The 72,089-nt window shown below is 38.7% G+C and overlaps 1 protein-coding gene across 1 annotated transcript; it reads right to left on the bottom strand.

The window, feature by feature from the left end:
• Window positions 1–24,139: 24,139 nt before the first annotated feature.
• NUF2 (NUF2 component of NDC80 kinetochore complex) lies at window positions 24,140–56,439 on the bottom strand. The gene is made up of 14 exons (XM_049881104.1): window positions 56,188–56,439; window positions 52,474–52,616; window positions 50,053–50,127; window positions 48,823–48,899; window positions 48,084–48,145; window positions 42,787–42,884; window positions 38,811–38,884; window positions 37,526–37,622; window positions 36,566–36,628; window positions 32,195–32,332; window positions 30,276–30,416; window positions 29,163–29,338; window positions 28,082–28,217; window positions 24,140–24,482 (listed from the first exon to the last, which is right to left on the bottom strand). The coding sequence occupies exons 2-14, from the start codon at window positions 52,594–52,596 to the stop codon at window positions 24,348–24,350; spliced, it is 1,395 nt and encodes a 464-aa protein (XP_049737061.1). The 5' UTR covers window positions 52,597–52,616; window positions 56,188–56,439; the 3' UTR covers window positions 24,140–24,347.
• Between the last annotated feature and the right edge of the window lie 15,650 nt (window positions 56,440–72,089).

The following is a 72,089-nucleotide window of genomic DNA, read 5'->3' as shown; positions in this document are numbered from 1 at the left end:
ACAGAGACCCTACAGGACAGAGTAGAACTGCCCCATAGGGTTTCCAAGGAGCACCTGGCGGATTCGAACTGTCGACCCTTTGATTAGCAGCCATAGCACTTAATCACTATGCCACCAGAGTTTCCTCCAAAGAAAATATTAGGACTTTATGAAAACACAAAATATGAGCTACAAATGAAAATCTTCACTTTCAGGAATATGATTCATTTACGAAGAACTCCCTCTACAATATCTAAACCCATTGCTGTCAAGTTGATTCCGACTCATGATGACCCCACATGTTTCAGAGTAGAACTGGGTCCATAGGGTTTTCAGTGGCTATAATCTCACAGAAGGAGATCACCAAGCCTTTCTTCAGTGGTGCTGCAGGGTAGATTCGAACTGTCAACCTTTTGGTTAGTAGTCGAGCACAAACCATTTGTGCCACCCAGCTGAGCCTATACATCATCTAGAGCTCCTGTAAAATAGGATTTGGACACTCGTCTTCAATTCTTTAATCATTAAGGAATAAGAAAAAAAAAAATTCTTTTACTTGTAGCCAAGAAAAAATATTCTGTTTTAGTGACATCCAGATTTTTCTTCTTTTGTCCAGTCCTAGTTTTGGAGATTCCACTCTCTCTTTTTATTCCATGATGGTCTTTTTAGGATGATGCTTCTAGACACCAAGGTCCTTATTGCTAAGTGAAGAATTTTCTCAGTATTTGTCTGCAATTGCTCCAAGTCTGTTCTCAGCTTTAAGTCCTGAGTGTTTTCCAAGGGCACCTCCTTCCAATACGCTCTGCCAAATGTGTGCTAATTACTTGCCACCCTAGGAATAACTGCTCTATTTGTCTTCTTGGGGCTGCAGCTCAGCTCTCTGATCTCAGTTGCCTGTGTAATCAGCATTCTGCCCCACTGGATTGTCTACATACTGGGACGACAGGAGGTGTTTATCCATTCTCTTGGGAGAAAGTGCTGTTTTCAATTTTGGAGTCTGATCTGAAAATCAATTCCCCACGGAGCAGAAACATTGAGTTCATTCATTCATTCTTCCACCAGTCACTACTAAACACAAATTATTACCAAGCAGTATACTAGGCCCTGGGTATATAACTGTGAACAAAAGAAAAGTGGCCCCTGTAGTCTAGTGTGGAGGAGCCCTGGTGGCACAATGATTAGCTCTGCTGCTAATCAAAAAGTTGGAGGTTCAAACCCACTTATCGGTTGCATGGGAGAAAGACCTGGTGATCTGCTCACATAAAAATTAAAAAACAAAACAAAACAAACCCAATGCTGTCAAGTTGATTCTGACTACAGGAGAGTAAAACTGCCCCATAGAGTTTCCAAGGAGGGCCTGGTGGATTCGAACTGCCGACCCATTGGTTAGCAATTACAGCCTAGAAAACCTTATGGGGCAGTTTTATGCTGTCACATGGAGTCCCTAAAAGTGAGAAATTGACTCAAAGACACCTAATAACTATAGTCTAGTGTGAAGGGTAGTGACTTATTTAATAATTTCAATAAAGAATGTTGAACACTTTTGGCAGGAGAAGTATAAGATGATATGGGAAGATGGTACAAGGGGCCTTAATATAGTTTAGGAAAGACTTCCCAGAGGAAGTGATATTTAAGCTAAGTAAGAGCTAGTAAGATTAAAAGAAAAGGAGCAGGGAGAGGGTGTGAAATAGCATATACAAAGGCCCCTAAGAAGACAGAGAGAGTATGAGGTATTCATGGAAATGACCAGAACATTTAAAAAGACATCAGCAGGTCCGCAGATATTTATAGGGTGACTACTACATGGTAGGCACTGTTTTAGAATCTAGGGATACAACCACAAACATGGCAGACATTGTTATTGTTCTTAAAGAACTTAAGAAGACAGACGTCAAACAGAAATATAGATAATTTCAGGTACTGACAAATTCATTGAAGAAAACAAATTAGGTAATGAGAAAGAGACTGAGTGGGTTGGGGGCGGGGCTATATTCAGCAAGGTGGCCAGGGGCATCTATCTCTTTGAGGAGGTGACATTTGTGTTGAGGTCTGCATGTTGAGAGGAAGCAGCCATGTTAAGGTTTGAAGAGGGCAAAAACGTCATGAGACAAAGAAGATCATCAAGGACCTTGAAAGCCCCGCTAGGGAGGGGCTTATCCAAAGGGCAGTGGGAAATAGTACAGGCTTTTAAGTGGAGGAGTAACTTTATTTTTTTCAAATGATGGTTATTTTGGCTAGGCTGTAGGGTCTTGATTGGAGAAGAGTAAGACAGAATTTGGCAAGTTGGTCCAAGGGATGGGGCTAAAAAGGACTAAGTCCAGAAACATTTAGGAAATGGAGTTGATTGACTTTGGGGGGATGGGGAAGAGTGAAGAATGGGGGAAGATTTTTTTTCCTTTTCTGTCTTGAGAAGCTGGATAACTAGTGGTACCATTTGCAAAGAAAGAGAGATGAAAATGATGGGTTCTATTTTGGATGGGTTGGATTTAAGGTGCCTGTGGTAGCACAGTGGTTAAGAATTTAGCTGCTATCCAAAAGGTGGGCAGTTCAAATCTAGCAGCTGCTCCTTGGAAACCCTGTGGGGCAGTTCTATTTTTTCCTATAGTGTCACTATAAGTCAGGATTGACTTGACAGCAACAGGTTTTGTTTTTGTTTGGGTGGTATATCAGGCAGAGGTATTCAGAAGAGGGTTGGATAGATGTATCTACAGCTCAGAAGGAAGGTCTGGAATTGAGATCTATCAGAAAAAGCTGATAATTAAAGTCTAAGGAACGTGGGACATGAAAAGAGTGTCTCCCACAGAGCTCTGAGGAATGCGAGACTTCAGCCACTCAGGAGTGTGACCCTTTCCATGTCCAGGATTATGCACACTAGACATCCTATAAACACACAGCCTGCCGGCTGCTGAAAAGCCTGCCACAGTGCACTATGACTTTCATTCTGCAAAATTACTAATTATCTAGCATGTGAAAGGTCCTGTGTAGGCGTGGTAGAAGGCATTAGCCATATCTCCTAGTACGAATTGTGTTTAGGAGGCCAAGGATGCGAATAGGAGGCCAAGGAGGCCAAGATGTGAGTTTCTGTTTTTTTTAAAAAAATTGTTCTGTGTTGGTTAGCAACAACAATAAACAGTAATTGAGTGTCTATGTGCTAGGCACTGTGCTGGATATTGAAGGTCAAACAGTGAATGAGCTTCTATCCCTGAGCCCAAGAAGCTCACAGATGGTAATGGAACCATCTATATAGGAAAATAATGACAAAACACTGCCGTGTGTGCTGAGCTAGGTAAAGGATACTGTGGGGACACAGAAGAGAAGGCTATCAGTTTTGGCAGGGGGTGCAGGGTGATGAGGATGGTTTGGAACGCTACAGAGAGGAAATGGTGAGCTTGATCCAAGGTTGCAGTAACTTCCTTACTCTAGGATACAGACAGGTAGTATCAAGTCATTGTACTAACCCTAAATCAGCTCTAACATGGGTAAAGACCCCAAAACTCTTTCGGGTTCATTAAATTCTCATGGGCTGGGAATTTTGAACCTATTTCAAAGACTACAGTAATGAAACCCTTATGATACTGATGAAAAATAATTTGATTAAATATCAGCTTACTACCACCTGGTCCATATCAGGTAACAGAAGGTTCTAAGCTCTAACATTGAAAAGCCAGAGGCTGTTATCGGGAACTGCTGATAATTTGCCCCTTGAAGCTAGGTTAAATGTGTAACGTTAAACTTCTCTGTCCCTAAGTCCCTCATCTATAATCTAGGTTAATGGCATGTGACACTGTCCATGGTATGAGGAGGCATGTCGTGAGGCTTCAGAAGCACATCAAACCCTCAGGAGATGGCCCGGTATATCCTGAGTATTATACCTGACAATGCTATGAATATATACTCATGGACTTATCTTCATAACAGACCTCACATTTGAAGTACATGAGACTAGACAAAAGTCCTTGGATATCCCATGACTTACCCAATTAATCAGCAACGTTACTAACCATGAATAAACTTATTGACTCGAAAACATGATCAAAGCCACGTTATTCGTAGAACAAGTCAGAGTTCTCATCTGGCTGATGTGGAGAAATAAAATCAACTGCTGTTGAGTCAGCCCAACTTGTGGTGACCCCTTGTGTGTGTCCACGCAGAACTGGGCTCCAAGGGGTTTTCAATGGTTGGTTTTTTAGAAGCAGATCATCAGGGCTTTCTTCAGAAGCACCTCTTGGTGGACATGGACCTCCAAGTTTTCAGTTAGCTGGCAAGTGCCTTAGCCATCTGCACCAGACTCCCGATGCGGATAAAGAAAAACAATAAGAATATCAATCTATAGAAGCAAGACCCAAATTGTCTGAGGTTGGAATTAATTAGCAGATATTATCCAGAACCCAACTAATCCAAGTCATTAGTTGAAATTACTCCAGGATTAAAAGCTGTTTTGAATCCTAACAATGTAATGTTATTTAGAGTCCTTAACCTAGTTCTGGCTGAAGATACCATTTTATCATTAAATATGCCCTCCACATTAATTCTTCCCAAGTAATTAGGACATTTACGGATTAATCTCAACATGAGTTGTGAGTTATTTTGGTGGCATTAATAACCTGCTCAAGTCAGTGGTCTTAGTCACAAACGATTAAGTATAAAGGAGACAATGCCAGCTTCCAGCACATTGAAAGGGTTAATGAGGAACCAGGCAATCAGTTAAGGAGTCAGGCAGTGAGGCAGGAGAAGGAATGTGAGAGTGAAAGTCATGGCATTAGATGAAAAGTCTACAAGGTACCAAAAGGAGTCTAAGGGCTAAACCCTGCCCTAGACCCACTTGGAGGATGTCAAAAGCAGCTATGACTCCAGCAGAAGCTGGAATCTTCTGCTGACTTTTTAAGCAGAAGAAGCTCAGATCCATCTAGATTAAAGAGTGCCTGAATAGCCTCCTTCACTGTCTACCCCTTTTGGTAGGAGACCTGCACCGAACAAAGGAAATCATACAGGGAAGACTAATTTGTCTTAGGTCCTGGACTAATTTTCTCCTCTGGCTTCTTCCTCATGAGCTGTAGAAATCCTGATAAACTGGGGTCTGTACTTCTTGTTGCAAAAGGTCAGTAAATGCAAATCTCCAACAGCCAAACCAGATATTATATCTAGTCCAAAAACGAATCCGAACCTTTTGCAATCATGACCAAGGAAGGGGAAAATATCACCGGCCAGTCCGAGGCTCGGGCAGTTCTGAGAATTGTGATGGCTCCCTGAGCCCAGGAGTGGAATGACTCTGCTGCGACTAACAACAGGCCCTCTGAAGGCTGGTGGCATCCCTCCCACCGCTGTACAAATCTCTGCTGCCAAGTAATGCCAGTGAACTTCAAAAATCTGGAGCAAGCAAGTGTAGCTTAGTACATTTTTAAAAATTCAAATTCATTACCATAAAAATGAGCCTTTTCTCTGTCACAGCTTGCAATTCTCTCTGACACTCAACTGACTGATCTGCAGACCTGTGCTTTATAGTAGGAGACTTTTTGCAGTCCTCTTTGATCTGATTTTTCCCCTATTTAATAGACAATTATAGGCTCTTTAAATCCCAAAGGTTCAGAGACAGCAAATAATTACCAGTAGCAATTTTAGAATAAAACCAACCTAAATGAGCTCTTTTTTTTTTAAATGAGCTCAGTTAAATTATGCAATACTAAGTAGCAGCGTTTTTTATTTTAAACAAGGGCAGCCAACTAAAACCCCAAACAATTGTTAGAGTGCCTCAAATTTCTCCTGACAGCTGCCTGTTAAACTTCTGACCTGTTTGTAAAAATCCGCACACCATCGGCCAAAGGGATACACACATGATTGCAAACTTCTGTTCTAAGGACGTTAAATAAATTCTTTCTTTAAGATCATATGGCAGATCTATAATTAATTAAACCCACCATGATATTACGGCAAAATAATTTAGCTTTTCTAAAAAGGTAAATGTAATTTGCCGATCTCGTATTTGGAAGAACGCTTTGCCCAAAATCAATTCCTTTAGTTTCTAGAGAATAGAAACTAGAAGCAATCTCATTTTAATTATATCTCTTTATTGCTAACAAAGGAATGATTTATGCAATTAAATTAACTGGCTAGAAAATTATTCTCAGCTGGGCTGTCCTAATTCTTTGCCTTCTGAATTGCAGGCTCTTAGACTTTCCTATGTAGATTAATTTTTCTGATATGCAAACAATGCCTCTTGTGTTCGTCTTTTTCATTTTTTTTCTTTAATTCAAAAGTCCTCTTTTCTTCTTGCCAATGACATGAGTAATATTTGTTGAACTGCTGGGCTTTGACTAGTTTTTTTTTTTTTTATGTTAAAAAGATGAAAAAGATCTTTTCTTTCCAGTCTCATTATTCCAGAACAGAGCAAGGTTTGCAGGTTTCTTATCTGTCATCCTGGAACAGCAGCAAGAACATGGAAAAATGGCAAAAATGTCAAAGGCTGCAAAATTTGAAAGCGGTTTCAACATCCCTCCCAGAAAAACATTCCCAGAAGTTGCAAGTTAGCAAACACTTTTAGGGCCATCTTTCTTCATTGCTTCCCTCTGTCCCTTTGCCTTCTCCATACTCGCCCTCCACTCGCTCCCATCCTAGTCCCTCTTTGTCTGCCCCAATTATTTCCTACAAAGTGCAAACAGGTAACTAATGTGCTATAACAACACTCATCATAAGTCAACATTTGTGGAGCGGCCTTACTGAGCAGAACACTGGAGAAGGCACTGGGGCAGAGGAAAGACGGGTGCTTAAATAGCCGATGATCCAGAAGGCAATTTTTGGTAGAAATTCTGATGAAATAAGACCCATTTCTCTATTGGTAGATTAAGGATAGGATGATGGCATTATTTGGGGCCCAACGGCATTATTTGGAGCCTAAATTTACTTAGATTGTCTTTAAATAGTCTATCTTGTTATTTATCCTTCTAATACAGAATGAGGTGAGGAGCTACAAAATAAGTAGTCTGGCAAATGTTAGGTAACAGAAAAGAGATTAGGTGTACTTTTTTTCTTTTAAAGCCTTATATTCGTGATGGTAGCATGCTTTCCAGGGCATTCACCTTTGTCCACGAGACCAGCAGTCAGCAGCCTTTCTCAGCCAAAGTCCAGAGAGTAAATATTTTTGGATCTGTGGGTGGTCGCTGTCTCAAACTACTCAACTATGCTGTCATAGTGTGAAAGCATCCATAGACAATACATAAGCAAAAGAGCATGGATGTGTTCCAATAAAACTTTATTTATAAAAGCAGGTAGCGGGCTGTGTTTCGCTTGTGGGCTGCAGCTTGCTGACCACTGTACTAACCCCGACCAGCTACTTTTCATCCTGTCTGAGGGAATGGAGCCCTGTGCATTTCAAAAATAATCAAAAAGCATTTACTGAGCCCCAAGCACAAAGCACAGTGCTGGGCTTTCAATCTTGAGTGAAAGCTAGTTTTGCCTTTATGGGCCTCACAATCTAGTGAAATAAACTAAAAATTACAATTCGGTGGGACAAGAACAAAGTTTAAAATTGTGATACAGGTAGAAGAAAGTGAAAAGATGAACCACAAATGGAAGAAGATATTTGCAAAGCATACAACTAACAAAAGGTAGGATCCAGAATTTTTTTTTTAATCCTTAAAAGAAATAAAGAAAAAAATAAATAACCAAATAGAAAAATGGTAAAGATATATATATATCCCTACTCCTCATCCTCTATCTCATTATCCGGCATTTCGCATTTACGACAATCGTAAAAAATCTACTATCTGGCTACTTTGTGCATTAAGGACATACGTCTGGCAGTAATGAATGCTGAGGTGCAAGGCAAGAGTAATGCTGGCTGTGATGGTTACGTGTCACCTCGGCTGGCCATGATTCTCAATGGTTTCGCAGCTATGTGATGATATAATTTTGCATTTATGTAATGATTTAGTTATCCTCCATTTTGTGATCTGATGTGTTCATCCTCCATTTTCACATAGTGTTGATTTTCACATATCGACTGGGTCTTTGGAACCTAACCATGTCGATAAATGAGGAGTGGGGGTATATATCTCTGTATCCATGTATATATACATATATGTGTGTGTGTGTGTGTGTTGTTTTTGTTAGGTGCCGTTGAGTCTGTTCTGACTAATACAGACCCGACGTACAATAGAACAAAACACTGCCTGTAGCGCGCCATTGTCACAATCGTTATGCTTGAGGCCATTGTTGCAGCCAGGGTGTCAATCCATCTTGTTGAGGGTTTTCCTCTTTTCCTCTGACCCTCTACTTTACCAAGCATAATGTCCTTCTCCAGGGACTGGTCCCTCCTGTTAACATATCCTAAGTACGTGAGACAAAGTCTTGCTATCCTTGCTTCTAAGGAGAATTCTGGCTATACTTCTTCCAAGAAAGACTTATTTATTCTTCTGGCAGTCCATGATATATTCAATATTCTTCACCAACAATACAATTCAAAGGTGTCAATTTTTTTCGGTCTTCATTATTCATTGTCCAGCTTTCACGTGCATATGAGTGACTGAAAACACCATGGCTTGGATCAGGTGCACCTTAATCTTCAAAGTGACTTCTTTGCTTTTTAACACTTTAAAGAGGTCTTTTGCAGCAGATTTGCCCAATGCAATAGATTATTTCTTGACTTCTGCTTCCATGGGCATTGATTGTGGCTCCAAGTTATATGCAATCCTTGACAAAATCAGTATTTTCTCTGTTTATCAAAATGTTACTTAGTGGTCCAGTTATGAAGTCTTTTGTTGTCTTCATGTTGAGGTGCAATCCATACTGAAGGCTGCAGTCTTTGATCTTGATCAGTAAGTATTTCAAGTCCTCTTCGCTTTCAGCAAGCAATGTTGTGTCATCTGCATATACCAGGTTGTTAATGAGTCTTCCTCCAATTCTGATGCCTCTTTCTTCTTCACATAATCCATGTTCTCAAATTATTTGTCAGCATACGGATTGAATAAAGATGGCAAAAGGATATAACCCTGAAGCACCCTTTTCCTGATTTTAAACAATGCTGTATCCTCTTGTTCTGTTTGAATGATTGCCTCTTGTTCTATGTACAGGTTCCTCATAAGCACATTTAAGTGTTCTGGTTTTCCCATTCTTTGCAATGTTATCCATAATTTGTTATGATCCACACAGTCTAATGCCTTTGCGTAGTCAATAAAACACAGGTAAACATCCTCCTTGTATTTTCTGCTTTTAGCCAAGATCCACCAGACATTAGCAGTGATATTCCTCGTTCCATTGTCCTCATCTGAACCCGGCTTGAATTTCTGGCAGTTCCCTGTCGATGTGCTTTTGCAACTGCTTTTGAATGATCTTCAGCACAGTGGTACTTGCCTGTGATATTAATGATATTTGATAATTTCCAAATTCTGTTGGATCATCTTTCTTTGGAATGGGTACAAATATGGATCTCTTCCAGTTGGTTGGCCAGGTAGCTGCCTTCCAAATTTCTTGGCATAGATGAGTGAGCACTTCCAGCACTGCATCTACTTGTTGAAATATATATTATGAACAGACAATTCACCAAAGAAGAAACATGAACAGCCAATAAATGTATGAAAAAATGCTTATCTCCATTAGTAAAGAAAAAAAAAAAAAAACTAGGACGTAAAAATGAAAATCACAATGAAATATCATTCCACATCCATCATATTGGCAAACATTAAGAAGTCTGATTATACTATGTGAAGACGAAGATATGAAATAACTAGAACATACAAATGTCACACTTAGTGGTAATAAAAAATGACAAAACCACTTTGAAGACCCCACAATTCTACTCCTTGGTATATATCCCAGAGGTATTTTATCATATGTGCATAAAGAAATATGCAAACAAATTTTCATAGTGCATAGCACTTTAGTACATTTATAATAGCAGAATATATATATATATATATATATATATAGGAAGTAACTTAAACTTCCTTCAAAAGGACTATGTGGCATAGCCAAGCAACGGAATACTACACAGAAATGAAACTAACACAAAAAATAGCTACACATATGGGCATGTCTCATGAATATAATGCTTATTCCATTCATGGCATATTTGGCAAGTGCCTCCTGCCTGTCAGTCACTGTTCTAAATGAGGTGGATATAGCAGGGATCAAAACTAAGTCCTCACTCTTACGTTGTTCCCAGTGAGAGAAAAAAGCAAGTTGCAGAAGAACTTATTAAGTGTGTCATCCAAAGTCTGAAGCGTTCAAACAGTGCTACATATTGTCAGGGACGCTTCATACAGGGAGAAAAAAGATGAAAGGACTTCATGGAAAGGATCAACTCTAATTTCAGGATAGTGGTTAACTCTGAGAGCAGAGGGTATACCCACAGAGGGCAATGCAGAGGGCGTCAAGCATACTGTCAATGTCTAATTTTTTAAGTTAGGTGATAGTACGTGGATGTTCGTTATTATTCACAATGTAGAAGCCTTGTTTATGTCTGAAATGTTGTTGTTGGTTGTTGTGGAGTCAATTCTGACTCATGGTGACTACATGGGGTTTCCAAGGCTCTGACCTTTCAGAAGCAGATCACCAGTACTATCTTCCAAGGATGAGCTGGAACAGCCAACCCTTTGGTTAGTCGTCGACTGCTTAACTGTTTGCTCCACCCAGGGCCTGTCAAACCGGTTCTACTAACCCTTAATAAGCCCTAGATAATTTTTTTTTAAATCATGTTTAGCCCCAGTTGTTGGTGGCTTTCTTGACAATATGATGGAACATAAAAAAGTCCTAGTCAACATTTGAAATATAATAAGCCTGTTGCCTTCTAGTCCAAATCATAGCGACCCTACAGGACAGAACAGAACTGCCCCTCTAAGGTTTCCAAGGAGCAGCTGGTGGATTTGAACTGCCGACCTTTTGGTTAGCAGCCGTAACTCTTAACCACTGTGCCACCAGGGCTCCAGTAGAAATGTCTTCAAATTTAAGCATTATGTAAAGATTTTGATCTTTAAATGTTATAACCAAATTAAAAAATAAAAAACTAAAATATCTGGCATTCTGAATATTTACTTCTAGAATAGAAAGATTCAACTGGGTAATGACAAATTATGTACATTATACAGTTTTCATTGCATTGAAAATGCTGATTATTCTGATTTGGTAGAGTGTCAACTAAAGCCCAGCCTTAATTTATGTTGTATTAGGGTTTCTGGCCAGGACCCGTGTCAAGTGTTTTTAATTCCTTAACAGAAATTCACTTTTAACCAGGAAAAGAAAAAAGGAGTGGGGGGGTCATTAGAAAAACAGAAAGCAGTGAATGATTTTAGCTGGAAGAGTCAGGGAAAACTACACAGTGGGTACTTACAAGACTGAAACCTAATTCCTGGCCCTCTTTCACGACAGCAATGACCTTGCAAGCTGCTGATCTATTTAAAAGACTTAGGGGGTCATGTCCCCTGGGGTTGATGGAAGCAGGACTACCTTAGAGGTCCTATTTTACCCTGAAATCACTGTTGGGAGGAAAGTCTATTTTGGCCACGGTCTGTAGCTGTCAAGTCACTGTGACTACTGTAGGATAGGCTGGTCTTGAGCCCTCAAAGAAAAACCGTGGTGTATTGTTTCCTTAGAGCTGCTGTAACAAAGGAGATACACTAGTGTGTTGAGATATATTCAGCAGTCTGAACAGAACAATCACAGGAAAAATCCCCTAACTTTATCTTAAAATGACATTTCCTACACGCTGGTAGGAAGGACAGAGAAACACCTGAACCCTTGGTACAGGCATTGGGAATTGTGGTAGCCAGCCGCCAAGATGGCTCCCAAAGATTCCTGCCACCTGGTATTCACACCTTTGTGGCAACCCCTCTCACATGCTACCAAAATTGTTCTATGTGACTAAAACAATATGGCAGAAGTGATGGTGTGTCTCTTCCAAGATTTGGTTATAAAAGACACTGTGGCTTCTGTCTTGGTCTTTCTCTCTCTCTTCAGGGTCACTCATTTTGGGAAAAGCCAAGTGCCATGTCTAACAACCTTATAGAGAAGCCCATGTGGCTAGGAATTGAGGCCCCCTGATAACAGCCAGCAAGTACTGACGCCTCTTGTCAACAGTTGTTTGAGTGAGCCATCCTCAAACCCAATCCTTTCCTACAGATGACTGTACCCTGGTGAATAGCTTGACCACAACCTAATGAAAATCCCTAAGCCAGGACCACCCAGCTAAGCTGCTCTTGGGTTTCTTGACCCTCAGAAATTGTGTGAGATAACAATGCTTTTTGTTTTAAACTGTTAAGATTTGGGGTAATTTTTTACGTAGCAATGGACAATGAATACAGGGATTTTGGCAGAAATGAAGACTAATAAAATTTGATAAAGCCTTTAAGAGGCGGCATATCCATGGATACTTCTCGAGAACAGAACTTACCTGTTCAACCATATCTTTTTAACCTTATCTTCCTCCAGTGTACTTCAATTAGACCTGGTGTATAGTGGGCTCTTAGTAAACATCTGTTGAGTAGTTGAGTGAAGCAGTTGTTGTTATGTTGTCAGGAGCCATCAAGTCTGCTCCAACTCATAGTGAACTCATTTATAATAGAGCGAAATGCTGCCTGATGCTGCGCCATCCTCACAATCATTGCTGTGTTTGAACCCATTGTTGCAGCCACTGTGTCAATCCATCTATTGACAGTTTTTCACTGATCTTCTACTTTACCAAGCATGATGTACTTCTCTAGGGGCTGGTCCCTCCTGATAACATGTCCAAAGAAAGTGAAATGAAGTCTCGCCATCCTTGCTTCTAAGGAGCATTCTGGCTGTACTTCTTCCCAGACAGATTTGTTCATTCTTCTGGCGATCCATGGTATATCAATATTCTTTGCCAACATCATAATTCAAAGGCATCAATTCTTCTTCGGTCTTCTTATTCATTGCCCAACTTTTGCATACATATGAGGCAATTGAAAACATCCTGGCTTAGGTTAGGAGCACTTTAGTCCTCAAAGTGACATCTTTGTTTTTTTAACACTTTAAAGGAGGTCTTGTGCAGCAGATTGCCCAATGCAATGCGTTGTTTGATTTCTTGACTGCTGCTTTCATGGATGATGATTGTGGATCCAAGTAAAATGAAGTCCTTGACAACTTTTTTCTCCATTTATCATGTTGTTGCTTATTGGTCCAGTTGTGAAGATTTTTGTTTTCTTTATGTTAAGATATAATCCATATTAAAGGCTGTAGTCTTCGATCTTGATCAGTATGTGCTTCAAGTGCTCTTCACTTTCAGCAAGGAAGATTGTGTCATCTGCACAACGCAGGTTGTTAATGAGTCTTCCTTCAAACCTGATGCCACGCTCTTCATATAGTCCACCTTCTTGGATTATTTGCTTAGCACACAGATTGAATAGGTGTGATGAAAGGACACAACTCTGAGTGAGGAAGTTGTTGCTATGTGCCATAGAGTTGATTCTGACTCATAGCGACCCTATACGACAGAGTAGGGCTGTGCCATAGGGTTCCCAAGAAGCAGCTGTTGGATTTGATTTACCAACCTTTTGGTTAGCAGCCTAGCTCTTAACTGTTGCACCACGAGAGCTCCTGAGTGAAGAAGAAAAGGGGTCTAAATTCTGTGAAATTAAAGAAAGCCCAAGGATGGGGTATTAGAAGAGGGGGGCAGATAGGAGCTACATGTATGATATGTAAGTTAGGAAGACCAACCATCCTGGTTTGCTCAGGACTGAAGGGTTTCCCCGGATGTGAGACTTTCCATGCTAAAGTCATGTCAGTGACAGAACCAAAGGAACCGCTTAAGAAAAACAAGGGAACTTAATGGGAGAAACGAGGTACAGCCTATGACACTGTTCCATATGATGGGGTTCCTTCATTCACTTCTTCACCGAGTATCTATTTGCTCCTATCATGGGTTAAGATCTGTAGGTAGAAAATTAAATTATGGTCTCTGGCTTGAAAGAGCACTGATAGGAAGTCGCCCTGACAATGTAAGACAAATTTACCTGCTCTGATAAAATGCAATTGATTTCTAAGAACTTTTGAAAATATATTAATGATTCTGTAATTTGTTTTTTCTACAAGTCTATTATAAAAAGATGGCTTGAAGCATCTCGGTACTTTAAGTCCGTTCTCCTTTGCCTGACAGCAATAAATGGATGCTAGTGGTGGGGCGGGTAGGTAACAAACGTGGGTGCTGCACGATTTTTTATTTTCTGTTAGATCCTATTTTTTCAGACTGTAAAAGCTAACCTAACCCCTGCTGTAGTGACTTTTGTTATCTTGACTTTTGGGTTCTTATTCTTATAATGGCCACTTACCAGTGGTTTACATTTATTGAGTGATTTAATACATACAACGTTATGAAGTAAGAACTATGATAATTCTCAATTTACAGATAAGGAACCTAAGGCTCAAAGACAGCACTTTTTTTTTTTTTATTCTGCTCTAAGTGAAAGTTTACAATTCAAGCCAGTTTCTCATACAAAAACTTATACACACATTGTTATGTGACCCTAATTGCTCTCCCTACAATGTGACAGGACACTCCTCCTCTCCACCTTGTATTTCCCCTGTCTATTCGACCAGCTCCTGTCCCCCCTCCTTCTCATCTCACCTCCGGGCAGGAGCTGCCCACCTAGTCTCATGAAGACACCACCTTCCTAACCACTGAACTACTAAATGCCTCTTGAGAAAATACATAGATACATTACACATATAAAGTGCTTGACTGTGCTTTAGGTACTGTGCCACGCATTCTGCAGAGGTCATCTCAGCCTTGCAGGGCCAAGGACTTGGTGACAGGAAGGTAGGATGGATGATGAGGGACGGCAATCTTCCCTTTCTATTCAACATGTAGTCCGTGGTCCAGCAGCATCCATGTCACCTAGCAGCTTTTTAGAAATGGAGAATCTTAAATCCCACGCAGACCTACTGAGTCAGAATCTGCCTTTTAACAAGATCTGATTTGTAAGCTAAAGTTTGAGAGCCACTGCTATTGAAGACCCACGGAAAAAAAACCAAAAAAACCTCATCTCAGCTGTGGGTGGATTTCTCTAATATATTTGTTTTCTAAATATGATCCCAGGACCAGCAGCATCAGCTTCACCTGGGAACTTGATTAAAATGCAAATTCTTTAGCTTCACCCCATACTTATTGAATTGAAAATTCTGAGGGTGGGGCATAGGAATGTATTTAGCCCTCCAGGTGATTTTGCTGCACCCTGAGGTCTGAGAACCCTGGATCCAAAGCCATGCAATCCTTATACCTGCGCTCAGCTAGGAAAGCGGAGTCAACAGCGACACCCTGTGGAGCCAAGGGAAGCTTGCATCTTTTCAATCAGTTTACCTGCTTTTTTTCCCCCGATAAGATAAAACCGTCATATCTTGGCTCTTTGCACTGAAAATACAAAGCTGACTTATGTTCCTACAAGCTATTTGCTTTGGGGTCCTGCGCTCATTTTGGTCTAGCAGACTAGATTCCTTAATTCAGCAAACATTTATTCATTCATCAGCTACTAGCTCTAAAGGACTGCAATGGACGTGCTGTGATAGAACGCTTATCAAACCGGCCCCCAGAGCAATTTACTCATCCGTATTAAGGAAACCCTGGTGGCGTAGTGGTTAAGTGTTAACCACTGTTAACCAAAAGGTCAGTAGTTCAAATCCGCCAGACGCTCCTTGGAAACTCTACGGGGCAGCTCTGCTCTGTCCTATAGGGTCGCTGTGAGTCGGAATCGACTCGACAGCAGTGGTGGTGATGTGATATGGTTATGGCTGTTTAACAGCACCGGCTACCGTTTGAATATTTGCTGTGTGACAGGAACTGTGCTAATTTTCCCCCCCAAATTCACGCAATCCTTACTAGTTTGTGAGCTATTTGTTATTCCCATTTTATGAGTCAGGAAGCAATGTGAGATCTGAACCTAAAGTCTCTGCTCTTAATCACACAGCAGCGATCCCCAAGGATCATGGCCCTTAGAATCACTTAGTGAGCTGGTTACAAGTGTAAATTCCCAGGGACCTACCGAATCAAAAGCTGCGAGTCTGTAGCATGTTTGAGAAGTACCCCAGACACATTTCACACCAACTACAGTCTGAGAACTACTGTACTGCACTGTTCGGCCTCCATCAAACCATTGTCCCTCAAAGTACTATGAGTTTCATGGTGAAATGGGTTAGCGTTAAGCAATAGGGATATTGTACAAAAAAAAAAAAAAAATTTTTTTTTTTTTTTTTTGTACACAGTTTTAGAGAATTCTGTGTGGTGGTAGAGAATGGATTAGGGGAGGTTGGTAGAGATTGACGTTACATCCTATTACCAAAAAAAATGTCACACTGAGATGCCCATGCCAAGCGGTGTTCTAGGTTGGTTCACTAAGTAACTTACTGGTTGTATGGCCATTTCAAATTCTTGTCTCAGGAAAATTCAGTTGTAAAATTCAGAATCTGAGCTAGAAATCCTGAACCAAGTCCTAGTGATTCTCTAAAATGTGAGGATAACTTAGGTAAAATAACCCACAAAAGATAACAAACACAGGGCCAGATTTGGAGCCTTGCAATTAGTCATCCTTTTAGCAAAAATTTCAAAATAATTTAAAGATACTATTTAAAACCTACATAGACCCTAAACAGGCTGCCTGTAAATTTTTGTTTGTTTTTAGTTGTTACTACCGCTTTAAAATTTTCAGCTTCTATGTTTCAGACCTTAAAATCCGACAGCTATTCTGGCATTGGTTATGCAAGTTGTGTTATGCCCCCTGGTGGCAATATGGATAGGCAGATGAGAAGCATATTTCAATCAAATGGACAGAGCCAGCTTAATTGAAATAGGTGGCAGGCCCTGAATTTGAAAATGGAATTTCATACAAAACTTTTCTGGTCTTACTAAAAATAGGAAAGTTCCCTTTAAACTAAAATCAGATGTATTAACTTCAGCCTGCAAGGGGCATATTTCAATTTCCCTTGCTTTGTCATAAAATGGATTAGCTTCTTGAAATATGTCAGTTGAACTTGAAATTAAATATTTGCTCTACATCTAGCTAAGTAGTTGGACTCATAAAAGATAACTGAAGCCTAGGTTCTGTATCTGCATGACATTTCCTTTAAGATCAGGCCTCAGCACACATCATATATGTGATACCATTTGGTTCTTGGAAGTATTCATTTCCCCACTATTAAGACACTTGAGAAGATTACATGGCCCAAATAGCCATTTTCAACAAGGCCCTGGAAAAAAAAATTCTGAATTTTATAATGTATTCTTCAATCAAAATAGCCAAATGTAGGTTTTAATGTGGAGTATACTGAGTGCCTCTGAATAAGGCTTTTTACCTGTTTGTGGGCAAAAATAAATGAGAGGGAGGATACCAAACTTGTAGACTATAGTAAACTCTATGTTGATGTTTGATGTAAGAAAATGCATAAAAGATAAGTGTTTTTGCTAAGTTAAAATAAACTGGGCCTCAACAGCTATATTATTCAGTCACAGGAGAGAAAAATGGCTATTCATTAAACACTTAAGTAACTATCAGGTATGTGGTACTACGCTATACTACATCCTCCACCATGAAGTAGATTCAGACTCATAGTGATTCTATAGGACAGAGTAGAAATGCCCCATAGGGTTTCCAAGGCTGTACATCTTTACAGGAGCAGACTGCCACATCTTGCTCCTGAGGAGCAGCTGGTGGGTTTGAACTGCCAATCTTTTGGTTAGAACCCAAGCATTTAACCACGGTTTATCACCAGGGCTTCTTATGCTATACTGAAAAAAAAAAAAAAAGCCATTGAGTAGATTCTGACTCGTAGCAACCCTATAGGATAGACTAGAACTGTCCCATAGAGTTTCCAAGGAGCGCCTAGTGGATTTGAACTCCCCACTTCCTGGTTAGCAGCCAAGCTCTTAACCACTGCGCCACCAGGGCTCCTATGCTATACTAGAAGTGCTAAAATGAAGAGACAGAGCCACTGGAGACACAAAGTCTAGCAGGGTAGGAGACATGTAAACATAATTACAATATAATGATATCAGTTACAATGAAAATCATGAGAATAGTGACCCCTCAACTGACTCAGAAAAGGTATCACATCTGTAGTTTAGACTGAGACTTTAAAAATGAGTATTTTCCAAATGAACGTGTAAAGACATGGGCCGAGGGAAGAAACACATGAATGCACGTTGAAGTGTGAGGGGCTAAGGAAACTATAAGTAGTTCAGTATTGCTTGGGGATAAAGTTCAGGTGCAAAGCAGCAAGACAAAAGGGGAGAGATTATGAAGGGTCTTGAAATTTGCGAAAGTTCATCCTATAATCAAGAGATTCTGAGACTTTTCTCAGTTCGAGGAGCCTTAATGTCTCAGAAATTCTTTCACTGTGCCCCTTGACAAAAAGAAATACTTAATTCTGTTTATTAAGTAGTTAGGCCCAAATACTTAAATATTTCTGTCCTAATAATGTGTTTAAAAATATATAACACACATATTAAGAGAATTTTCTTTGTCACTCTTAAATAGCCAATTACTGCACACGTGTGCCTGTTAGGCACAGGACTGCGACAGGACTAGGTTAGAGCAGGGCTGGCCCATTGGCTCCTCGCCTCCCCCTCTTCCTCCACCCCGTGCACACAGGCCGGGTTGGTGGCGGGGGAGACAAGCAGGACAGAGAGCGAATAAACTACCTGGCCCACCCCCTGGAGATCCGAACAGAACACTCAGGCCCTGTGAGCAAAGTGTACCAGCTGAGGGGTGGTAGGAACTGAAATGTTGCAAATAAACTGTTAATGTGGTTCTTTCGGGTCACCACAGGAGCAGAGTGTGTGCAAAAGAAGTAAAAGTGACCACTGTTGTCCTTCCCGTGCCTGCTAAAGGGAGCGATGTGACAAAGGGACACAGTGCACCTGCATCACATCCCATAATGAGTCATGTCAAGGGGGAACTGAAGGACTTCCACCTGGAAGAAATCCTGCGTGGGCACCTGCATTTGCATAACCCAACCCCACCTCAGAAATCTCTGCCTCCCCACCCCAGAACCTCATGAATAAACATCAAAACCCTTCCTTCCCATCTTGCTGAAACCTTTAAATACTTGGCTTTTAGGCAAATCAGTGAGACAGTCTCTCTGAAGGTTCTAGCCCTTACTTCCTTTTGCTAGCTGCTGGTAAAATAAATTTGCTTGTGTGACCCCAGGCTGCCTCAATAGTCTTATTGGGTGGCACGAATCCGGTTGGGTTTGACCGAGTAAGGGGCCCTTGGTAACAGTACAACTTCTTAAACCTTGGAATCAAGATTGGACATATGCATTGCCACCAATTCCTACTCTTAGTGACCCTGTAGGATAGAGTAGAACTGCCCCATAGGGTTTTCAAGGCTATAGATCTTTAGAGAAGCAGGCCGCCACATCTTTGTTCTGCAAAGTGGCTGATGGATTCGAACCACCAACCTTTCGGTTAGCAGCCGAGTGGGTAAATCACTGTTCCATCACGGCTCCTTCGGATTGGATATAGACTCTCATTTCCTGTACCATAATGATTTTCACATAATACTTGTTGTTTATCACAGCAAAACCCCAAACCCCAGCGCTACAAAGATCTGGTGTCATCAAAAGGCAGGTAGCGTGATCTAACCTGAAAACTGTGAACTGCTACGAGCTAGTAGTTTGCAGTGGCGTCTGACAGGTACCAGGTTTTACCACATTTTCTTTGAAAATTTAAAATATTCCATGGTTCCTCTGCAAGTTCACTGTGGCACCTTTGCAGCAGTTTGAAAAGCCAAAAAACTGAGCAAATCACTGACATAATCTAATTTGCATGTTAGAATACTCAAACAGTCTTTGTAGAGGTTAGACACTGAGAGAGAAGTAAGATAATTTCAAGTACAGCCATCCCCAGGGCTATGAACACCTGACTTACGTAACACATGTGGTTATGAACCAACCCGCATAAAGCCTATTATATGGAAAAGTTGAGGTATGTATAATGGTTCGTAACAACAAATGGGTGCTACTTTGCAACACGCTTCAAAACATTATTATTATTACTGTATTATTACGTTAAAGATGTTTTAGTGTATCTGGAAGTGTTTAAAGTTTTTTTATCCATAGAAAGCCACACTATGTAGTGTATACTAAGACAAACACATTTGGCTAACTGACATTAGATATGAACCATACCTAACTGTTCAATTTACATAAAAATTTGATGTAAAGACAGGTTTAGGAAGGGAACTCATCCATAATCTGGAGACTGCCTGATGAGTGATGAGGGTGCAGATTACAATACAGGCACAGGAGATGTGAGAGGGAGCACTGGGTGCCTTAATTCACGGTTCTTGATGAGTAAATGGCTATAAGGGAGTGAGGTGGAGTACCACAAGAAAGAAAGTGGACAAGTACCTTTTCGACCTCGGGCAGAGTAGTTAGTGATACTATTCATTGCAGTATGTTTTTAAATACCTTGAAATTTTCTTTGAATCTAATTGGTTTCCCTTGTAATCCTGCGTTTTATTTCCTGGAAGAAAAACATTCTGAAAAGGGTCTGTTAGGCTTCACCAGGATGCCAAAAACAGTTTTAAAACCCCCTACTGGACATCGGAAACCCTGGTGGCTTAGTGATTAAGTGCTACGGCTGCTAACCAAAGGGTTGGCAGTTCAGTTCCACCAGGCGCTCCTTGGAAACTCTATGGGGCAGTTCTACTCTGTCCTATAGGGTCGCTATGAGTCGGAATAGACTCGACGGCAGTAGGTTTAGGTTTTTACTGGACATTGGCTATGCAAGTCTGAATGTCAAGAGAAATATACCTAAGTGAAACATACATGTTATAAAATTTGCTGGCATGTTTAATTTGTGATGGAAGCCGTTGATGTAAATACATTTTTAAGGAGGACTACAGAGGTTGAAATGAGGGCGGAGGGCAGAGGCCTAGAAAAACACACACACATAAGAGAACAGAGAACGAGGCTCTAAGGGAAAAAAAAAAGTCAATAAAAAGGACAAGACAGAGACCCCAATAAAATCTAAGCAGTCATTGATTCTGGCGTCTGTCAAAGATAGGTGGAATTTTTGATGAGCAATGATTATAAAATGGTGTTACCTGCATTGAGTGGTTGGTGGTGACAGGTGATGACCCTGAAATGGTAATTTCGAATTCCTAGGCATTACCCTCTAACACTTCACTGAGCACCCAGAAGGGGTCAATTAGAAAAGCTGCCGCTGGACTATTGAACTTGATAGATTCAGGCTGTTATAGATGCAAATATTTTTCCTGTTGTGATTGATTCTTCAGAAAGTGGTGTTTTGCACCAGAGAAGTAGCAGCTTGGGTTATAACTAAGCACCATCAGGAGGCACTCCAGAACAAGCTATTTCGTAGCCTTGTTTTTGTTAGTTGCAGTGGCCTTGACTCCAGCTCATGGTGACCCCATGTGTTAGAGTAGAACTGCTTCACAGGGCTTTCTTGGCTGTAATCCTAATAGAAGCAGATTGCCAGACCCTTTCCTCTACGGTACTGCTGGATGGGTTTGAACTGCCCAACTTTAGATTTGCAGTCAAGCACAAGCCATTTGCACCACCTAGGGATCTTATATCTCTGTTACCGAAACAGTTAGCAGCTGTAGCATTTAACTACACCACCACTAAGGTTTCCTATATCTCTGTTATGGACTTAAAAATAAACTAAGTGGCTTTGAATGAATTTGAAAATAATTGTCTTAGAGAACAAGAATCTAATCAGAATGCAACAGGTGTTAATTCATACTGTGCTCTCATTGAAAAACATGCTCTTGATAAAATGGAATTTCTGCAGGGCCACAAAAATCAGGACATTTACCAAAAGGCTTTTGATCTGATGGGACATTGATGTAAAAAAAAGTAAAACACGCCAGCATTGTCCCTCGGATGGATGAAAATCAAGTTTGCATTTCAGCAGGATGCGCCAAGGGGAGTGTCATGTTTAACTCCGTAGGGCTGAGGCTGGGAAGTAATGGTTAAAAAAAGGTAGCTGCATGTAGCTCTTCTTTGTTGCCAGTGTCAGTAGGAACGTTTGATGTGCTTTTAAACAGAACAGAAAGTTGATGCACTTTTAAAAAGCAAATGTAACCTTTTGTTATACTTATCTCCTGTATTTGTATATTTATGTCTTTTGTTGTTTTGGATTTTTCTGACTTGTGAATAATTACATTATATAATCGTTTAATAATTTAAGATTGAAAAGGAGGCCTTCAGTAAAGTATTACATAGTGGTTCTGCATTTTTTCAAGCATTCTTAGAAACTGTGTATTAGCAGTATGGCTATTAATTGCATTTTGGTGGTAAAAGTCTGGCACGCTCACAAACCTACCTCTATCTTTAAGCAAAAAAAAAAAAAAAAAAAAAGTCCCACAGCAAAAACCTTCAGAAGCATGAGTGTAAAATCTAAATTAGAAAGTATTTATTATCTTGTTACCTTAGATTGTAAATAACTGCTGTAAATTATATCCACCTTATGCTTTGCAAAAAAAACAACAAATTATTTATAAAACAGAAATTATACCAATAATCAAAAAAAAATTTTTTTTCAAGTATCTATTAAAATGTGATTGTGAACTGTTCCTGTTGAATACATTAGAAAGACTAGTTTATAAAACATTTAAATATTTGTATTTTTAATGTATAAATGTTCTTATGTAAGTATATTTTGTATTTTGACCAAATAGGCTGCCATTTTTAAAAAGTAGTTTGGTTTTAGGCTTTTCAGTATAAAGAACATCATGACAGAGAGGCAGTAGGAATCTAAAATGGTACCTCGGAGTGAAAGCCTCACAGCGAAACGGATGGTGATTTCTCAGAACATTACCTCAGAAGTTTCACTTTTTATTTAACACTGAACCTAGGAACTTGAACGACAAAATTATCCTGAGGACATCACTTTGCTATGTATGAAATTTCATTAAGTGCTTATAATGTTTGGACAGTAAGTGACGATACTGGAAGCAGCTAAGGATTCCTATGACTGAAACCTGGATTAGAATTTTTTCCCCTTAGTAATACTCAGAGGGTCATAATGCTGTTTGTTAGAAATACACTCATATGAAATTGATAAATGTTTGTGTTGTTTCAAGAATTAACAGCAAAAACCTATTCAAACGATGAAATTTTAAAAACAATCATGTTTCAATAGGAAGAAAAAACAAAAAAAAGGGGAGAGAGAATTAAGAGAACCAAGGGAGGGTTGTTACTGAAACCACAAAAAAAGTATTTGACAGGTAGAACTAGCCCAAAAAGTGTCCATGCAATTTTGTTAACTGTGACTTTTTCTGTGACCTTAGAAGTTCAGAGGATTAGTATGGACAGAATAATGCTGTGAAGGGCAGGCAACGACGTAGATCCACAAGTATATATTAAGTTTTCTAGAAATTTGATTGCAGAAAAGAGAGCAGTAGCAAAAGAAGATATAAGGTCCAAGGGGATGACATTTTTTTAAAATACGAGAGGGACTTGGTCATGATTGTACCTGTTACCTAGTGTCCAAAGCAGACCCTTCTATTGATTAAAACGTGTGACTATAAAGGAAGCAGCAAGGAAGGGACAGGGAAATAGCTCCATTTTGTACCCTGATCTCTTCCTCTCTGGTTTTGGCCACTCTCCCCTCTCCAGGGCTTTTCCCATCAATGACAGCCTGGTCTCCACCTACAATGAGATTTTATCTCTGATGAAGAGTAAAGTACTTAGAACTCCCATGACTCTAATAGATTACATGTGTCTACCACACGCCAGGCAGCATTCTAAGCATTTTACATGTTTCAAATTATTTTCCATATAACAATGTCAAAGGCATTAGTGAAGAAGTAGACAACTACACACAAACTCTCTTTCAAGTAATTCAAATAGAAAGTGTGGTATAGTAGAAACATTACAGACTTGGGTCTCATAAAGAACACAGTCCATGTCTTGGCTCAGTTACTCACTTAATCCTTCATAGTTACTTCATCTATGAGGCAGTCATGAAAACAGCCACCTAGAGTTGCTCGGATGACCATCAAATGAGCTCCCAACCACAAGGGTTATCATACAGCCAGGGTTCAATAAATGTTCCATTTCTGTATATCAACAAACGAAGCAACAAAAGCCAAAACAATAACAGAAAACATATATTTCAAATACAACTATTTTTGTTTTACGCCAACCACTACTTATAATAAGGGACAGAGTAGAGACCGGGGTTTTAATTGCAAGTTATTTTAATTGTAAGTTAACAAAAGTCTACACAAAATGCATTACCTTAGAAAATAACCACACATGAGCGTATATACAAACAGACTGCGCCAGCTTTACTTGGCGATCCTGATACTTGCGTTGCCATTAGCTTCAACTTAACTACTCCCTTTCTGAACGGAATATTAAAGGACGGCAAGCCACCTAGAAAAGAGATGCAGTTTTGGTAATCATGCTGAAAATCGGAACATCCTCCTCTTCAGTTCAGCTGCTTTTTCATCTATTTTAGCACAATAGTCCTCTGCCGTCTTTTCAATGCCTTCATGGTACTTCTCCAAAGCAGTTTTTAAATTTAGAAATATTTCCTAGTAGGAAGATGAAATAGAATAAGAATTATTCCAAGGAACAACCTAAAAACAAGTTATATGACTTCCAACAGTTTCATTCACATATATAATAGTTTAAAGCTTAAACTATCTTTTATACACACACACACACTACACACTCACTACACACACACACACACACACACACACACACACCCCTACTCCTACTAAAAGCTAATTCAGCAAGCTGCAGGGCACATCAAAGAAGTCTGCTACTTAGAAAGAACAAAGCAGAGACATGATAATGGCTAGGATTACAAGACATTAAAAACAAACATATTTATAATTATTAAGAAAAAATTTAACTTTGGAGCTTTCCCTGTTTTACCATGTAGATAACTGTAACCTCTACATTTAAACCTGACCATCATTTAAAAGATACACAGATTTATTAAGTAAGTCTATAAATCTATAGGACTGAAAAATAAATTAACACCTTTTAGAGTTCTTTTAATAAACTGATCAGGTGGTTCTACTACAGGCAATAATGAGTTTTCATATAAACCTATATGGATGTGTTAAGAATTAAGAAAAAAAAAATGAGGACAGAAAAATTTTTATAGATTAAATAAAATGAAATTAGCTCCTATACATTTTCTATCTCATGTTTGTCAATGCAATTTTGATCTCCTTTTACCATTCATTTTTCTTAGGCAAAACAATGGTCAAACCATGATACGAGAGACAATGATATTCAGAGCAAAGTTACAGAAGGTGTTTCACCACTGAAGTAAAATAAAATAGCAGTCCTTAACGGGGGAGCCCTGGTGGCACAGTGGTTAATCCATCAACCAAATACATTACTGGGTACCTTCTACAGGTGGCACAGTAAATAGTTCAACAGAAGATACAATTATGCTTTCTATCCTAAAAGAACATATAATCAAGACCAGACTGGATACAGACCACTTGAAATATGGCTAGTGCAAAGGGGAACTGATTTTTTAATATTATTTCTTTGTATTAAATTTAAATATAAACAGCCACGTTGCCAGTAGCTATACCATGGAAAAACACAGAAGAACCTTAAATGCCTACTGCGAAGTGAAACAAGCCTGTCTGAAAAGGCTACATAGTGTACGATTCCAGCTATATGATATTCTAGGCAGTAAATATCAGGGTTGTCAGGGGTTCAGGTATAGGGGGCCAATGGGGTAAAGCACAGGGGATATTTAGGGCAGGGAAACTGTTCTGGAATGATGGAAACATGACACCGTGCATTTATCAAAACCCACTGACCTGCACAGCATGAAAAACCCCAATGGACACTACAGATTTTAGTTATTAGTAACATATCAATATTGGTTCATCAATTTTAACAAATGTATGACAGGAACGGGAGATATTAATAGAGGAAACAGTGTGTGTGTGTGTGGAGGGAGGAGGTATGTAGGGAATCTCTACTTTCTGCTCAACTTTTCTATAAACCTAAAATTGCTCTAAAAAATAAAGTCTATTAATTAAGACAAAAAATTCAACCCAATATTATGCTTCATTAACAGAAGTATTGTGCTCTGGGGCTGGTCACATTACTTGGAAAGTTGTGTTTAATACTGGGTTCTACATTTTAAACAGAGTAATGACAAGCAGAAAACACAGTATTGTAGTCAGTAAACAGGACAGTAATGAATCTGAAAATTAAGCTACATAAAGAATGGCGAGAAAACCAGGGCTAATTCCCTTAGATAAGAGAAGGCTGAAAGAATCCATGACCACTATCCTCAGATGTCTAAAGGGTCATTAAGTAGACAAGGGTATAGGTTTATTTCTGAGAGAAAACCTTGGCCCACTAGGGTAAAGAAATGAAGGTTTTAAACTCCAAGTAAGAAATAAAATTTTAACAATCAAAGCTGTCCTAGTAGAACAGCATGTGTAGTTACGAGCTCTGTACCTCTGACAGCAATTTTATCAGTGGTTCTCAAAGGTCATGTTACAAAATACAGGTGAATGGATCCGATTGCTGAAAACTCTAGTTCATTATATTTGGGTGTGATTTGTTTGTTCATTTTTAAATATAGCCAGTTTTCAGAACCACTATGCTAGATGACCTTTAAATTGTATACTACACTGTTCTAGACCTGATTTGACATAGCACACAAAAGTTAAAAAAAAAAAAGATAAAACAAACATGATATTTATTGTCAAGAACTTTAAATGTTTTTGATGAGACCTACTTGCCCCAAGCTAACAGTGATACAAGGCAGGTGTGGACGTCTTCTAAGACTAACAGACAAGGGGTGCTTACGCTGGTAACTGTACTAGATCCTGTAAGCACAAATAAGTATTTGATTTGATTGGTTAACAAGTAGGATTAGAAATCTTCTAAGGTCTTTTTAACTCCACTCCAGAGATGATCAGAGGGTTCAGGGGCAGGAAAAAGAAAAGTAGTTGGAATACAGAAAGAAAAGGAAGACTAGAGAAGACCAGAGAAGGAGGGCAGTGTATTGGGTAGACATGGAAGGAAACCACACCATTTTATTTTCTTTTACTTTGGTTTTCTTTCTTCCTTTCCTCCCTCTCTTTCTTGTGAATTAGCCTTGAGATAACCCTGGGTTTGTATGTATGTATATACTTACATGTGCGAGGCCTAGCAGTCCAATTTTACGGGGGGATAAAGGTTCCTGAGAGCAGGTGAGGGGATTGTCTACTGAGGCTTGGTTAGTATTAGGAATCCTTGCAAACTGGGTGTGGATGGCGGAAGGTAGTGATGGGAAGTGTTTAAGTATCTACCAGGTATCAGAGGTTTCAATGTAGTTAGAGCAAGAAAAGCAAAAGATGCCAAGGGATTTTACATAATAAGGGGCTATTATTAGTGACCTCTGGCAGAGGTATCTGGGACAATCTTGAGGATATAAGTCAAACTTCAAAAGCTAAGGAGAGAATGGAGATAGAATAAATGTGTCAGGAATAAACTACTTGTTTGAGACATTGGCAATTAAGCAAAAGACGAACAGGTAAACACGGACACTGTACTAGCATTTTAAAAGATAAAAAGTGTAGACGACAAGATGCTTGTCCTTACTAAGCTTAGGACTGTTCACAACATGATAAAATAAACACACTAGAACTAAGCAAAGAATAAAAGTACTGAGTAATTTTAGGTAATTATGGTAAAGATATCATTGAAAGTCTCAACGTCCAGGGATCAGTCTAAGCAGCTGCATTTACCACTGATGCTATCAAACACTTTTGAGATCCCTTTATTATTAAAGAAAAAAAACACACACACACACAATGGAGAAACTTTTTAGAGGATATTACTTAAAATCACTATCCAATTTCATTTACCAAAAAAATTGAGAACTTCTATGGAGCAACTATTATGACCGCAAAGCAGAGTACTCTGCTAGGTGCTTTTGGGGGGAAAAAGGCAAGGAAGAAAAGAGGTATGGGGGAGACATATATGCAAACTATACCAGGGTAATGGAAAAGGTGCTAAAAATGGAAATAAAAGCAAAGGACCTGTGGTGTCAGTTTCTGCTCCAGGGATTAACAAAGCCCTCACAGTGAGGGTGACATAATTTACATTTTAAAATCATGAGATTATCTGGCATTCATTTTTTATCAACAATACTCACCTGAGACTTCATTTTCTCCCTTTCAGTGGTATCTTTAAGCTGCTGAATTCCAAATTTAATTTTTTGGATTTCTTGATTAATTGTGATTACTCGCTCATAAACAGCACCTCTTTTTTCTTGAACTTTATTGCAATCCCTATAGGAAAGCGAGGCAGCTAAATTATAATTCTTCTTAAGCTTCTAAATAGGCAAACATTTAGCTCTAATTTTGATTCAAGTGCTCATGTGTATTTGCTTAACAAACCTAAAACTCTTCTCAAGATATAAAAACAAATAGATGAAAATCCCCAAAGTGTAGTGCTATAATCATGTCATGACACCTAGTGAATCCTTTTACCCAAAGGCTATGATTTAAAACAGAAATTTTAAGTTACTACATATCCCCAGTTGTGAACGCTCATCTCCCCTTGGTGGGAATGTGAATCGGTACAGCTTTTCTGGAAGGCAGTTTGGCAACAAATACCAAAATCCTTAGGCTCTGCCCTTTTTCTTCATCTGCATGAGAAAGAGTGAAGGAAATACTCAGGAGATCCTTGTGCGGTTTTTAGGAGCTGAAGTAATGACATCTCACAGGCATAGCTGAGGCCCTGATTCTAAAAAACACCCTCTTACAACTGAGGGGGAGAAGACCCTACCAATGAAAACGCTCCAATATAAAAAAAAAAAAAAAAACCAAAAAGCTCAGTGGAATATTAATTCTTACCTGAATAAAAAAATGACTTTTCCACAACATACTACGCTCTAACCCCACAGACCAGCTGAGCTATAAGGTGGATCAGGTGATTCATTCTAGTGCAGGTCTAGACCACTGTGTCGAAAGTGCACTGATAAAGGATTAGCACCAGAACCCTTCTGAACAATTATGCTGGGGAACTGGAATTGTCGTATGGGGGGGGGGGGGGGAGGAGGGACTCTAAATCTGGACACAGCATTATGAGTTTCATAATTTACTCATCTGTTTCAGTCACCTAAAGGTGGAATATATCTTTTAGAAAAGGCAGTAGTTTTGGAATCCTGGGGAAGAATGTATGAGCTTTTCCTAATTACTTTCTAAGACGTTAAACTGAAAATGGCTTCATACTCGATCACGGTGCGTTTGTACTGCTTGGTATCCTCATGCTTCTTATTTATCTTGAATTGCACTGTGGCAAGTTTTTCCTTCTTCACGATCAGAAGTCTTTTCAATGAATTTTCTTCGGCCTTCAATTTCTTCAGTTCTGACTCTTCGCTCTCAATTTGGTCCTCCAAGTTCATGCTCTGTATTTTATGAGAGGTATTTTAAAGTCAGTGCAGTCAATTTGGATTTATAGACACAAGAATATTTCCTAGGATGAGCGATAATAAAATACATTTTTAGAATGAGAGAAAACTGCACAAGCCCCAGAAGCCAGGCAGAAGACTGTGGACTGAGCCAGGGAGACAAGAGGAAGGCATCGTGAGTCCTGAGAAAGAACATGCCAACTAGACTGCTGCTTTTATCCTGTTAGTCTACGGGTTTTGCCATGATATCCTATCAGCAAAGACTGGAACAGAGAAAGACATTAGGAAGATCAGCTAAGAGGCTAGAGTTGAGGGGGGATGGGATCTAAACTAAGCTGAAAGGAATGAAGCGAAAAGGGCAGACCCTACAAACAATTAAAAGCAGTGGATCTCAATTTTTCTCAGTGACTCTTGGTGGCAGATAGCATGTAGTTGGAAAAGAACAGCTCAGGCACTTTCACCTTCACAAAGTAAACACTGATATTCAAGTTTCTAGCCCAAGAAACTTGAACAATGTTGGCATTAGCGCCCATTCTCCAGGGCAGGGACCACATCGTAAACTTGAAAATCTCTTTATAGGCCTAGGTACAACGCTGGGCACAAAGTTGGAGTTTTATGCTTATTGATTATAAGGTCATTTCCAACTATTAGAAAAAGTTTAAATTCTATTACTATTTTCGATATATACATGGGAACAACTGTGCTATGTTCAATAATTCAGTATTCATTTCATCTGAAGGTTAAAATGGGTCTTATTACCGCTTCATTCAAAAAGAAAAGTGTTTTATTCCTGAGCGTACACTGCTACATGTGTTACACTCTAGCATGATTCTGCTTTTCATCAGGAAAATGCTAACAGAACATAAAAGTGAATCTAAGAAAAAACAATAAACTATGACATAATAAACATATAAAAATTCCACACAACACAAACCTCCTTTAAGTTACTGGTTAGTTTTTCCCTACTATCTGCAAGGTCTTGTATTTTCTTTTCATATAACTGCACCTCCCGCTGACATGAAGGCAAGCAGTCGACCGAGTCTCGATAGGTTTCATATTTTTCCATTACTTCTTGCTTTGAAAGGAAAAAAAAAAAAAAAAACACACACACAGATATGCCCCCTTTGTGTAACTGCAGTAGTATCAATTTGTTTGCTCTTAAATAATTTCTACACTTACTACTGAAAGCTTAAGAGCAGAGAACAATTAAGTTTCTAGGTCAGTAACAAAGCACTATTATTGACATATGTCTAAGCACATACAATTAGGCTCCTTAATTGCCAAATTTCCTTAAACAATAGAAAACTCAAGTACCTTTAATATCATGGTGGTATTAAAAAGATTTCAGTTCTGTTAATACTCAAACTACTCATGATTACTCCTGCGCAATTGTATTACTCATTTATAATCTTCCTATTCATTTGTGTCTTATAACTATTACTTACAGCTAATTCTTTTAAAAAGATGAGTTCTCCTTCTAAAATTGCAGAATAAACATGTTAATCACAACCACAAAAATAATACAAAGATAAATACTTAAAATTTAATCTCTCTTCAAACTCTTCCTTTTTCCTCACTGGACTACCCCTCCCACAACATGTTTATCAGCCAGCTGGATTTTGTTTGGAGTGAAACACCCAATCACATATTGTCCATCTTTCCATATTATAGATACCTAGCATATGTGCATTGCAAATATATTCTCAGAAGTCTAGCTTTTGGGTTTCCAATATTGATTTAAAAAAAATTTTTTTTATCTCAGTTCAAGAATATACAAATATTCTCCTAAAATTTCTAAAACTGTTCAGTTTTTAATTCACGTGACATTTATTTTTGTAAATGGTGCAAGGTGCAAGCATGCCTCACTTTTCTTCTAGAAGAATTGCCAGTTGGGCCAGAAATATTCATTAACCATCCTTTTCTCATAGATACTCAGATCTCTTTCTGAGCTCTTATTTTTTTTCTGCTGATCTTTGTCTATTCCTGTGTGATAATTCTTAATTATCAAGAATGACTTAGATAATTAGTGCAAAGATAAACCAATACTTTTTAAATAATAGTTTAAAATGTTGCCCCATAAAGAATGGTACATTGTCTATCCACTTTAGCCCCATCCCACCTGAATCCATCTCCCATAGTAACCCATAAATGTTTCAACAGAAATCACACCGTGTCCCTACATCCTTTCTAGTCAATAGTGTGCTCTTCCTCTTAAATAAAACCCAGCACCCTACATAATCTGCCGGTTGCCTATTTCTCCATTATTATCTTGTGCCACTAACCTCATTGGCTGTGCTATGTTCCTTGAACATACCTTGTTCCCAACTACCCCACAAAATTTGCATATACTGTTCCCTCTGTTTCAAATGTTCTTTCATGCACACTTTACCCAGATAACCTCTACCTCCTTCAACTATCAGCATAAATTTCTGCTTCCTTTTCCACTCCACCCCGATTTTGCCACAATACTAAATTAGGCTCCCATTATTACATTATTTCAAAAAATCCTATATTTTTTTCATAGAATATATTCATAGTTTATAATTATATAATTGATTTTAAATTTATTTAATACCTTTCTCTCTTGTAAGAAAGAAACTAAGTCTCATGAGGACAGGGCATTTCTGTTTTGATCACCATTGCACAGCCTCAAAAATTTGTTGTGTAATTGAATGAACGTCTTGAATTTATATTTGTTTTCTCCATACCCATTTTAGAGACAAGCTACAAATTAGAGACCAGGTCAAAGAGGATAAGAAATATAGACAATTCAGAAATTAGAAAACACCTGTTTAAACAAGTGTTTGGCTAAAAAGAAAAAAGATAGAAAAGCATAAAAATAAGGAAACTAACCCTGGAATTTTTAAGCTTCTGGACTGTATCTTTCATTCTCTCTTTATAATTCTTTAGCTTCTCTGGAGAATCCACAATTTTTGCTTTCAAACTCTCTTGTACTTCTTTCAAAGATGCTGTGGACAATTTTAGTTCATTCTGTTGAGAAAACATTTTTATATAGCGGATATGCCAAAAAAAAAAAAAAAAAAAACCCCAAGCCCATTGCCATTGAGTTGACTCTGACTCATAGTGACCATACAAGTCAGAGTAGAACTGCCCCATAGAGTTTCCAAGGAGTGCCTGGTGGATTCGAACCACTGGCCTTTTGGTTAGCAGCTGTAGCACTTAAACACTATGCCACCAGGGTTTCCATATATTAGATAGAACAATAAAATTGGTGATTTGCTATCCCAATAATGGACAAGAACAACGAAAATCGGATCCATGTTCACTGTAGTGGGGGTAGAAGTAAACTCTAACTACATCACTCCCCTGCTTAATCGCTCACATTTGTCTTTGTCTACAGGCCAGAGATCAAGCTCCTTAGTGTGACATTCAAGGTCTTTCATTATCTGGCTCTTATTCTCCTTTCCAGTCTCACCTCCCACCAGATCCCTATGAAGCTCTATATTTTGGTAATAGCAGTCTTAGGTATGGAAAGTCAGAAGTGCCTTCTCTTAGATCAATATGGCCCTCCTAGAATATCACGATCCCATTGCCTGGTGAATTTCTACTAATCTTTGAAAATCCTGTCCCCGCCTTCTCTACATTCCTTCTATAAACATTATAATTATTGTCAATGCAACATTATACTATAATTACATATTTAATATGTCTTTCCTAATTGACTGAGCAACTTAGTGGTGTGAACAGTTATCTTTGATCTCTCTGAACTCATCACAGTAATAGCACTGAGAAGGTGTTCAACACATGTTGAGTCAAAACAAATTCCCTTCTTGTCCTGGATGTCAAAAGTAAATGTAACCATTTGGTGAATTAAGGTGAAGAGTATCTGGAAATTCTCTTAAAACTTCTGTGCTAATCCAGAATTATGCAAAAAAAAAAAAATTATATGAACCCCTATCCCAAATACAGAAACCTTTGTGGCATAGTGGTTAAGAACTATAGCTGCTAATCAAAAGATCAGCAGTTCAAATCCTCCAGGTACTCCTTGGAAACCCTATACGGCAGTTCTACTCTGTTCTATAGGGTCACTATGAGTCAGAATTGACTTGATGGCAACGGGTTTCTTTTTTTTTTTGGTATCCCAAATATGTGTTGATAAACCATATTTACATTGCATTTGGATACTCTATGACTATGTACTGACATAGAAAGATTTCTAAGAAATATTAATGATAAATTCACAGATCAACTAGAAGACAAACCCATTTCTGTAAAAACAGGACAACAAAATCAGGGCACTTATCTACATGCATCTTGATATATGCATGAAATGTCACAGAAGAAGGACTGGAAGGGTGTTGTTTTTAGGTGGGGAGAGGGCTGAGAGAAGACGGCTGTTCCTGTCTGACTCTATATACACGCCGGTTGAGTATTTTGGAACAGGAACACGTTGCTGTGCTGCTTGTGGAATTTGTATTCTTTTTTTTTTTTTTTAAAGACACTTACCTCTAGATCAGCTACTCAGAGGCCAAACCTGAACACTCTATTTCTGTGACCTGGCTCTTAGTGTTTGGCAAATCATCACACTATCTGCTCTCTCTTAATGCCCTATAAAATTAGAAATCGTTTTCCTTATAAGGGCATTGGCTTTCCTAACTTTTCTTCCCTGGTGAGAAGCCTAAACCTGATATTATAAAGTGATTTTGCTTTAACCTAGTTTTAAATGGAACAGAAAAACAAAACAAAACAAAAAATCAAAAAAAAAAAAAAAAGGAATAATCAGTACCACTTGGATAGAAGCATTTATCGACAAGAAGAGAGGTAGAAAAAAAAAAAAAAAAACCTATATCAAAATAAACTCCAGACGAATCTAAAGTGTTAATAAGGAAATGGACTTGTATCAAGATATGTCAAGAACACTTAAAACGCAACAATAAGAAAACAAACAACCCAGTTACAAAATGGGCAAAAGACCTGAGCAGAAATCTCACCAAAGATATACAGATGGCAAATAAAAATATGAAAAATGTTCAACATCATATAAGGTTGTTGTACCATCAAGTTAATTCCGACTCATAGTGATCCTACTGGACAGGGTAGAACTGCCCCGTAGGGTTTCTAAGGAGCAACCGGTGGATTCAAACTGCTGATCTTTTGGTCAGCAGCCTGAGCTCTTAACCACTGTGCCACCAGGGCTCCTATACAACATTAGGGAACTGGAATCAAAACAACAATGAGATACCACTACATACCCAGAGAAAAAAATCCTAAATAGGGCAAGATGTTAACAGGAGAAACTGTGGGCAGGGGGAAGAGGTATATGGTGGTGTTCTGTGCTCTCTGCAGAATTTTTCTGTAAATCTAAAAAATAAAGTCTATTAAAAAGAAAACAAACAAACAGGGAAACCATAAAAGTATAATGAGAAACTGTGGGATTAAAAATAATAATAATCTGAAGAATGGGACAGGCCTTCTTACATATAGAATTAAGACCAAAAACCATAAAGGTCAGACCTATAAATTCACTATATAAAAACATAAACCTTCTGATAGGAAAAAATTATTAATTCAAAAGGAAAAGAGTTAAAATTCCTAATTTATGAAGTTTCTTAAAAATTTAATAAGCAAGGTACACAAATATAGGTGGTTTACAAAATAAGAAATACCAACAACTACTGAATAAGATAGTCAAAATTACTACAGAGGAATAAAAATTAAAATAAGGGTTTTTTTTTTCTATAAGTGACAAAAACTAAAACAAAAACAAACAAAAAAGTTTTTCGAAAAACCCCACAAACAACTAAAAAAACTCAGTTTTGGCAAGGAAAAGGTATACCCTCATATTATGTTGGTTGGAATGTAAATTGGTATCTTTCTGGAAGTCAGTTTGATAATGTGGTATATTTTAAATGTGTATTTACTTTGCTCAGAAATCCTGCACTTTGGAATTTATCCAAAGATGAAAAGCAGCAAGGTGCACAAATATATATGTACATGTGGTGTATGTGTGCAGCATACTCATATACATATTTATGTTCAATAACAAAAAAGTTGGAAGCAATGCAAATGTCCATTAATAGTGGATTTGAAGGATCTATATTATGGTACATATATACAAGGCATCATCATATGCTGCCATTAAAAGAATGAGGATCTATGTGGACATGACAGCCATCCACACTACACTGCTGCGTGAAAAAAAAAAGCAGGTTTGAGAACATGTAGAGTATAACATAATTTATGTAAAATTGTTGTTGTTGTTGTTGTTAGATGCCGTTGAGTTGGTTCCGACTCATAGCGACCCTATGCACAACAGAACAAAGCACTGCCCGGTCCTGCATCATCCTTACAATTGTTGTTATGCTTAAGCTCATTGTTGCAGCCACTGTGTCAATCCATCTCGTTGAGGGTCTTCCTCTTTTCCACTGACCCTGTACTCTGCCAAGCATGATGTCCTTCTCCAGGGGCTGATCCCTCCTGACAACATGTCCAAAGTATGTAAGACACAGTCTTGCCATCCTTGCCTCTAAGGAGCATTCTGGCTGTACTTCTTCCAAGACAGATTTGTTCGTTCTTTTGGCAGTCCATGGTATATTCAACATTCTTTGCCAATACCACAATTCAAAGGCGTCAATTCTTCTTCGGTCTTCCTTATTCATTGTCCAGCTTTCGCACGCATACAATGCGATTGAAAATACCATGGCTTGGGTCAGGTGCACCTTAGTCTTCAAGGTGACATCTTTGCTCTTTGACACTTTAAAGAGGTCCTTTGCAGCAGATTTACCCAATGCAACGCGTCTTTTGATTTCTTGACTGCTGCTTCCATGGCTGTTGATTGTGGATCGAAGTAAAATGAAACCCCTTCATAACTTCAATCTTTTCTCCATTTATCATGATGTTGCTCACTGGTCCAGTTGTGAGGATTTTTGTTTTCTTTATGCTGAGGTGCAATCCATACTGAAGTCTGTGGTCTTTGATCTTCATTAGTAAAATTACACACATATATATTTGTATAGAGAAATATAATCTGTGATATACACCAGATTGTGTGGTGAAATTTCAGGTGATTTTTACTTTCTGCACATATTTCTGTGTTTCCATATTTTTAAAAGAATAATTATTTATTATATTTTAAAAAAAAGTTATTTTCATTTTGGAGGAAAAAAGATGGGGGAAAAACATTTGACTATACTCCACACAGTTAAGATACTCCTCCACAGAATATCCACACCTTAAATGCTAGTTATATGAAAAGATGCTTACCAAACGCTTGGTTTTCTCTGAAATATCTGATTTCTTTTGGGAATTTCCATCTTGCAGCACTATCTAAGGAAAAAAAGCAAACCGTTTTGTACTGATTCAAAAAAAATTTAGGCTCATCCACTCAATGCTTTCTTTCTATAAAATAAAGTAAGAAAGGAGAAGAGTTAAATGGATTAGAACAGAGATCCTCAACCTTTCTCTGTTCCTGATGCCAAAAGGAATATCTAACAGTTCCTTCATTAAGTAGTAACTCCAAATAGCTGTATTAAGTATGTACATCCCAACAGCCTTTGGAAAAACAATACATATAAACTGAAAGAAAAAACAGTATTTGGATTTTATTCCTAAATAACCACAATGACTTCCTAATTGGATGTGTGTGTGTATAGGGCACTCCACAAACCCCCAGACCTTGGAATCAGATTGGAGAGACACTATCATTCCCCGTTCCATGATTTTCCTGTGGTATGTGCTTTAGATCACAGTGAACACCAGAAACTCAGCTTCACCAAGAACGTATTTGAAAGGAAGCTAGCATGATGTAATGTTGAAACTGAACTATCTTGAGTTATAGTTTAACAGCAGCTGAAAGATGCTGAGAACTGTAGTGTTTCCCTGGAGAGCTTAAAATATCCTGAGGCGGCCCCGAGGGTTTGCTGCAGCATCAGGGTGCCGCAGTGCACAGTTCAGGAACAGCAGGATTAGACCCAAGAAAATGCTAAAAACTGTAGTCAACAACATGGAACGTAGCTTTGGCAACACAAATAAACCATCGCGGCTGACAGACCATGCACCATGTACCCACTGTGGGGGACACAAATGGGCCTGTGTTTTCAGTAACTGAAAGCAATGTGCTCTTATCCACACTACATGGCTCTCAACACCTATGAAAAATCAAAAAAAAAAGAAAAAAAAATTTTTTTATTCTAAATTTTAAGATATCTAACAACATAAACTTACCGTTTTTTGACGAAACTCCTGATTCAGCAATTGCTGCAGTTCCTGAATATCATCCGAAAGCTGCTTGAATTCTTCTTGCTCTTCAACTGGCACAGAACTAAACACAGCCAAGTAAAATAACATTCACTGAGCTCTTAACTTTGAAGGCCAAAGTGAAATGCCTGCCCTCAGATAACTTAAGCGAAGCAGCCATCTCCTTTCATGTTCCTGAGTTACCATCCTTTCACGTTACAGCATTTAAAACAGAGGACCTGGCTCTCATCTTCTCACACGGTTCACTCCTAGGTCATCCACCTCTCCCGCTCCTCTAGACCTTCCTCTCAGCATTTAAACATGTTCAAGTCTCTACCATACAAACGTTCTCAATGTTGGTTTTTGACTAGTGATATGTGGCACATGGTACGGAATTGCTATTTTCATTTTCCTAACTGCTAGTGACTATAACACCTTTTCAGATTTTTATTTAGCCACTGGTATTTACCCCTCTGTAAATTCTGTTTATAGCCTTTGCACATTTTTCTATTATCTGCTTTCCTATTACTTTCTAAGAGCTCTTTGGACATTAAGAATTTTACATGGGCTCTGTTATTAGAGCAATTAGGGCTTTGTTGCATATGCTGCAAATGACCTCTCCGAGTATGTCCTTTTTCTTCTGATTTGATTTATGGTGTCTTTTACCAGGCCAAATTTGAATATCCGTCTCTTGTCACAGTCTTTTCAGCTTCCTACTGCTCCTAAAGAGTTTTTGCCAGGGGCACGTTAGAGAAGCTCTCACTTGACACAGATAAACTCAAAGACATAAACAAATTAGAGGGGATTAAAAAAAAAAACCCTTCCAGTAAAAACCAACATGTTTAAGACCAAGAAATAATTCTTGAGTAATTATTTCTCCTATCTTGCCTATGAATGAAACAAAACCCCAAATAACTTACATATTGAAGGAGTAAAATTTTTACCGGAATTAACTGATCTGAAGGAAAGACAAGAGTCTAGGCAGTTATTGTTCACCTACACTAAGATAAAAATTCCCTGAGATAATTTAGGAGTAGTTAGCACCTTTAAACAAGGCAGGCTGATGCATGAACAGTAAGAAAAAAGTGAAAATATATAGAATAAAAGTGAGAAGGAAGAAAAACCAGTTTTTCTTTTTTAGAAAAGATAAACCTCAATACTCTATCTAGTAAGGAAGATAAGAGATTCAAAGCGGACCGTAGGGCTAAAAAAATATTATTTACAATTCAGTTTAGATTCTGAAATTGTATTTATTTGTAAAACTCCCACTTACTCAAGTTTCTCCAATTTCATTAATGCCTCCTGGTGTGCAGCGTTTAACTGTTGCATTTTGTCCAAAGAGGATTTCTAGTAAAGCAATTTTAATAATCTCATATCAATATTTTTCAACAAAATCAGTGATGTGTTAAAAAAATATCCACCAGCAGAGATCACTCTACAGTTGTCACCATCAGAATAAGAAATTTAAGACAGAGTCAGGCATTCATGACAAGTAAATTAGGAATTTCTTTACTCATTCAACACAAATGTTGAGGTCTTACCAGTTACATATTGTGCTAAAACCAAAAACCAAACCCACTGCCACTGAGTTGAGTCCAACTCATAGCAACCCCATAGGGTTTCCAAGTCTGTAAACCTCTATGGAAGCAGGCTGCCACATCTTTCTCCTATGGAGCCACTGGTGGTTTCGAACCACTGACCTTTTGGTTAGCAGTCAAGTGCTTTAACCACTGTGTCATCAGGGCTCCTTTAGGTGCTGGAAATTCCCAAGAAGATGATACAGTCCCTGCATTTAAGTAGTTCAGTCTCCTTCAAGAGACAGATGCATGTTATAGAACTGAATATAATATGAACAAAGAAATGTGAGATTCAGCCTAACTTGTGTGAAGGCAGGAGAGGGACTGTCTGAGGTGATGGAAGCTGTCTGAACTGTGCCTTAAGAAATAAGGAGGAATGAGTCAAGCAAAACAATGTGTTTGCATGTGCTGGCACACCCAGGCGAGGGCGTTGGAGGGTATGTGATGTTTGGGTGGCATAAGGTAGGCATGATTTGTGTTGTTGTTGCTGTAGCATGCTGTCCTGTCAGTTCCTACTCATAGGGAGCCTATGTACAGCATACTCAAAACCATTGCAATGTTTCAGCCCATTGTTGCAGTGACAATGTCAATCCATCTCATTAAAGTCTTCCTCACTTTTTCATAGAGGGTCAGCGAAAAAGAGGAAGACTGTGGGCATGGAACAGGACCAGGCAGTGTTTCATTCTGTTGTATATAGGGTCGTTGCGAGTCAGAACCAACTCGATGGCACCTAACAACAGCAACACTTTACCAAGTATGTTATCCTTCTCCAGGGACTGGTCCCTCATAATACATATCCAAAGTACGTGAGATGAAATCTCGCCATCCTTGCTTCTAAGGAGCATTCTAGCTGTGCTTCTTCCAAGAAAGATTCCACCGGCAGTCCATGGTATATTCAATAGTTTTCACTGAAACCATAATTCAAAGGCATCAATTCTTCTTTTGTCTTCCTTATTTGCTGTCCAGCTTTCACATACATATGAGGACATTGAAAATACTGGCCTCAAAGTGATATCATTGCTTTTGAACACTTTAAACAGGTCTTTTGCAGCAGATTTGCCCAATTTGATATGTCAATCAATTTCCTGACTGTTGCTTCCACGGGCATTGATTGTGGATCCAAATAAAATGAATTCCTTGACAACTTCAATCTTTTCCCCATTTATCATGATGTTGCTTATAGGTTCAGCTGTGAGAATTTCTGTTTTCTTTAGGTTAAGGTGCAATCCATACTGAAGGCTGTAGTTTTTGATCTTGATCAGTAAGTGCTTCAAGTCCTATTTGCTTTCAGCAAGCAAAGTGTCATCTGCATATAGCGGGTTGTTAATAAGTCTTCCTCCAATCCTGATGCCACATTCTTCTTCATATAGTACAGCTTCCTATATTATTTGCTCAGCATACAAACTGAATAAGTATGGTGAAAGGATACAACTCTGATGCACACCTTTCCTGATTTTAAACCACACAGTATCCCTTTGTTTTGTTAGAACAACTGCCTCTTGGTCTATCACAGGCTCCTCATGAGCACAATTAAGTGATCTGGAATTCCCATTCTTTGCAACATTATCCATAATTTGTTATGATCCACACAATTGAATGCCTATGCACAGTTGATAAAACACAGGTAAGCATCTTTCTGGTATTCTCTGCTTTCAGCCAAGATCCATGTGACATCAGCAATGATATCCCTTGTTTCACGTCCTCTTCTGAATTCAGCTTAAATTTCTGGCAGTTCCCTGTCAATATACTGCTGTAACCACTTTGGAATTATCTTTAGCAAAATTTTATTTGCCTGTGATATTAATAACATTGTTTGATAATTTCTGAATTCTGTTGGATCATCTTTCTTTGGAATGGGCACAAATATGGATCTCTTCCAGTTGGTTGGCCAGGTAGCTGTCTTCCAAATTTCTTGGCATAGACGAGTGAGCACCTCCAGCACTGCATCCATCTGTTGAAACATCTCAATTAGTATTCCATCAATTCCTAGAGCCTAGTTTTTCACCAATGCCTTCAGTGTACCTTGTACTTCTTCCTTCAACACCATTGGTTCTTGATCATATGCTACCTCCTGAAATGGCTGAATGTCAACCAATTCTTTTTGGTATACTGACTCTGTGTATTCCTTCCATCTTCTTTTGATGCTTCCTGCATTGTTCAATATTTTACCCATAGAAACCTTCAATATTGCAACTCTAGGCTGGAATTTTTTCTTCAGTTCTTCTGGCTTGAAGAACGCTAGGTATGTTCTTCCCATTTGGCTTTCTATCTCCAGGTCTTTGCACATTTCATTGCAATACTTATAGTAATACTTATCAGCTCTTTCACTTCATCATTTCTTCCATTCACTTTAGCCACTCTACATTCAACTGCAAGTTTCAGAGTCTCTTCTGACATCCATTTTGGTCTTGTCTTTCTTTCCTATCTTTTTAATGACCTTTTGCTTTCTTCACGTATGATGTTCTTGATGTCATCCCACAACCTGTCTGGTTTTCAGTCATTAGTGTTCAATGTATCGAATCTGTTCTTGAGATGGTCTCTAAATTCTCTAAATAACATACTCAAGGTCATACTTTGGCTCTCGTGGACTTGTTTTAATTTTCTTCAGCTTCAATTTGAACTTGCATACAAGCAACTGATTGTTCTGCAATCAGCCCCTGGCCTTGTTCTTACTGATATTCAGCTTTTCCACAGAAGTAGTCAATTTGATTCCTGTATATTCCATCCTGCAAGGTCCACATGTATAGTTGCCATTTATGTTGTTGAAATAAGGTATTTGCAATGAATAAGTCATTAGTCTTGCAAAGTTATATCACGTGATAGATTTGTGCAAGGAAATATTTATATACTTCAGTGTAGTTGGAGGCTAATGTTTAACTGTGTAGTGTTTTCTGGTGCTTTTCTAAAAGTATGATAGAAAACTGAGAATAAACGGGACAAATCAGACAGATGACTCATAATCTTTCCAAATTCCCTAAATTTTTGAAGCCTGGAAAATTAATTTCTGTCTGTTAAAATGACTCCTTTGCACTGAATCTTATAGTGCAATTTTGGTCACCCACATAAAAAAAAAAAAACAATCACTCGAATTAAGCCATTATTTAAAAGGCAAGTGTATACTTTAAATATCTCAGTTATTTAAAGAACAATATACCGTGCATCTGGAAACCCTGGTGGTATAGTGGGTAAGAGCTACGTCTGCTAACCTAAAGGTCAGCAGTTTGAATCCACCAGGCGCTCCTTGGAAATTCTATGGGGCAGTTCTACTCTGTCCTACAGGGTCGCTATGAGTTGGAGCCGACTCGACGGCAATGAGTTTTTGTCTTTTTTTTTTTTTTTTAAACACTGCATGCAAACTTCAAAGGAAAAAAAGTGTGGACGCTATCAATATTTTTTTCCTTACATTTCCTAACACAGGAAAAGAAGCCTCAGCTACAAGATTAAAACAAATAAGAAACCCAGCCTCTCCTTAAAGTTACCAAATATCAAAGAAAATCTCATCCTGAGCTATGCTTTCCACCAACTAAAATCTGCAACTTCTTATAAATATAAAATTGATTCTAAAGACCACACAACAATTTAATAATTCTGACAAACATTTCAAAACCAACGTATAGTCCATAAATGATGCTACTGATCTGGTATGTGACCCAAAATATATTTGAAACTTACATATTGCCAAAGGAACTCCATGTATGTCTCACGGCATGATTCTCTGAAGTGAATGAAGTTGATAATGCCACTTAAAAACCGACTTGTCCGTTTTGCTTCTAAAATAGAAAGTAAGACTCTTAAATTATTCGAAACATAATATAAAAATGAAAATTCTCCCACCATATACTCTGCTTATAGTACACAGAATAAAACTGTGAGTACGCTATAATTAACCAACGTGCAGAAAATCTGTTCTAACTTGTGTAAGTATTATTTTTGCATTACTAACTAAAAATGAAAGGAAAAAAAAAGAAAGAAAAGGCAAACAAGGACTTCCACTTCTGGCCATGAGGGAATAGCAGGGACCACATTTACCCTCCCACCTTAAGCCATTAGAAAACTTGACAAACTATATGAAACAACAGGTTATGGACATGAGAGAAGGGACAAAAATGAGGTGACTGACCCCTGTGAAGGCAGCAGCTCGCTGCCGGACAGTATTCAAGTTGTACTGCAGGGAGAGCACAACAGAGCTTGTGGGTACTGCTGAGTCAAGAAGATCAAGTTTAGAGAGATCAAGGCAGTGAGAATGTGCAAAACTGAGTACTGGAGATATGCAACGAGGTCTCCTCAAGTCTTCAGCTAAGTACTAATCAACGCAAGAATAAAAATGTGTGTATGCTATCATAAACAAACTGATAGAAAATCTGTTCTAACTTAAGTATCAGTATTATTTTTGCATGAGTAACTAAAAATGAAAAAAAAATTAGGGAAAGAACAAGGAATATTTAAAGGAATACAAAAAAATCCAGCACCCAAGAAAGTAAAATTTATGATATCTCACATCCAATAAGAATGACTTAGCATGTAAAGAAACAGGAAAGTATGATGCATAGTAAGGAGAAAAAAATCAATCCATAGGAACATACTGAGATATAACACAGATAATAGATTTAGTAGATAAGAATGTGAGATCAGCCTTTATAAATACAGGTAGTTCACAACTTATGAAGTATCTGAGTTACGACAAGCTGAGCTTATGAGTTTTTTTGTTGCTGCTGTTGTTGTTCATCTTGTCATTAGTAATATGTACTACACACAATGTCACAGCACATAACACGCTTATGGGATCATCCTCACGCCAACCCCCAAAGACAAACAAAAATTGGTTTTATAAAGACACTGATACAGCAAAATGATATAGTCACTTTAGAAAAATTTGGCAGTCTCTTAAAGTTAAAATAAAAGACAGTAATAATGAAAACTAAAAAAAAATAAAATAAAATGAGGTTTTCAACTTATGTCAGAACTGACTCATGACAGAGTCATCGGAATGGAACCCCACTGTAAGTCAGGGACTACCTGTATGTTCCCTTTGTCCAAGAAGGTAGAGTAAGGCATGACTGCAGTGAGGAGAAAAAGAGGAGAAAGAAAAAAAGGCCTTAATCAAGGTTTTAGAGTTGAAAATAAAATATCTGAGATGAAAAATACACCAAACGGGATTAACAGCAAATTAGAACCAGAGATGAAAAGATTAGTGAAGCTGAAGACTGCAATAAAATCTATTTAAAATGAAGCCCGGAAAGAAAACAAATGAATAGAGTATCTGTGAGCTATGAGACAACATCAAGCAGCATAACAATGAGTAACCGGAGTTCCACAAAAAGGAGGGGAATAAAGATAAGTATGACAATGGACTTATCACCATAAACAATGTAAGTCAGAAGACAATGGACGGTATCTTTAAAGCACTAAAGGAGTAAACCTAGAATTCTATACTCAACAAAAATACCTTTCAAAAATGAGGGGGAAATAAGAACTTTTTATCAGCACTCTAAGAAATGTTAAATAAAATCCTTCAGGGATAAAGAAAATTATACCAGACAGGAATTTGGAATCATATAATGTGAATAAACATAAAGATATCTTCCTCATTTAAAAAATCTTTTTCAAATTGGCTATCTGAAGCAAATTTAATAATAATAATAATGTATCATGGTGTTTATAATACCTGGAAAGGTAAAATTCATGACAATAGCGCAAAGGCCAAGAGTAGGGAAATTAAAAGTATATTGTACTGTTAATGATAAAAGATTGAATGCTTTCCCCCTAAGATCAGTAACAAGGTACTATCTGTTCTCATCATCTCAATTCCATGTTATACTCGAAGGCTTAGCCAGTGCAGAAGGCAAGAAAAAGAAATAACAGGCATCTATATGGGAAAAGAAAAAGTGAAATTATCTTTGTTCTCACACAAATGATCATCAATGTAGAAAATCGTAACGAATCTACAAAACAGCCACTAGAAATATGTGAATTTAGTAAGATCTCAGGATGCAAGGTCAATGTATAAAAGTTAACTGCATTCCTCTAGATATCAAAGTCCCTGGGTGGTGCAGATGGTTAGGTACTTGACTACTAGCAGTTAGAACCCACCCAGAGGTGCTTTGGAAGACAGAACTGGAGATCCACTCCCAAAAGGTCACAGCCTTGAAAATCCTACGGAGCAGTTCTACTCTGCACATATGGGGTTGCCATGAGTTGGAAGCAATCTGACGGCAACTAACAACAGACTAGCAAAGACTAATCATAAACTTAAAAAAAAAAGTACACTATGATGAAAAATTTGAAGTACTTAGGGATACATTTAATAAAATGCATACTAGGCCTATACCCTGAAGTTTATAAAACATTGTTATGAGAAATTAAAGACCACCTAAAAAGATGTAACATGTTCATTAAATAATCCAATATTGTTTAAGTTGTCAATTGTCCCCAAATGAACTAAACATTCAATATAGTCTTAATTAAAATCCCTGTAGGCTTCTTTTTTTTTTAAAGTAGAGTAAACTGATTCTGAAATTTTTATGAAAATGCAAAGAACCTATAATAGCCAAAATAATTTTGAAAAAGATGAACAAATTTAGAGGACTTACACTGCCTGATTTCAAGATTTACGCTGAAGCTACAGTAATCAAGGTAATATGGCTGCCATAGAGATAACACGTATAGATCAACAGAGCTACAGAGTGAGCCCAGACATACACACACGTATGGGGGGGATAAATCAATTTCAACAAGTGGTACTGGAGTCATCTGATATCTATATGCCAGAAAAAAAAAAGAACCTTGACCTTCACTTCACACCATACACAAAAATTCAAACATCAAACAATAAAAGCTAAACTATAATACTTTTAAAACAAAATATAGGAATAAATGTTAGTGGCCTTGGATTAGGGCAAGATTTCTTAATAGGGCAGGAAAAATGGTTTTATGACCATAAAGGAAAAAATTGATTAGACTCTTCAAAATTAAAAAAATTCTCTACTCTTCAAAAGACACTGCAATGAAATTGAAAAAGCAAGTGACAGGCTAGGAGAAGATATTTGCACGACATAAGTCTACTAAGCGAATTGTTTCTAAAATATCTGATGAACAAGCTTTACAACTTAATAAGGCATATGATTCACTTACAAAACAGGCAAACAATTTGAGCAGAAATTTCACCAGAGATGATACACGCATAGCAAATAAACATATTAAAATTTGCTCACTGTCACTAGTCATCGGGGAATTGCAAATTAAAACCACAAGATAACACTACTCACCTTCTAGAAGAGCTAAAATTAAAAACTGACAACATAAAGTTCAGGGATGATACGGAGCAAATGAAACTCGCGTACACTGCTGGTAGTCAGGCCATATGATACAGCCACTTTAGAAAAATAGGGCAGTTCCTTAAAGTTAAAGTTAAGCATGTACTTATCACACGAACCAGCAATTTCACTCCTAGATAATTAGCCAAGAGAAAGAAAATCATACATCCACAGAAGACTTACACACTAACGTTCACAGCAACTTTGTTCATAATGACCAAAAATTGCAAACAATTCAAACATCCATCAATGGACAAATTGTTATATTACTTAGAACAGGATACTGCTCTGAAATAAAAAGAAACAAAGGACTGATAAATGCAAAAACAAGGATGAATCTCAAAAGCGTTATGCTAAGTTAGAGAAGTCAGACACAAAAAGACTAGACTTAGGATTTCATTTACATAAAAGTTCCGTTGTTGTGTGCCATCCAGTCAATTCCGACCCATAGCAACCCTACATGAAATTCCAGAAAAGGCGAAACTACAGTGATAAAAAGCAAAGGAGGTGGCCGAAGGAGACAGACTGCAAAGGGACCGAAGGGAATTTCTGAGGGTCATGGCAATGTCACCAACAAAATCATGGTTACATGACTATAAACATTTGTTAAAACTCATCCAGTCATATGCTTAAAATTGGTGAATTTTATTTTGTGTAAATTTACGTCAATAAAAACTTAAAAAATGAAAAGTATTACACCAGATCTTTTGCAACATAAACCAACTTTAAGTACAGAGAGTCAAGTGAATTATGGGACACTTAAATAAAGCTAGGACAATTTTACATTCTAATATAATATCACGACTATTCTTACCATAGTGCTAAAAGATACTTTGTTCAGGGTAAAAGTAATTGTTACATTTGATAAAATTGGTATGATGAATCCACTATGCAACGTCACAGATGCCTGTTATTTGCGTACTCAAATTGTCAGGACATTCTTTAAATAAGCAGAAAAACGCTTTTCTGTGGATCTACAAATGAAAAAATTTCCAATAATAGGATTTTAAAAAATCTTCCTTAAAAATGTGATAAACTATCTAAAAGTCCATTTAAAAGAGAAAAAAACTCCTAGAAAATAAATTCAAAAGTATCATAAAATACAAATGCTGTACTGAAATCCCAGGAACGACTCCTGTCTAAAGCTCTACCTCGCTGGCACATATGGAACATCTTAATGTGCCTGGCACTGTCTTAAATAGCCAACTCTCGCATTGAGCCTGACAGGTAGGTATTAAGGGTCAGAGATGCTAAGTCACTTGCTAGTCACACAGCTGGTAATTAGCAGAACTGAGATTCAAACCTAGGTAGTCCTGTTAAAGATCTTTTATTTCCTACTATACCATGTGACCAACCTAAAATGGCAAGATCCCACCAAAGCAAAAACTCAATGTTTAGTTCATGTAATGAACCACGCTGTTTTTAAAAGTTTAAAAAATTAAAATGTTATTAATATGTTAAGCAATATTCTCGACAATTCCCTTTTGAAGAGGTTGCTCATTTTTAGATGTAATCACTTAAATAAGTGGTGTTGATATGAATTTCTGCAGGGTAGTTTCCTTTAAGTGTTTTTTTCTTAATATTTACCAGTGGAAAGATGAAATATTAGAATGAAGGCAGACAATAAAATAAAAATTGTCTTGAATTCTAACTTACTTGGATATAGAATATCAGCAATCTCGAAGTCATTCACCCGACAGATGGGCAGAAATGAATCCCTTCAAGAAAGAATAGTGAAAAGTGTATTGTAAATTAAATACTAAGCCACAGGATGGAAGTATTTTATTATCAAAAAGAGCTTTCTCAATATATTTCTCAGTGTCAAAGGACCAAGTCAGAAGTCTGCTATAATGCATAATCCTATGGCACTGAAATCTTTTTTCTGATTATACAAGTACCCAGGCAATACCAAGGTACAGTTATAGATTCTAATAAACAACACACACTCTCAGACGTACTAAGACTCTTTAAGAACTCAAAACTTTCCAAAAAGAGAGCAAACAAATTTAGGGTAAAATTTCTTAGGACTTCAACTAAAGCACCCTGAGAAACTGCACAGGTTAAGGCAGTTAGCTCTTTCACGGAAGCCTAGGGTTTTAAACGTACATGGGATGGAGTAATGAGGAAAATGGTAGAAACACCTTCACACACACACACACACGAAAAAATCATATTAAGAAAGCTGGCTCTTGACAGTTGTCACTGAGTCGATTCCAACTCGCGGCAACCCCATGTGTTACACAGTAGAACTGCTCCATAGGATTTTTCTTCCATGTGACTGCTGGGTGGATACAAACATCAACTTTTAGTTTAGTAGTTGAGTATAAACCATTTGTGCCACCTTAGGACATCTAAGAAAGCTTAACGCAATGTAAATAAAATGCCCTTTACTCACAGATGAATAAATAAATTGCTGACTGGTAAGAAGCCTTCCATTATATGTGGATACATGACTTCGGAGTTCACTGGCATCTAAATGTAATAAATAACAAAATCTAAGTTATACATTGATTAGACGACATGAGAAAAGTCAACCCCAAGAAACCTCAGTCATACATTAAAATCAAAATATATAACTTATTATAATTAAAACAAACGATAAAGATCCTAGCACAAAATTTGGGTTGTTGTTAACATTAATAATGTTACGCTCACAGAACAAAACAAAAGAAAACCCCAAACCTGTTGCCATCAAGTTGATTTTGACTCATTGCAACTCTATATAACAGAGTAGAACGGTCCCATGGGGCTTCCAAGGGTATAATCTTTACGGAAGCAGACTGTCACGTTTTTCTCCTGTGGAACGGCTGGTGGGTTTGAACTGCCAACTTTTTGGTTAGCCCCTGAATGGCTAAGCACTGCACACCACAGTGGGTACAGAATAAAGATTTTCTTAATAAATGAAAAAATGAAGGCATAATGGTGAGGATTTACTAAATATCAGGTACTACGCTAAGTGTTCTACATACATTCTCATCTAATTTTTAAAACAACCCTATGAGAAAGCACTATCCTGATTTCATAGACAAACTAAGCCTTAACAAGGTTTCACAGCTAGTAAGGGGCAAAGCCTTTGATCTTTAATAATACGCAATCATAATGGTTAGATTTCAAAGGCATTACATTATTTGTGCAACTTCAGATAATTCCTTGATGATTCAAAAACAAAACGATTAAGAGAAATGATCTTTTCTACTGGAAATACTGAATTTGCTAAAAGCTCAACTGCCTCATTTCAACTGTATTCATTCTCACTGCCTGTCTTCTACTCTAATCTATGAGACCTTACTGAGAACAGAGCAAGGTCTGTGGACACTTTGCTTTATTATTGTCTCTGAAGACAAACCTGTAAAACTGTGAATAATTGCACAGCGTCAATAATTTGTAAATGTCAGTCAGGTCTTTTACAATAGCTTTCATCTTAGCTTAAATATACATTAAAGGTAATCAATATAGAGAAACCATTAATAAGCCTAAGACTTCTTTGCAAGTAACATTAACGTTATACAAGCCTTAAATCTGTTAAAAATAAAGTCAAGAACTCCCTATCCTAAAAACAAGGTATGCATTATAAGCAGGAAAAACACAGCAAAAGAAATACAATTTTGCTTCATCTTAAACCCACCATGTAGAAATGCTCCAGTCGAATTCCATATACTATTTGTAAGGCTCTCATGTAGATCATGTGTAAGACTTCAGGCTACAGGAGAAAAACAACTTTCAATGCTCTGTGTATGACTCAAAAGTCAAACCACCATTATCATTGCCATCCTACATTACCATCAATGGGTAAAAAGAAGAAAAGAATGACTAAATTACTCTATTTCCCTTGAAACAGTTCTTAATTTTTCCAAATCTTAAAACGTTTTGACGCTTATCAGTTTGCTCACTGTAATAAGTGGACAATGAGACCAGTTGCTTAAGCTTACAGACAGAAGGAGAGCAAGTCGACCCAAAGCCAGCCTACGTAACCACCCACGTAGGAGTGGAGGAGCCAGGGCCAGGTTTCAGGACACGCTCTCACATATGTGGCAGAAAAAATGGCACATTAAGAATGTATTAAAAAAAAAAAAAAAGACCACGGAAAACCTTGTTTGATGCTTAAATTAGTTCAAGTTTAAGTGAACGTTGTGACCCAAGGAGAATATATTTAACAAGGTAGTACGAGATTTTTTTTTTTTGATGTTTGTTTTAATTCTATTTTGTTGTTGTCGTTGAGAACATACACAGCAAACATACCTAAGTCAATCCTTCCTACATGTATGATTCGGTGGCATTGACTACATTCCTCGAGTTGTGCAATCATTCTCACCCTGCTTTTCTGAGTTGTTCCTCCCCCATTAACATAAATCCACTGCTCCCGAAGGTTTCTATCTAATCTTTTGAGTTGCTGTCGTCATTTTCAATTTTGATAAGAATTTTTTAGATCAGTTAAGTTTCCTGCAAATATAAATCAAGCTTGCTCCAGTTCCACAAGAACTCCACCACAGTCTTTGGGATGGAGAAAAATCACTGGTTTTCCACGTGCTCCTATTTTGGCCTCTTCAGTTATAATACGGATCTTCTTTTTTTTTCAAATCCATCACAGCTATGTTTATGTTATCCACCCTTTGAAATCTTCTGTTCAGCTCTATTACTTCATCGTTTCCATTCGCTTTAGCTGCTCTATGTTCAATAACAAGTTTCAGAATCTCTTCTAACATCCATCTCAGCCTTTTCAATGACCTTTTGCCTTCTTCATGTATGATGCCCTTGATGTCATCCCACAACTCGTCTGGTCTTCGGTCATTAATGTGCAATGCATCAAATCTACTCTTGAGATAGTTTCTCAGTACAGATGTGATGCATTCCTCCAACCTTGTTTTTTTACAGAAAACCTGCAATTGGACTGTCACCGCCCAAGGGATGAAGCAGTTCCATCTTGGTATTTCCCAGGTTGACAAAAATAACAGATACTCCGTGTTCCGGAAGAGGGACTGCTTCGCTTACCTCGGCCCCCAGAATATTCTTATAAAATGCTGAGGCCTTTCCCAAATCTGGCACTGCTGGGGCTACATGATTGAGTTGACCCAGGTTCCAGACACAGTCTGCCACCTCACACGGGGGCTGTGACGTGGAAAAAGTTCTTATGGCTAGAAATGGACTTTGGAGTCTGGAAAAAAGCCCTAGGGCCCTCGCAGCAGCTGCCACCACCGCCGCCTGCAGCCTGCTGGCCCTCTTGGGAACACGGACCCCCAGCCCCAATCGGTAGTATGAGATTTTTAAAGTTTCATCTTTGAAATCAGTGGTTTTCAAATGTGGCCTAGCAACCTATTCTGGTGCACAGGCAAGTTCATCAGGTGAGCAGTAAAGTGAGAAAAATACGTGGTATTTTTTTCATAAACTTAAATTTATTCAGTTTAAAGGCCTGTCATTTACTCTGATTATTTGCTCCATTTTAATTAACAGGGTACCGTGACCAAAAATTTGGATCCTGCACTATTACACCAGGTTCTACTATGTTATCAGTTCAGCATCAACACAGGAAACTGGAAGGAGGCTTTGGGATTTTTTGTGACACACAAATAGTTCATTTTTGCATTTAATAACTAAAGATATAGAGAACAATGCCTGTCAAAACAAGTCACTTCACCCCAGGTCATAATGCAAGAAAATGAATCTCTACGCTTCCAAAGGGCATTGTTTCTAAGTGCTTTTTATGGTTGGAAGCCCCTTGAAATAAGTTCCTTCAAGCCCTACCAATAAATGATACCCTCAGACCACCACTTCAATAATAATAATAGAAAATGTAATATACTTTAACAAGGCTATGGTTTAGAGGCTATGTTTTGAAGAAAGCATCAAATTCCTAATGCGTATGTAGAAGTAGCCCCACATAGAAACTTAATGTTACTTTAAAATTACATTAGGTGAGAGATTTTCTCTGGATAAAATGGCTTGCCTATATCAAACCATAAGGTACATGCTTTTTTGCCAGATGATACACCTTGTAGCTGACTTGGTTCTCAAATAGCATCATGCCACATGCAAACACAACTACTTTTACCTTTGGGTTTGGATAAAGATCATTCTTGGAGAGGTTTTTACCATCAGCTCCTGTTAAGATCTTGTTCCGAATATGAATTAAAATCTCAGCTACATTATACCTGGGGAAAGACAAAGCTTCCATCTTGGAAGTCGCTTGCTCGTCTGAAGGAAGAAAACACACAGATTAGAAACATGGCACATCCAGCAGTTCTCACTACCTGGGAGACGACAAATATATGAATAAGAACAAAATTAGCAAGGCAAGGTGGACCTATTCGTAGTAATTTAATTATCATCAAACATCCTAGTGAGATAAACACAAATTATATATATCTATATATTTTTTTTATATAGCCTAAAAGAATTTTTATTCTAAAGTGATCCAGTCATTTTCTGCTAATTTTTCTAATGCTGCTCTCTTCATGGGAGGAGGATTTTGGCTGAATAGACAGATGAGAAACCATATGTATATGCATTTTTTAAAAACTTCGGGGAGCAGAGGGTTTAACGAAATCCTGAGAATCTTCAAAGCAAGGCTGATAGGCAACACCATAAGCAGAAGCTGTACATAAATAATAGCAATATAAGGTAGAAAAAAAGTTGTACTGATTTGACATCCTATTCAACATATGGAAACCCTGGTGGCGTAATGGTTAAGCGCCATGACTGCTAACCTAAAGGTCGGCAGTTCAAATTCGCCAGGCGCTCCTTGGAAACTCTATGGGGCAGTTCTACTCTGTCCTATAGGGTCGCTATGAGTCAGAATCGACTTGACTGCAATGGGTTCATGGTTATTCAACATATACACAGCGAGATGGCTAATAAGGTTTAAGATACAAGTAGGAAGACAGAGGGAGAAAAAAACGAGAATAGAATGCTGTTAACTGGCACTGCAACTACATAGAATACATTAAATCCCTTGTTTACACGGCACCACTTTCACAAATGTGAAGAAAGCTATCATGTCTCTAAGGTTAAGCATAATTTCTTTAATTATATTTAAAAAAGCAAAACAAAAACAAACCAAACCCGTTGCCATCGAGTTGATTCCCACTCACGGCGACTCTACAGGACAGAGTAGAACTGCCCACAGGGTTTCCAAGGAGCACCTGATGGATCTGAACTGCTGACCTTTTCAACCACATGGTTTGAGCTCTTTGGTGGGATAAAGTATATAAATGACTTAATATATACACAACACCCCTCAGACAGCATAGCACGTAGCAGAAATTAACTACTAATTCTACCCTGTTTTTTACGTCATCTACAACACCAAAAATCCTAGGTAGACTAGGTTTTGCTAAAACAAATTACTTAGTGAAAATCATAATGTCAAGAGGCAGATATTAAACAAAAAGGAAACAGAAATGACTCCCAGCCTCAACGAATTCAGTAAAAAGTTGCCTGAACTCATTCAGGAAAGCGATCATGTCATGCATTCTGGTGCCACACTTACATGGGTCTCTCCCTTTGACTTCTGGGTTAAGTATTGTCAAAAAAAAAAAAATCAAAATTCAAAGAAACTGAAACAAAATTTTTTCTGAGCAGTCTTTCTATATGTACGTAGGGAGACCATTCTGATTAAAAAAAAACAAAGCTGAACCGTTAAAAACAAACCTTCAAATTAGCTCAAAACAGTAATATAACATGGTTGTTTCATAATTTAATAAACAATTTCCAAATTGTTAAGCACCTGTCTCCCATGCATGAAGGAAAAATGAAATAGGAGCACTCCCAAAGTTCTGACATTTCACAGAAGTTTTAAATATTTTTTCCTTACTGAATACAGCCGTGGTGGTGCAGTGGTTAAGTATTCTTCTGCTAGCCAAAAGGTTGGCAGTTTGAACCCACCAGCTGCTCCTTGGAAACTTAATGGGGCAGTTCTACTCCATCCTATAGGGTTGCTATCAGTCAGAATCCACTCCACAGCCATGTTTTTTTTAAATATTTTACTGAATATAAGTTTCCATGATTACCAAGTACTTACTGGTTACTGAGTTAAAATTAAAAAACAAACCCATTGCTGTCGAGCCGATTCAGACTCATAACGACCCTACAGGACAAAGCAGAACTCCCCCACAGGGTTTCCAAGGAGCGCCTGGTGGATTTGATCTGCCGACCTTTTGGTTAGCAGTCCAGCTCTTAACCACTGGCTCCTAACACTAAAAAGTAGCTGCTAAAAATTTGGCCCTCCACCCACCTGCCGTCATCAAACCTCGTGAGATTTAAACTGAGAAAGCCTAGAGTCTTTTTCATTAAATAAATAGGCAATGGTTTTGTAATTGACGCTCAACAAGATGGACTGACACAGCGGCTGCAACAACCACCTCAAGCATAGCAACAACTGTGAACGCAGTGCAGAACCGGGCAGTGTTTGGTTCTGTTGTGTACAGAGTCGGAATCCACTGGGCACCTAAAAACAACACCTTTTTCTAGCAGCAAAAGACAAATTTACATTGCTGTAAAGCAACATCTGGTGGGGAAGCATGGGGGAGTGTTTGTGTCAGGCTTTTTTATGGTTAATACTTGGTTTTGTGGGTAAGAGAAAAACTTCAAATCAAAGTAAGATGTCTGTTATTAATTTTTCTCCTTGACAGTATGATATATATATATTCCCAAGTTATCCAGTAAGTGGCAGTCCCTGGATTACCAATGAGTTTCATTCCTAAGTAGAATTTGTAGGTAAACTGGAATAGTTAGGTATAGTTCTTATTTAAAGCCTGTCAAATGTTTGTCTTATTGTGTAGTATACAGTGTACCTTTCTATCCATAAAAAGAAAAGTTAAAAAAAAACACTTCTAGATACACTAAAACATTTTTAACATAATAATACAATAATAATAACATTTTGATGCATGTTGCAAAGTAGCACCTGTTTGTTATTATGAACCGTTGTAGGTACCCTGAATTTTCAATGTAATAGTCTTTACTGGGTTGGGGTTGGTTCATAAATAGCAGTAAGTCTGACATTCCTAACCCGGGGACTGCCTGCTGCTTATATATCTGTATGTATGATATATCTATATCTGTCTATCCTTTTTGAGTCCCTGGATAGCGCAAGTGGTTAAGCATTCATTCTACTACCAACTGAAAGGCTGGCGGTTAGAATCACCCAGAGGCGCCGTGGGAGACAGGCCTGGCAATCTGCTTCTAAAAGGTCACAGCCTCAAAAAACCTATGGAGCAGTTCTACTCTGTACACATGGGGTCGCCCTGAGTCAGAATCGACTTCTTAGGTGCTGCTGAGTCGATTCCGACTCACAGCGACCCTATGTACAACAGAAGGGAACACCGCCTAGTCCTGCGCCATCCTCACAATCGGTTATGCTTGAGCCCATTGTTGCAGCCACTGTATCAATCCATCTCCTTGAGAGACTTCCTCTTTTTCGCCGACCCTCTACCCGACCAAGCATGATGCCCTTCTCGAGGGACTGGTGCCTCCTAATAACATGTCCAAAGTATGTAGGACGAAGTCTTGCCATTCTCGCTTCCAGTGAGCAGTCTGACTGAATCTGGCAGAATCGACTAGGAGACATCAAACAGCAACCTAACCACCGCTATTCCAAATGAAGGGACAAAACAAACAAACAAAAAACCATAAACACAAGCTCAAATTGACCAGTTCCAGTTCAAATCTCTTCGCCTACAGTTTATGCTGCATCAGACAACACCCACTGGTTTTGTTGTTCCTAGGGCTAAAAACAAATAAAAATGAAGTATCAGCTCGTCCCTACCTCCCAAGGGCTGGATTCTCCAGCCTCCTCCCCAGCGCTGCGCAGAACGGAAACACTGAAAGGCTAAGCGTCCTGTTCCCTGCCCGCGCCTTCGGAGGGAGAGGGCGCCCTCGGTCTCCCTTCCTCCGTTCTTCTGCGCCCGTTCGAGCTCACTAACCGCCCACAGAGGAAGGCGGCGAGTTCGGGGAGCAGCTGCAGGCAAAGTAAAAAAACAAATTCCAACCGTTGTCGCTTTTCAAACTTGCCGCCTCCTACCGGAAGTCCCGCCCATTCCAGCCCGCCCACTTCCTTCGCTCGAGCCGCGCCGGGTGCCTGTAGGGCTCAACAGACTCAAGGCGCGCGGGCTTGTGTTACAGGGGAGGCGCCGAGCTCAGGTGGGAACCATTTTTTGCGGAGCTGGCGTCCAGTCGGAATCTCGATCACGCAGGAAGTGGTGGTGCCAAGTCTTAGAGGAAGGGTCCGTTCCGAGTTTGGGCTCTCTGCGGAGTTGGTCCCGAGTTCCCCTAGACCTTTGGGCCGGGTCCGGAAGTGGAGAACAAAAGCGAATGGAGGGTTTCAGGAGACTTGGGCAAAGCTCAGGGTAACAAGGGAGAGAGGACGTGGGGCTCTCAATGGGATAAGAGTAAGGCATAGCGTCCCAGAGTAATAATAATAGGGACGTTTGGCATTATTTCATTTTGGCTTCATTAAAAAGGGGCTGGGGTGCAGATAGGCACTGTCATTATCCCACTTTTACAAAGGAGAACTCTGAATCGCGGGGACATAATGCAGGTGTCCCGAAGACATGCGTAGTAGTTCACAAGTTGTATAGCCGGGATTTGGAAAAAGGTCTTCTGATTCTGAGTTCATAAGCACGACCTTGAGAGGTGGAAGGAACCCAAAAATTCATGTTTTCAGACCCTCTCACTTTTACAGACGAGAAAACTGGGACTCAGTGATCTAAGTAATTTTTCCCCAAAGTTAGACAGTAAGAGGCACTGTCTGGAGTAGAACCCAGGTCTCCGGAATCTCGATTCACATGACAGAGGTGGCCTCATTTTGGGAGGTGACTGGTGATTCAGTTTTGGACATGTCTAGCCTGAGATGCCTGTAAGGCATACACGTGGCAACGTCCAGATACCTGACAACTGGATGCAAGAAGAGAGGTTCCAGGTGGATTCTCTGTATACTTGAAAAATGAAAATTTGTATGGTATGGGAATGATCTGTTTTATCTCTGTCACCACTGCTATACAGAGATGGTTCTTAATGCTCTTTGATTCCCCAGCACTTAACATGGTGCCTGGCACAACTGGGCACCTAGGTAATGCTGTTGAACAGAAACACTTCTTTTTAAACATGCATCCAAGAGGAGAAATTGGCAATAGTAGTAGACTCTGCAAAGGGAAGCTGGGGGTCAGAATAAAAAAGAGATTTTCTTTTTATTGTATATGTGCTTTGTTTCTTTTTATATCCCCTTCCCACCTCACCATGTGCATGTATGTCCTATGAGAAGTAAAAAGATGACAAAAAGTGTTCCCTTCAATTTTTATGGATTTAAAACTGAAAACAATACTCTAGCTCTGGTCTGATCAGTATAGAGTGGGATACTAATACAACCTGAGATCATCTTAGTGTTATTGGCCACGTCATGTTGTTGGCTGATGTACAGTTTCTGTGAGTACATCATTGATGCCATCGTCCAGTTCACTTATATGAATAGTGAATAATATTTAATAACCAGTAGCTGTTTTTGTAGAGCTGATTCAGAATCATGGCGACCTCGTGTGTCAGAGTAGTGCTGGGCTCTATAGAGTCTTCAATGATTTTTTTGAAAGTAGATTACCAGGCCTTTCTCCTTAGGTGCCTCTGGGTGGGCTGAACCTTCAACCTTTCTGTTACCGAGTGCTTAACTGTTTGCACCACACAGGAACTCCATGAATATTTAATAATATTTTAAAAACTGATGACTGACCGCGAAGAACAGGGTGAAGTGAAATTGTGAACATGCATTCTGTAATCATGGCATCAAACAAAAAGCCTCTGATACTGTATATTTGAGGTATAGATAAAACCTACTTTGTAGTTTTATCCCTGAGTAACATGTCATGATGGAGGAAACAATGATGTGTCTGTCACCTGTCAACTAACATTTAGTTGATTGCCAATATTACAGGTAATATTTAAGGAGCACTGGTGGCACAATCAACAGCGATTTGGTGGCACAAACAGTTAAGTGCTCACCTGCTAAAGAAAGGTTAATGGTTGGAGCCCACCCAGTATCTCCGTGGGAGAAAGACTGGGTGTCTGCTCGCATAAATGTTACAAAACTAAGAAAACTCTGAGACAGTTCTGCTTTGTCACGTGGAGTCACTGTGAGTTGGAATTGACTCAATGGCACCTAATGGCAACATTTATTATGCAAAGCCCTTCACTCAAAAGTGTTGGAATATCCTTCGCACAGCTTAACTATAGTTAATTGTGAATGAGTGGGTAAAAAAGTATAATCCCTTTATATAGTTTTTAAATAGTATTTTACTTGATAATTTTTTATAGAAGGTTATTGGGTGCCGTCCAGTCAATCCTGACTCATAGGAACCCCACGTGACAGAGTAGAACTACCCTGTAAGGTTTTCTTGGTTGTAATCTTTACAGAGGAGCCCTGGTATCACAGTGGTTATGTACTCAACTGCTAACCGAAAGGTCAGCGGTTCGAACCCACCAGCTCTTCCGCAGGGAAAAAGATGTAATCTGCTTTGGTAATAAAGATTAGCCTTGGAAACCCTGTGGAGCAGTTCTGCACTGTCCTGTAGGGTCACCATGAGTCGCAATTGACTCAGCCGCAGTGAGTCTGGTTCCGGAATCTTAATGGAAGCAGATCGACAGGTCTTTTTCCCACAGAGCCACTGAGTGGGTTCAAGCTGCCAATGTTGCAATTAGCAGCCCAGCCTTAACCCTTGCGCTATAGATACCTTGAGAATACACTAATACTTAAACTGGTGAAGTCTAGTAACATTTTTATATTTATAGTATACTTTTTTCCACTAGGTGGCGCTGTTGTGTCAATGGTAACCTTAAAAACTGTAAGTTTTCTTTTTCTTTTCCATGAGTAAACAGAATTAGAGTGATAAACATTGAAGACAATGTTCGGGGTAAAGAAAAAATAGATTGTAAATTTATTGGCTTTAAGATACACGTTTAGGGTTCAGGCTTAAAGAAAAATAGGATTGAATTCAAAGTAGCTGTTGGCTTTTTACTACCCTTTAATCATTCCCGCCCACGCCTCAGCTGTGTTCAACTTTATTGGTGGGTTTGGGAACTGAGACGTTTGCAATACTTTAAACAGTATCTTTGTTGAGGACTCAGATAAACTTTTTAGTTTGAGTCTATAAAATACATACCCTTTGCTAATTTGTGAAGAGGTCTAAACCAAATCCAAGGAAGCAGAAATTTGGAGTGTTACGCTGTAACTCGGTTAGTGAGTATCCTTTCCCCTACTTTTACATCAAGTGGTATCATTTTAACATAGTTATGAGACCCTTAGAAATTAACGGCGGAGTATTGGACGCTGATTAAAAGACTTGTCCAATGAGACTTTTTTAAAAAAATTCAATTTTTATACCATTTCCAATACTGGTATTAAACTACCCTGTGGTGTTTCCAGTAATTTCCAGGGAGTTACAGAGATTCTCAAGGAAAAAAAATTGTATTAATGCACTTTAATTTAAAAATTAATCATTACTTTGGAAGGGGAAGTTTGAAAAAAATGAAACCAATGACAGTATCAGAAGTCAGAAAAGTTTTGGGATAACGTTTTTTTAGTCACGGTCTGGTGTCCATGTTACCATCCACGCATTATTTTATACTAGTGATTTTTATTATCTAGAGTAAACCTCTAATATAGACCCTATTCAGTGAACCCTTAGAAGATAATAACTTCCAAGTTCTCAGCATCTTTCCACAGGTCTTAATCCTGTCTATGCAGAGCCCTGACGGCTAGTGGAAGAGCTCCACTGCTAACCAAAAAGTTGATAGTTCAAATCCACCAGCTCCTTGGAAACCCTCTGTCCTGTAGGTCCCTACCAGTCAGAATCGACTCAAGGACAACGGATTTTTTTTTTTTTTTTAATAATTCTGTCTATAAAGCAGACTACATTTGAGTGTTTTATCCAGATATTTCTATGTAGGTACCAAGTAATAATATCTAATTTCATACTTGGTTTTTGAGAAACAGCAGCACTACCATTTTCTCCCCGCTATTTTATTTTATAAGGAGCCCTGGTGGTTGCAGTGGTCAAACACTAGCCACCGCTCCTCAGAAGAAAAATGTGTCAGTCCGCTTCCTTGAAGATTTAGCCTTGGAAACCCTCCGGGGCAGCTCTCCTCTGTCCTATAGGCTCACTGTGAGTTGGAATAAACTTGACAGCAATGGTTTGGGTTTTTTGGTATTCATTAAACAGATAGAGTGCTTTGTAAATACCAGTTGACCATATAAATTAAGAATTCCCAGTACCTGAATATTGTTTCCAGGAAAACCTGTTGAGATAATTTCCATTTATATGCATTTTTCGTATGGTACCTTAAATGATGATAATAATAGCTCACATTTATAGAAGATACCCAGGTACCCAGGCTTCCAAATGTTTCATTTAGTCCTCACATCAACTGCATGAAGTAGTTTCTATCCCATTTTTATATGGAAAAACAAAAACTTAAATTTAAATTATATGAGAGAACTTAAACAATTTGCTCAAGGTCATATATCTAGTAAATCAGAGAGCCAAAATTTAAACTCGAGTAAGGCCGATAGGTGGTGCAAACAATTTGTGCTCAACTGCTAACTGAATAGTTGACAGTTGGAAACCACCCATCGATGTTATTAGAAGGAAGGCCTGGCGATCTGCTTGCATAGAGTTTACAGCCACAAAAGCGCTAGGGAGCAGTTCTACTCTGTAACGCATGGGGTGGCCATAAGTCAGAATCGATTTGAAGGCAACTAGCAAGAACAATAGCTCAATGGCTGAAGCTCTGTCCTTAGCTGACCTATAATTCTGCCCAGTCTTGAACCCTGTGCAATAGACCCTTTTTGTATTTCACAGGTTGTATCACCTCCTTACGACACACACAAAATACACACTGAGACCTACAAAGGGTTAAGCATATCTTTTCGGAAGGATTTACTTGACTGGATTCTTTGCTCTAGCTACTCTGCTCCCTTGTTTTGTACAAGGCTCGTGGTCTCCCAGATCTTTGAGTGGGCTGGAAGTCTCACAGCCCTCTCTAAGCCTTCAGAAATGCCCAACATGGGTATTCTCTCATTCCCCAACCCTCCTTTCCAACACTTCTGCCAAACTCCAGGGTTTCTCCCAGCTCCTGTTTGCCTAGGATGTACTACCAGCCTAAGGAGGAAGGATGAAGTCCCAGGCTCTTTCAGGTTCTTCCTTTGTCTTACACATTGCTAATTGCTTCTGGTTCTACCGGTTGACGAGAGCTCCTCTGAGAGGACTCAGTGTCTGCTTCCCCTGTGAAGAGGGTAAACCTCTGATTTTTCTCCTGTAACTAATATTAATTAAAACATTTAACACCCCAAAAGTTAATTTCCTGAAGAAAACCCCTATTTGCTGTACATGAGGAATTCATAACCATAGTATTAACATGATTTTGACCTCATTTCTTAGCAATAAAACGAGACTATCTTATGCTAAGAGAACATTTCAGCCCTTCTTACCCTGAGTTGCAATGAATTATTTATCTCCAGTCACTTTACTTCTTCCCTAACCACAATGGGGGCATGTAAGTGTGGTGGATAAGGACATTTTATTTCACCCTACTATGTTTTCATTAAGGAGCTCTGGTAGCACAGTGGCTAAGTGCTCAGCTAACCAAAAGGTCAGAGGTTTGAAGCCACCACCCAGTTGGTGGGAGAAAGATGTGGCAGTCAGCTTCCATAAAGATTACAACCTTGGAAACCCAAACAAAAACAAACAAACAAAACAAAAACATTGATGTAGAGTCAGTTCCAACTCATAGCAACTCTATAGGACAGGGTAGAACTGCTGCATAGGGTTTTCAAGGATCAGCTGGTGGATTCGAACTGCCCATCTTTTGGTTAGCAGCCGTAGCTCTTAACCACTGTGCCGCCAGGGCTCCGATGGAAATCCCATGGGCCAGTTCTACTCTGTCCTGTAGGGTCGCTGTGAGGCAAAATGGACTCGACGGCACACAACAACAACAGCAATGTTTCACTGGAGTCCCTGGGTGGTCCAGACAGTTAAGGTTCTTACTGCTAACCACAGGGTTGGAGGTTTGAGTCCACCCAGAGGCCCCTCAGACGAAAGGGTTGGCAATCCACCTCTGAAAAATCAGCCACTGAAAATCCTGTGGAATACAGTTTTTTGTTTGTTTGTTTAATGTTTTCATTTTAGGCTTGGAGTGAGAAAGCAAAGAGGCAAACCTCACAGGTGGGTGGCGAAGTACAGTACAAATTCAAACTAAGATTCTTTTTTCCTAGGCTAAACCAGACTTGACATTGCAAAGAGTATGCATAGATTATAAATGTAGTGGCCATTGTACCCTTCAACAGAAATTGACTCGGGACTTGTATGTGTTAGCACCATGTTTCAGAACCAGAATTTATAACATACTACTTGTCAGTGCAAAATAATGTTTTAACTTTGGATCCTTTCCTATGTGAGACACTGTAATGCTTTTTTATCTGCCCAAGCTCAGTTCATTAACAATTCCATTGCTCACATTATCCAGACCACCTTTATATCTAACCTAATCTTACAGTAACTACTTTTTAAAACATATCCTTTCTTCTAATCAGGTTGGTGCCCTTACGATTCTGGCTTATGTCACTAGCGCCCTTATCAGCTTACTTTCAACCTTGTGTGTTTTGTTCTGTTTCCATTCTGGCTTCTCTTTTGCCCTCTTTCCTATCTAAATTCAGTTCACCTACCCCTTCTTCCACTAATGCTTTACTTCTTACTCTAGTATGTATAGATATTTCTTGTATTTGGTCTCTTGTTATGTATACTTACTATCTATAGCACAAAATTATATTAGTATGTTTTAATTCTTTTTATTGTGCTTTAAGTGAAAGTTTACAATTCACATCAGTTTCTCATACAAAGACTTATACACACATTGTTATGTGACCCTAGTTACTCTCCCTATAATGTGACAGCACACGCCTTCTCTCCACCCTGTATTTCCCATGTCCATTCAACCAGCTCCTGTGCCCCTCTGCCATCTCATCTCGCCTCCGGACAGGAGCTGCCCACTTAGTCTCATGTGTCTAAGAAGCACGCTCTTCACCAGTATAATTTTCTGCCTTATTCCAGTCTAGTCTTTGTGTGAAGAGTGGCTTCAGGAATGGTTTTAGTTTTGGGCTAACAGAGAGTCTGGGAGCCATGTCCTCCGGGGTCCCTCCAGTCTCAGTCAGACTATTAAGTCTGGTCTTTTTACTAGAATTTAAGTTCTGCACTCTGCTTTTCTCCTGCTCTGTCAGGGCCTCTCTATTGTGTTCCCTGTCAGGGCCGTCATTGGTGGTAGCCAGGCACCATCTAGTTCTTTTGGTCTCAGGCTGATGGAGCCTCTGGTTTATGTGGCCCTTTCGGTCTCTTGGGCTCATATTTTCCTTGTGTCTTTCATGTTCTTCATTCTCCTTTGCGCCAGGTGGGTTGAGACAAATGGATGCATCTTAGATGGCCGCTTGCTAGCTTTTAAGACCCCAAATGCCACTCACCAAAGTGGGATTCAGAACGTTTTCTTAATAAACTTTGTTATGCCAGTTGACCTAGATGTCCCCTGAAACCATGGCCCCCAGGCCCCGTCCCTGCTACTCTGCCTTCAAAGTGTTTGATTGTATTCTGGAAACTTGTTTGCTTTTGGTTTAGTCCAGTTGTGCTGACATCCCCTGTATTGTGTGTTGTCCTTCCCTTCACCAAAGATAATTCTTGTCTACTATCATTTTTTTTTTTTACCTAGTTAGTGAATACCCCTCTCCCTCCCTCTCCACCCTCGTAATCATCGAAGAATGTTTTCTTCTGTGTTTAAACCTTTTCTTGAGTTCTTATAATAGTGGTCTTATATAATACTTGTACTTCCGTGACTCACTAATTTCAGCATAATGCCTTACAGATTCATCCATGTTATGTTTCATGGATTCATCTTTGCTCTTTATCATTGAGTAGTATTCCGTTGTATGAATATACCATAATTTGTTTATGCATTTATCCATTGATGGGCACCTAGGTTGTTTCCATCTTTTAGCTGTTGTAAATAGTGCTGCAGTGAACATGGGTGTGCATCCATCTATTCATGTATGGGCTCTTATTTCTCTAGGTTATATTCCAAGGAGTGGGATTGCTGAATTGTATGGTAGTTCTATTTCTAGCTTTTTAAGGAAGCACCAAATCCATTTCCAAAGTGATTGTACCATTTTACATTCCCACCAGCAGTGTATACGTGTTCCAGTCTCTCCACAACCTCTCCAACGTTTATTATTTTGTGTGTTTTGAATTAATGCCAGCCTCTTTGGGGTGAGATGGTATCTCATTGTAGTTTTGATTTACTTTTCTCTAATGGCTAATGATTGTGAGCATTGCCTCATGTACCTGTTAGCTGCCTGAATGTCTTCTTTGGTGAAGTGCCTGTTCATATCCTTTGCTCATTTTTTAATTGGGTTATTTGTCTTTTTGAAGTTGAGTTTTTGCAATATCTTGTAGATTTTAGAGATTAGACACTGATCAGATTTGTCATAGCCAAAGATAATTTCCCAATTTGTAGGTTATCTTTTGGTGAAGTCTTTGAATGAGCATAAGTGTTTGATTTTTAGGAGCTCCCAGTTATCTAGTTTATATTCTGGTGTTTGTGCATTGTTAGTAATGTTTTGTATATTGTTTCTGCCATGCATTACTGTTCCTAGTGTTGTTCCTATTTTTTCTTCCATAATCTTTACCATTTTTTATTTTATATTTAGGCCTTTGATCCATTTTGAGTTTGATTTTGTGCATGGTATGAGGTATGGGTCTTGCTTCATTTTTTGCAGATGAATATCCAGTTACGCCAGCACAATTTGTTAAAGAGACTGCCTTTTCCACAATTAACAAACTTTGGGCCTATGTCAAATATCAACTGCTCCTAAATGGATGAATTTGCATCTAGAGTCTCAATTCTGTTCCATTGGTCTATGTATCTGTTGTTGTACCAGTACCAGGCTGTTTTGACTACTGTGGCAGTATAATAGGTTCTAAAATCAGGTAGCGTGAGGCCTCCCACTTTGCTCTTCTTTTTCAGTAAAGCTTTACTGATCTGGAAACTCTTACCTTTCCATACGAAGTTGGTGATTTGTCTCTCCGTCTCATTAAAAAACATCATTGGAATTTGGAACGGGATTGAATTGTATCTATAGATCACTTGGGGTAGAATAGGAAGACTCGACATTGTGAAAATGTCTATTCTACCCCAAGCGATCTATAGTTACAGTGCAATTTGGATGCCCTTATTTCTTTATCTAGGCTAATTGCTCCGGCTAGGACCTCCAGCACAATGTTGAATAAGAGTGGAGATAAAGGGTATCCTTGTCTGGTTCCTGTTCTCAAGGGGAATACTTTCATACTCTCTCCATTTGGGATCATGTTGGCTGTTGACTTAGTATAAATGCCCTTTATTATATTGAGGAATTTCCCTTCTGTATCTATTTTGCTGAGAGTTTTCATCATGAATGGGTGTCGGACTTTGTCAAATGCCATTCTGCATCAATTGATAAGAGCATGTGGTTCTTGTCTTTTGTTTTATTTATGTGATGGATTACATTGATTGATTTTCTACTGTTGAACCATCCCTGCATACATGGTATGAAACCCACGTGGTCGTGGTGAGTTATTTTTTTGATATGTTGTTGTATTCTATGGGCTAGAATTTTGTTGAGGATTTTTGCATCTAAGTTCACGAGGGTTATTGGGCTGTAATTTCCTTTTGTGTGTGTGTGGTGTCTTTACCTGGTTTTGGTATCAGGGTTATGCTGGCTTCATAGAATGAGTTTGGGAGTATTCCATCCTTTTCTGTGCTCTGAAATACCTTTAGTAGTAGTGGTGTTAACTCTTCTCTGAAAGTTTGGTAGAATTCACCAATGAAGCCATCAGGGCCAGGGTTTTTTTTTTTTTTTTTATGAGAGTTTTTTAATTACCTTTTCAATCTCTTGTTATAGGTTTATTTAGTAGTTTTACCTCTGTTTATGTTAGTTTAGGTACGTAGTGTATTTCTAGAAATTTGTCCATTTTGTCTAGGTTTTCAAAGTTCTTAGAGTACAGTTTTTCATAGTATTCTGTTATGATTCTTTTAATTTCATTTGTGTCTGTTGTGATATCACTAATCTCATTTCTTATTTGGGTTATTTACTTCCTCTCCTGTTTTTCTTTAGTCAGTTTGGCCAATGGTTTATCGATTTTGTCGACCTTTTCAGAGAACCAGCTTTTGGTCTTGTTAACTCTTTCAATTGTTTTTTTGTTCTCTGTTTCATTTCATTCTGCTCTAATTTTTATTATTTGCTTTCTTTCGGTGCCCAAGGGCTTCTTTTGCTGCTCTCTTTCTATTTGTTCTAGTTGTAGTGATAATTCTTTGATCTTGGCTCTTCTTTTTGGATGTGTGCATTAATTGCTATAAATTGGCCTCTGAATACTGCTTTTGCTGCGTCCCAAAGGTTCTGGTAAGATGTGTTTTCATTCTCATTTGATTCTGTGAATATTTTTATTCTGTCCTTAATTTCTTCTATAATCCAGTAGTTTTTGAACAAGGTGTTGTCCAGTTTTCATGTGTTTGACTTTTTTTTTCCTTGCTTTTTCTGTTATTGGTTTCTACTTTTATGGCTTTATGGTCAGAAAAGATGTTTTGTAATATTTTGGTACTTTGGATTCTGTTAAGGCTTGCTTTATGGCCTAATAAGTGGTCTATTCTGTAGACTGTTCCATGTACATTGGAAAAGAAGGTATATTTGGCTGCTGTTGGGTGGAGTGTTCTGTATATGTCTATGAGGTCAAGTTGGTTGATTGTGTAGCATTTAGATCTTCCGTGTCCTTATTGAGCTTCTTTCTGAGTGTTCTGTCCTTTATCAAAAGTGGTGTGTTGAAGTCTCCTACTACTATTGTGGAGCTGTCTCTCTGTTCAATGCTGTCAGAGTTTATGTATTTTGGAGCCCTGCTGTTGGGTGCGTAAATGTTTATTATGGCTGTATCCTCCTGGTATATTGACCCTTTAATCATTATGTACTGTCCTTCCTTATCCTTTGTGGTGGCTTTAACTTTAACGTCTGTTTTGTCAGAAATTAATATTGCCAATCCTGTTCTTTTTTGATTGTTGTTTGCTTGATATATATTTTCCATCCTTTGAGTTTTAGTTTATTTGTGTCTTTAAGTCTAAGGTGTGTCTCTTGTAGGCAGTATATATATTTATATATATTTACCTCTATTTTTCTAAGTTTAAACCAACCTTTTAGTTCCTTACCATGTGAAAGATCTATGACTACATGTTTTAGTCCCTCTTTTTGTTTTACTGTTGGTCATATTATACATAATGAAGTCTCTGTTTCCCTGTTTTGAGCATTTTAGCTTTGATTTATTTTTGTGATTTTCCTATCTGGGTTGATATCTGGTTGCTGTCCTGTGTTCTAGTCTTGGATAATTGTCTGATGTTATTGATTTTCTAACCAGAGGGGACACCCTTTAGTATTTCTTGTAGTTTTGGTATGGTTTTTACAAATTTCCTAAACTTCTATTTATCTGGAAATGTCCTAATTTCACCACCATGTTTGAGAGACAGTTTTGCTGGATATATAATTCTTGGCTGGCAATTTTTTTTTTTCCTTCAAGGCTTTATATATATATCATCCCATTGCCTCCTTGCCTGCATAGTTTCTGCTGAGTAGTCTGAGCTTAATCTTAGTGACTCTCCTTCGTAGATGACTTTTCATTTATCCCTAGCCACTCTTAAAATTCTCTCTTTATCTTTGGTTTTGGCAATTTTGATTATAATATGTCTTATTGACCTTCTTTTGGGGTCTACCTTGTGTGGGATTTGATGAGCTTCTTGTATAGATATCTTCTCATCTTTCATGATATCAAGGAAGTTTTCTGCCAACATATCTTCAACAATTCTCTCTGTATTTTGTGTTATCCTTCCCTGTTCTGGTACTCCATTCACTTGTAGGTTATTTCTCTTGATTGAGTCCCACGTAATTCTTAGGATTTCTTCATTTTTTTTAATTCTTTTATCTTATTTTTACCTCAAATATGTTGGTGTCAAGTGCTTTATCTTCAATATCACTAATTCTGAATTCCACTTTCTCAATTCTGTTCCTATGACTTTCTATCAAGTTGTCTAATTCTGAAATTTTATTGTTAATCTTCTGAATTTCTGGTTGTTGTGTCTCTATGGATTCTTGAAGCCCATTTTTTATTATGCTCTTCTCTAATCTTCTTAAGTTCCTCTAATGCTATGTCTGTGTGTTCTTTGGCTTGTTCAGCATTTTGCCTGATCTCTTTCCTGATCTCTTGAAGAGTTCTGTATATCAATCTTTTGTATTCTACCTCTGGTAGTTCCAGGAAGTTCTTTTCATCGGAACGATTCTTGATTCTTTGTTTTGCAAGCTTGCTGAAGCCATCATGGTTTGCCTTTTTCTGTGATTTGATATTGACTGTTGTCTCCGAGCCATCAATAAGCTTCTTGTTTTGTTTTGAGGCTGCTTGAGAGAGCTAGTTTGATTATTGGTGCCTCTGAAGTACTAGTGTCCTATCAACAGGTGGTTAGAGCTGTTACTAGGTATAGGAATCCGTTTACTTTTCTTGTATGGATTCAGCTCAGGTGTCTAGGTATTCGGTCACCAAGCGTGTCAACCTACAGCCTTAGATGAGCAGGGTGATTGGTGTAGATGCAGGTATCTGGCTGCAGCAGGGGGTCATGCACTGAGCAAGGCAGGGGACTGGCAACTGCCCTGAGTGTCTGTGAGGAAAGTGTGTCCTTGTCCCTAGGGTGCCTAGGTAGGCGGGTTTTGCAGCCAGACTGTGGGCACCCAATGCTGTTGGCTGTAAGGACTGGGAGGCACCACTTATCCTTGGACCCCAGTCAAGGTGGCTAGGTGGCATGGGTGAAGCCACCAGTCCCCAGGCCCTTTTATGGGTAGGTGAGGACCCTGCTTAATAGGCAGAGCAATGTCAAATGTCATAAACCTGCCTCTTCACCGTATAGCTGAAACAGTTGAAGTCAGACTTCAGGTATATACCCTGTTGTACTATGCTAATGAGGGCCTACGCTGTTGAAATTGGTCCATACAAGTCAATGCAGGGGTGAAAGGCATTCAAAGTCCATGGACCGCTTATGCCTATGCCTAGGCAAAGGAACTGTTCCTGCCCTGAGTTCCCAGCTTAGGGGTGCCAGCAGATTATTTTTCCCTGTTTATTAATTTGTTCATTCTCTAAGGCTGGAAGGATGGCTCAGGGCACGTGACAGGGCCTACTTTTAGCTCAGAGAAAGTGTGCTGTCCTGAAGTTGGCTTGGGAGAGCGGGGAGGGGTCAGTTAAATGGGAGAGAGTTTTTTCCCAAAGGGGTGTTTTTTTGGTCCACTTGGTAGATTAGACACAAGAACTTATCATTTGTTGAGAGCACTGCTTTTTGCTGATTCTGGAGGCGTGAGTGAACTCTCTGCTGCTCAGTTTCTCCCTATGTGGAAAACGCATCCCAAAGGCCACTGCTTGCTTCACTGTGCTTGTGCCAATGGAATCAGCCTTCCAGGTGCCGATTCCTGCCATGTCAGGTCTGACAACACGTTACTGCTTCTGAACCATCTCTCCCTCCCCCTGCTGCTCAGTCTGATTCCTCAACTTTGTCCTTGATGTTCAGGACTCCTAGATTGTCATACATAACAGATCCACTTTTTTGGGGCGGGGGGGTCTTTGTTGTAAGAGGGACTCTGGAAGTGTCTGACTACTCCGCCATTTTGGCCTTGCCTCAGGATCTTAGATTTATGTTGGAAAAAATGATTTCATTTCAGGTAAAAGGATAAGGAAAGGATCTAATAGGATCTTTTTTTTTTTTTTTTTTTTAAACTAAGTATACCATCTCTTTGACTCAGAAAGAGGATGAGGTGGAGAGAGAGACCAGGAGCCAGAGAGGTAAGAGTGGGAAAATCACCCTTCGAGTAATTTCACCATGTCAGAATCTGAGCAGCTCTCCCCTCTGTTTCAGCCTTGCACCTGAGAAGATGCTCAAAAGTGTGAGATGAGTGGTCTTTGCATATGAAGTCAGAAAGTAAGTGATTAGAAATAAGGCATGGTCTGTAGCATCACAACCCCCCCCCGACCAGGTAAGTTCCATAAACAGGCTGAGGGCTCAAACCAGAACAAATCTGACAGCTCCCCATTGAGCAAAACATGATCTCTGAGTTTGTCCTTCCTTTTTAATTGAGAGCTAATCACTTACTGTTTTTATATTACCTATGCAGCTAGCACATGCCCTTTGAGCACAACATGCTCAGTACATGAAATTCATTTTATTTGTCTTAGAAACAGAGCTCTTTAAAACCACTGTCTGGGTGAGGGAATAAACAGTTAATGAAATCAGTGACACTTTGGGTCTGTCATAGAAGGAAGGAAGATTTCATTCAGCAGAGCATAGAGGATGATACTAATTTGCTCAGGACTGACAAAAAAAACACAACCCTTGCCTTCGAGTCCATTCCAACTCGTAGTAACCCTACAGGACAGAATAGAACCGCCCCACAGAGTTTCCAAGTCTGTAACCATTACAGAAGCAGACTGCCACATCTTTCTCCTGGGGAGTGGCTGGTGAGTTCAAACTGCCAACCTTTTGGTTAACAGCTGAACACTTAACCACTGTGCTACCAGGGCTCAGGATCGATGAATTCTAAAACTGTGCTCTCAGATAATATACCAAACAACAACAGAAAACCAGTTATCATCAAGTAGACTCCAAAGAAAACCCCATGTGTGTCAGAATAGAGCTGTGCTCCATAGGGTTTTCAGCGACTGAGTTTTTGAAAGTAGATTGCCAGGCTTTTGTTCTGAGGCACCCCTGGGTGACTAGAACTGCCAATCTGAGTATACAAAAATACAAATGAAGCAAGAGTAACAGTAACCATTTTAAAACAATTTTTAAAATGTGCCCAAGCCCTAAACTCATGATAGCATACTAGTTTGCTAATGGTGAAAACTTCTGTTTCACATGTATAGTCTGCTTTCAGTGATCCATGCTACAGAGCTAACATCAGTTCTGAAGGCGTATATATATTCCAGCATCAGGAGTGGCACCCTTAGGCCAGTTTTGTTGCATTGTGCCCAGATGATCAACTGAGTGCTAGTGACCCCCTTTTAGGAAAAGCTGGCTGAGAGGAAGCAGCGTGGAGGTTATTGATGTCCTAAATGAGTATGTAAATGAAATGTACGAGTAAATACAGGTAGTGCATTTGCTACCCATTACAGAGGTCCCTTACACTCAGCTTTTTTGTGCACATATTCCAGGTGTTGACTATGGCTTAGCAACTCCAATCAGGGGAAAACAATAAAACAACAAAACAAAAACCATAGAAGTGAGTAAGCTTGCCATACTCAGCTACCTGGGGAAATCATCCATTAATAAATATTACTTCACATCTATCTATCCACTTACTCATTTATTTTCAATATTTATTGAGTACCCACTAAGTACCAGGGACTGTGTTATGCCAGGGATAAGTTAGTGAAAAAGATAAGCCTGGTCCTCTTCCTCAAGGTGTCCATGGTCTTAGAGAGGATATAAACAGTTAAAGAAACTCAAAACTCACTGCTGTCAAGCTGTTTCCGACTCATAGTGACCCTATAGGACAGAGTAGAACTGCCCCATATGGTTTCCAAGGAGCACCTGGTGGAT

The sequence above is a fragment of the Elephas maximus genome, chromosome 3 (genome assembly GCF_024166365.1).
Source record: "Elephas maximus indicus isolate mEleMax1 chromosome 3, mEleMax1 primary haplotype, whole genome shotgun sequence".
Classification (NCBI taxonomy): domain Eukaryota; kingdom Metazoa; phylum Chordata; class Mammalia; order Proboscidea; family Elephantidae; genus Elephas; species Elephas maximus.
Note: the sequence above shows the minus strand (reverse complement) of the source record. Positions and strands in the feature narration are given on the sequence as shown.

What these genes read in the sequence shown, in the direction of transcription:
- NUF2 (XM_049881104.1), bottom strand. Translation starts at nt 52,596, where the DNA reads ATGGAAGCTTTGTCTTTCCCCAGGTATAATGTAGCTGAGATTTTAATT. An exon ending in ATGAAATTGGAGAAACTTGA is followed by an intron (nt 37,623 to 38,810) that starts GTAAGTGGGAGT and finishes GGCTGTGTTTAG; the next exon opens with TTCTGTGCCAGTTGAAGAGC. An exon ending in GGGAGAAAATGAAGTCTCAG is followed by an intron (nt 24,483 to 28,081) that starts GTGAGTATTGTT and finishes TCTTCCTACTAG; the next exon opens with GAAATATTTCTAAATTTAAA.